At 39.1% G+C, this 53,986-nt stretch overlaps 1 protein-coding gene and 1 long non-coding RNA gene across 5 annotated transcripts; one reads left to right on the forward strand and one right to left on the reverse strand.

The window, feature by feature from the left end:
- Positions 1-8,913: 8,913 nt before the first annotated feature.
- LOC129206490 (uncharacterized) lies at positions 8,914-17,948 on the reverse strand. The gene is made up of 3 exons (XR_008577164.1): positions 17,848-17,948; positions 12,052-12,135; positions 8,914-9,011 (listed from the first exon to the last, which is right to left on the reverse strand). It is a non-coding gene; the product is annotated as an uncharacterized LOC129206490 (long non-coding RNA).
- Positions 17,949-18,327: 379 nt separating this feature from the next.
- On the forward strand, positions 18,328-53,645 carry OTUD4 (OTU deubiquitinase 4). Of its 4 annotated transcripts, XM_054823048.1 has the most exons (23): positions 18,360-18,585; positions 21,101-21,654; positions 23,179-23,262; positions 27,166-27,216; positions 29,119-29,165; positions 32,446-32,518; positions 32,988-33,069; positions 33,881-34,025; positions 35,998-36,055; positions 36,442-36,559; positions 36,793-36,857; positions 37,631-37,731; positions 39,027-39,151; positions 39,268-39,448; positions 41,484-41,649; positions 42,936-43,056; positions 45,075-45,130; positions 45,681-45,839; positions 46,404-46,542; positions 47,599-47,678; positions 47,754-47,868; positions 48,600-48,640; positions 50,921-53,645. In XM_054823048.1, exons 2-23 carry the CDS (start codon positions 21,490-21,492, stop codon positions 52,157-52,159), a joined length of 3,411 nt encoding a protein of 1,136 aa, XP_054679023.1. In that variant the 5' UTR covers positions 18,360-18,585; positions 21,101-21,489; the 3' UTR covers positions 52,160-53,645. The 4 variants fall into 4 exon arrangements, with proteins under 4 accessions (XP_054679021.1, XP_054679024.1, XP_054679022.1 ...); XM_054823046.1 differs by having other exon boundaries at positions 18,328-18,585; positions 47,599-47,868; XM_054823049.1 differs by having other exon boundaries at positions 18,359-18,585; positions 45,681-45,764; positions 47,599-47,868.
- The last annotated feature ends 341 nt before the right edge of the window (positions 53,646-53,986 follow it).

A 53,986-nucleotide genomic window follows, 5' to 3' on the forward strand; every position in this document is an offset into this window, starting at 1 on the left:
GCACATAATGGCTTATTTCTACCCAGAGGTGACATCATGCATTAATTTTGTAGAATTATTCAGGTCTTGAAATGCAGCAGGGGAACAATCTTGATGTCTCTCAAAGGAAAGGGTGTGGTACACAGCTAGGAGAGAGCCGATAGGAACAGAACATAAAAAATGTTCATGAAATGTGTCAAGGCAAGCACCGTAGGCCCCATTTAGTAAATCTAAAAGAAACATTCATATCCCAAAAAGTTTAAAATGTTTTCTTACAGTGATGGAAGAAAGATGTGCAGTTAAACGTAAGAGAGGAAGACAAAATGTCACTGCAATGAGTCCAGTTCAAATTTTGATAAGCAAGTGAAAATCTCTACACATGATGAGCTTCCACTAATGCCAGTTGCTGGGGATATTAATTTCTACAGATAACCATAGGGATAGATGACACACAGTCTTCAAGGAGGTATGGTACCTCTTAGACTATATCTAAACTGGGAACTTTTCTGCTAGCACAGCCCAGTTGGGCAAATCCTGAGGCTAGTGCAGCCCTCAGCACAAATTTGACAAGCTGCTCCAGCTTACAGCTAGAGTCACCTGAAAAGAACTTTCCACAGAGCAGCATATCTAGATACAGATCACCCCAGCAACTCACCCACTTCATCTTCAGACACACAGACAGCTTTGACTAATTCTGCTATGGGACACTGAGTGCCAGAATGCGATGAAGTAGTCAAAGAGACACTAGGAGCTAGCTCAATTATTCTAAGAATGGGGAGATAGATCAATGTGGGGGAGCCTGAGCAGGTTAATACTACCCAGGGAGATAAACTCATCAGTTATCCCACATGTACAACTTGAGTATTCTTACTCTGGTAGGCAGGATGTACAGAGATTTTACCTAACATATTCAAAAGTTTAATCTGCATCATTCACATGCTAACCTGTTTGCTTTTGCTTGTTTTTATTAATTAATTTCTTTCAAAAATCACAGTGTTCTGAACAAGGAAAAAAAGTAGCTTCACAGGAGAAAGTGACAATGAAGTGTCTACTAATCAGAAAAACACCTAAATTCAAGGGCAAGAATTCTGCAGGAATCCAGGAAACACCTGCAAGTTAATTTACTGGCTAGCTGAAGGAATGTCAAGCACAGCTGAGATGAAGCAGAGATGGAGCAGGTGGCCTGACATGTACAAGGCCTGGACAGCAGAGTTCCCAACTTCTCAGTCTGTTTCACCAAAGTTTAACATGTGTCGTGATAATGAGAAGCAGAAACAGAAGGGAAAAAAGGTGGGAAAAGTTTAAGAGAAATCATGGGGCTTCACTTAATGTGCTTGAAGACTGATGAATGAGAGGGAAATAATTTTCTTCCTACTGATCTGCAAAATATGAAAAGTTCTTGAATATGAACCTGTGGAACTATTGCTTATATAAGGGTATGTCTGTGTACATGGAGGTATATATATGCATCTAGTTTTGGATTTGTGATGACAGGTTGTTTAGCTAAGGGGGAAGATTATAGTGCTAGGACCATATTTGGAAGAGGAATGATTTTTAAGTTTCCTTTGCAATGCTTGCCATCTTTTTAGTTCAAAATTTTTTATGAAAACTGATTTCTCAAAGCAGTTTTATAAATACAGACACAAAACACTGAAGTGAGAAAACTTTATTCCTACTTAAATGAGAAGCTTACAGTTAGCCATAGAATCACTGCTGCCACAAATACACACTACCACTACAAAAAGGGAATCTGGTCTGCTATGTTCAGCGCCTAGTACTGCACTCAGTAAAACACATAGAAACACACGCAATTTTAGGCATATGCTTAACTCTTTCCTGATTTGGAGCCTAAAATGTTCCTAGTATTCTTTCCAGCCCAGTATAATTATTGGATTAGATGCATGGAAAGTGAACAGCATAAGGGAATGTGCCTATTCTAAGGGAGAGATTCTTTCTTTTAGACTTTCTACACACACTATATTCTTCTCTGTCCATTCCTGCTTCATTAATATTAATAAAAGCTTGTGTATTCAAGACATTTATAATACTGAATTACATTACTCAGTGGCTCTAATTATGTTATTTCTTGAATTCCAGATTGACTCCCAGCCTTACTCATTTTACCAGGTTTAAATAAGAATATGATTCATCACTTATAGAAAGCACATTACATAAGTTACACAGTTTCACAATTGAGCACAATGACTGTCTGCATTGAAGCTACAAATAGGAATAGAAATAGAGAGGATTTTCTGTCCTTGGTTTGAAATTAAACTTAGACTACTGTATCAATCATGTGAGCTCTGGCTGAAATGAGAACAGAAAACATTCATCACATGTTCTAGATATTCCAAACTAATAATAGCCTGGGACTGGTTTTCAAAGAAAGATATAACTGTGCTTAGGAAGGGTGTGAAACCCAAGTACAACTGCTGCAAATAAAAGCTTGCTTGCTTTTTTTCTGTTGGATTCCTCATGAGGAAAATTTACTCCATATGTAGTACATATAATGGTTTTGCAATTCTAATGAAAAGTGTTACCTACAGGCAGATTATACAGCATCAAAACTCTAGTACGTTCAGCAGTGTACTGTGGCCTACAGATGTGACTCCAATAATAGTAAGTGAGCTCATCCTTAGTGTGGAAGATTATTCATTAGGGAGAGAATAATGTAAGTGATATGATCATTACATCACCTCTTCCTGTACATTATTCTCACTACAGCTGACAGGAAAAACATTTCTCAGTTTTACGTTACATTATTTTCAAATTTTGCAGTATTTGAAAGTGTATGTACTTTGAAAGTTTCATTTGATAACAAAGAAAGGCTAATGCTGCAATGTTGAATTACTTGTTTGGTATCTCTACCTGTTTTCTTCATATAAAATAGTTATTCCATAGTATTACATCCCACATCTATTAACACTAGCTATTCCAATTTTTAGGTAAAGGTTTTGAAGAAAAGATATTTTGAATCTATATAATCACAGAATCACAGAATGAAGGCTTTTGGTTGAAAGATAGGATCCATCTGATTAGTGTAAAAGAGGTCTTAATATTAAACTCAAAAGAAAATTGCCAGAAGTTACAAACTCAGGGAAATTTATGTTCAGATTACAGCAATGACATGTTTCAATGAGGATGGAGTCAATGAAGAAATATGAAAAGATTTCTTGGCTTTTTCTGTGCTTTTGGTAATAATGGTTTATATCCCTATATTCAAGGATGAGGAGAAAACCATATTCATTCTGATTAGGATAGAATTTATCATAATAAACAGTGTGTTTACTCATTCTACTGCATAAAGGAGGGAATAATGTAAACCAACAGCAGAAGCCCTCCTAATTTTGAGACTGTGTCATTCGTAATTTTGAAATTGCACCTATTTTGGTGTTATTTTTCCAAATCAGACTGCTGTTCCACAATGTTCTCAGCACCTGCCACCAGAATGAGAATTAATATCAACAGTTTGTAAAAGCCTTAGCCTAGACTATATTAGTACAGATATACACATTTGTATTTCATGGCCTAGTTTTTCAAGTTTCAACTAAATAAGGATGTTGTGAGGATTTGGAATGCTTATGTGCAAATCTTACATAGCATTTTTAGAACTGAATTAATTTAGCAAAAGAATACCAGTTTCAAAATGTAAACAGTAGTCTTACTTGTGCTGCAGACATTCTTCAGACAATTAATAGAATAAAGTTTTTACAATTAATGGAATAAAGTTTTTAAAATAAACCCTCCATTTAGTGTATGTGATTGAATATTGAAGTGGGGAACAGGAACAGACTTTTCATTCAGTTCTGCTGCTTTCACTGGCGTACACCTCTTTGAATAATCACTTGCTACTGTCAGTATTAATAGAAAAGAAGCGTGTTGGCTTAATCATACCAGAGTGCAACTGATCCAAGTATTTTGTGTAAGGAAATATTTATCCAGGTTTTAGCTTCTTTGCTATAGTATCTACCTCATGCACTTGTTGCATTCATAAGGATTTCTTGCTGTTGTGTGCACCAAGCTGGTTTACTACATGTTTCTACTTTTGTACTATATTGTTTTTCCTGCCTGAACAGTTACCAAGTGGTGCAGTATCAGTCACCATGCAATGCATATGCTACAACATCAATAGACAAATCTCCCAAATACAATTTAATGACATTCTAGACATCTGCTCTTAGATAAAAAATTCCATTTTCCTATCATTGCTATCATTCCTAAATGTGAATGAAATAGAAAATGTTTTCTCTTTTTTAAATTTAGATATTTCTGTGGAACCATGTGTGAGAACTACAATGAATAAGTTGTCTTTAAATGTAAGATTTTCCTGATTTAAAGCATGGCGATGCTCTGAGAGTCTACATTTCATGAATGTAGATAAACTTGCAGACCGGTGGTCTCAGAAATGATTTGCAGGGACCAAGCCAGTTCAGTAAGCAGTGCAATAAAGACAGTATGGTTTACTACAAGCTGACATCCTACTTTAACTAACATTACTTGTTTATCTCTTTTTTTTTTTTTTCTCCTGTGTGTGTGTGTGTGCTCCTTTCTTCCCCTCTCCCTATTTCCCAGTCCTCTTGTAGGTGTTCTTGGAGGGTTAGCAAGCAGCAGTATGTTCTATGGCTGGTGTGGAGTTACTGCGAGCAGTTTGCCTCACTGGTACCCACACCGATTAGGCAACTGACTACAGCTTCTTGTAGGCAAAATATGATGGGTTGGAACAGCTTTCTCTCACCATACAGGCCATATATTTGGGTCTCCTAATGCCTCTGACACCCCTACTTCTCCATCAAGTTTGGCTGACCAATAGGTTTAAAAATTACTACAGTGGACCGGCAGTGACAGTGTGAACGCAAAGGGCTCACTTCCATAGAAAAACAGAACAAAAATACAGTGGAGAGGTTGAAGGTCTGGGAATACCAAAATCCTAATTTCCTTACAACAGGGAGTACGAAATGATGTTACTATTACTGAGAATAATAAAATTATTTTCCTCTCTTTCCCTCCTGCTCTAATTAAACAATTGAGATCTATTTTACTAAAACATTACCGCTTTCCCCTTTTAATCAGTGTTTCCATCATTTTTTGGCTAACTTTAAGGTTTCTTGTCTGTTGTTGTTCAAACTTTGGTGGGTTCATATCTGCAAGATTTTCTTCCCCCTCACCCCCCAAAAAACGTAGAAAGACATTTTTTTCTTTTGGAGTAGTGGTATTTTTAAATAATCTACTGATTACAGGTGGGTCTATAAGAAAAATATCAAGCATTACATGATCTTACAACTGTAAAACTATCTCTGACAATTTTAAAACAAAACAATATTTTTTGTGACATGGGTAAAAACATAGTTTATAAATGTTGAATTCAACTCTTCTTCATAGTAATAGTGCTACTTTAATCAACAGATTTCAAGATGAAGCCTGTAACTTACCAGTCTTCAAGAGACTGAAGTAGTTTTCATAGTAAGTATTATCTATGTAACCAAAGCGTTCATACGGAGCCCAGCACCAGAATCCTTTACTATTGCCTCTCAAAAGACCTCCGTGAGATACACAAGTACCACTCCCATCACTTCCCAGGTGTGGGAGGCAAAGACATTATTCTTCTCCAGCAGAAGACCTTGTTGCTAGCACTTGTACTGACTCACATCTGCAGACTTTGCTGTGTCACCAGAGCGCATGCCCACCTGCGTGCCTTTACCAGGGCCACCTGTGTATCCCTATATGAAATTTTACAGGTTAAAAAAAATTTGTTATGATTGGGGCAGAAGCTTCTAGGTGCCAGTGCTGTTATGTCATTAGCAGCATGGTTGGTGGCTGACGGCTGGCGTGGTATGGGAAGACAGTTTCTTTCAAAGGAAGGGTTATGTTTTGCCAGTTTACAAACTTGTGTGGGAACACAAGACAACTTTTCTTAGAAAACTTTGTAGTGTAGATGAGGCCTGAGGAAATGAGGCACTCTGGTTCCAAGGACACTTCTCACACTGACAAAGCTAGCTAAGTGCTTCCAGCCCCCTTTCCTCATCACTGATCATTTCCACGCCTGTTCTGACGCCCTGTTTGTTCTAATGTGATTGTCTGTGGAGCTGAATAATAAACCAGATCAGAGAGCTGATCCAACTTTAAAGGCACCCTCCTCTCCCCCCCTCCTCCCCTTTTATTCTGTTTTTGAGGACATGCTGTTGAGAGAAACATCCATAGGACCAAGATCTGCAAAACTAAGGACCAGATCCTGAATAACACTACAGCCAAAAAGAAATTAGATACTTAATTAAATCTGTGAATCTGATCTTAAACAACCTGTTCAGAATTGTGAGAATCCAGATCTTCAGATTCTGGCAGATTCTGGCAGATTCTGACAGATTCTTCTCTGGCACCCTAAACCTCAGTTAATGTTTGTCATTTAGTAAATGAATGGTACTTTAATCTGTTGTCTTCTAGATGCTGAAGTTATACATATTTCACAAATTTAATTTCAATAGAGGTACTAAAAATGTTGACTTAAGTCCAAGCTGAGGGATATGCAAATGCAACTATATACCAAATATATTTGCATTAAAGATCTAATTGAATTAACTGTTCACCCAGCTTCTACACAGTCAGCTTGTCACAGCTTCCTTTGCAGCTTGACTACCTCCATTTTTGATAGAGAGATTTAAAAGGTTTTCTCCCTTCTCCTGGGATGAAAGATTTTGAGGAGCACTAATTAGCCACCTGCACCTGTAGCACAGTGCTACAGCTTGTTTACTTTACAAAGGCTGCTACACCCCTGGGGAAAAGTCATACTGTGGTGGTTTTTTTTTTTCTTTTAAACATTTCAAGTTCAGTACCTTCAAGAAAAGTTTAACAGTTTACACAATTTTTAGCATTATTAGGAGAAGAAAGAGTCCCCTTTTCTCACAGTGCTATCTGGATTCTGTAGAAGACAAATAGTTTATTTTTCTTCTCTCTTTATTTTTTCTTTTTCATCAAGCAATTCCCACATTTGGCTTTAGCTGCAACATTTTACTCCCAATAACATGTAAAAAAGATACTTTGAAAATAAAAGTAACATTTAGCAATCATAAGAGCTTTACTCATGTTAGCATGATGCAGAATCCACTAAATAGCCAATTCAAATATAAGGCAAAAACCCAGAAATAAATAAAAGAAACCTCAAATCCTTTAGTGCAGTGATGCTTAAGTAATTTTTTTACTGTCAAACTGCATCTTTGAATGAAGCACTATAAAGGACTAGCAGCTGATATAATTTAAACTGTATTCTGATTCTTGCTTGCGATTTTTCCTTACCATGACTGGCTAAGAAAGGTAAAAAATGTTCTGCTTTGTTTGCCTTTTGTAAGTTCTGACTCAGTGGCAGGCAAGTACTACTTACAGGCCTGATGTAAAGCCTAGTGAAGTCAACTGGAATGTTTCCAATGACTTCATTAGACTTTGGATTGGGTCTGAAGTGCAGCAATTTACTCAACTCTGGAGCATAAATTACAGACATAAAAAACAAATTATTTGTGTGTTGCTGGATTACTGACAGCAAAATGTATGATGTCAGAAAAATAATAGGCAGAGATAGCCTGAACAAGTTGGAAAAGCTTAAAATATAGGCAAAGATAGGGGAATACTCTGGCAAGAATAGAGGCAGTCGCAGTTCCAGTGTTGATGGAGGAAAGTTGAGTAATTTGACAGACAATTATGTGATTAATCTAGTAGGAGAAGACACTATCTGTCTCACTCAGTCACCACTCTGCTGCCTCATCATTGAACTAATATCTGGATGAGACAATGGTCTGCTATCACAGCAGGAAGAGCTCTGAATCTGTAACAACTGATGGAAACCCCTTTGGAAATGCTAAGAATTCCAGTGGCCTAAACTCAGAGCAGAGGCGAACAATGTCAGCCAAACACACCAGCTGAGTTTGTTGCCAGGGGAAGGTTGAAACTGTTGAAGAGAACTGAATGTGAATGTTCCTTAAACAACAAGAAATCATGCAATCTCCCCCTGAAACATAATATTTTGTTTTAGAGAAAGATCTCCCAAATATTGTTCTTCCAAAATTTCATACTGTATGTCTTGATGAGTTAGGAGTGATACAACGAGCTAGGCACTTGTTTCAGTCAAAACTTACTTAATTTGCCCTTGTTTGAAAGCCTCAGGATGCTAACATCTTACCCTAACTACCCCAGAGAAACTAATCAAAATATTTGTTACAAAGTGGTTATTTGGTTGAACCAACTCTTCTCAGGTGAGTATTTTATTTCGGCATACAATAATCCAATCATTCAAAAGTAATTCTACTTTGTAAAAGGATTGCTTATTTTGGAATAAACCCATTTTTTGTTCTGGAAGATCCTGTCCAAGCAAGAGCTGTTATCCTGGATTAGCTGATTATGCAATGGCTATGTCTATCCACTTATGATGTGTAAAACCTTAGTATTCAAACACTGGTTTCTCCTAGATTAGAAGTATTTTTAACTTTCAGAATTTGGTTCAGGTTATTCTTTAGCTAGGTGTATATGTCTTTAGCTTCACCTTATAAGCAAATCAGGAAAGATTTTTATTTAGAGAGGTATTCACATAAAATAGTTTGTATTCTTAAAATGTTAAAAGAAATATGAAATGGGGATTTAGTGTGGGTAAAATACTTTTACATCAGTAGGTAATATTACATTGTGAGCCACAGAATTGAAAGACGCAAATATTTTATTTATAAAGTTGATAGGCAAAATAAAATTGTATTTTTAAAAAGATAGATGCAAGTTAAAGTTTAAAATAATAGTGTGCGTATCTTCAGTTAACAATTTTTGTCTTACATTAATTTATATGCATTTATTTATACAGTAGCATTTACTGATTTGTTTTTAAGTAACGTTTTGCTATTAGAAGCCAATTCCCTCTCCCAAAAGCAAACAAAACTCCCTGTGAATAAGTAAAAACAAAAACCTTTTAGCATTCCTGTTCTATTCAACTTTCTCCATATTTTGACTCCCTTGGTTTTCACAAATTGTTTTCACAGTTGAAACAGGGATGGACAGGGAAACTGGACAGGCAAATGGAAAATAAAAGCCAAGGTTTGGTTTTTTTTATTCTTATTAAACCAGATGACATAGTAACAAATACAGATAAGGTACTGGACAAACAAACCTTTCCTCAGATCACACCTGTGCCTTAAAGTATGGCCATCTTTCACCATTATATCGATCTAATAACAAGATTGTCTTCACAAACCTTTCCTCACTTAATGTCTCAAACTCTCATGGTCATCATAATACTATCTGGGCTGGAATAAAAAGAATGGGAAAGGGAAAAGACTACAGCGAAGAAACGCTTGGAATAATACTTGGAAAGAAAAAAATTGAGTAACTGGAAATGCTTGTCTTTTAAAAAACACTATACAAGAAAAGATCCTTTTCCGAGATTTTTTTTTTCCCCTTTCTTTTCATACTAGCTATAGCAGAAAATGTCTTCTTTTTCTTAAACAGCATCTATTTTCTGCTGGGCAGATTACATACAACCTCACCTCGCAGGTGCTTTGCACTCTTGCTTTGTTCCAGTAAAACACGCTCAACTTTACGTATGTATACTGTCTGTGAATTCATGTCAACAGATAATAAACTATTTGATGCAAAAAGCTTTGTTTAACATTATTAAAAAAAATTATATTAGGATTCCCAGGCGGGAATTTTACAGACACTTTCCCACATAAGACGGGCAATTAGACGGTATGAAAAGTGACTTCCAGTTCTCAAAGTTTCATTTCATTTGGGAGCCAATATGATTTAGCGGCTAGACTAATTTAAAAGACAAGGAGCCAGAAGAGTTTAACATTTTCAGGAAGGCTGAGCCATTCACTGAATTACCTTGGGCTAATCACTTAACTGTTATGTTTTTTAGTGAAACCATCTGTAATACTGGGTCAAAACACCACCCCCTCCCAAAAAAAAAAAAAAAACCCTCACTGAGAAACAGATGCTTAAGTCTGGTTTAGTTCTCCAAAGTAAATAAATTACAAAAAAGAGCAAGACAAATATGGCATGAGAACAAGACATTACTTTAGCAACCTTACTAAGTCAAACTGAGATGCAGCTGCAATGAAAGCCTACTCAACTGCAGTATTGTAGATCACTGAGCTAAAAACCAGCACGAAATACCCTCTGATGTCTACTTGATTACTGAATGCTCACTTTGAAACTAGAAGGCAAAATTCAGAGTTGACTTATATAGCTGCAAGCTCACTGACTTCAGAAAAAATAGTGGAAATCCATGCAGTAGCATCCTGTGAAGTCTAAACTTCATGCATACAAAAGACACTTTTAATTCTAAGTCAAGGAAAAAGGCATTGGCAGCATTCAGTACTTTGTGTTCTTTGTTGACACGTGTGCTTACTTTAAAGCACTGTGCATTTTTATGGTGCTCTATCAAAGAGAAAACAGTTGTCATAGCCATTGTTCTAATCTGGACACTAGCTCAGACTATCTCGTGGAAAACAGCAATGCTATTACCATATAAAGATGTATAGCAAATGGAAAATTAATCTGGCAGTTAAGGCACAAGAATAGAGATCAGGAACCCACCCAGGTTCCATTTCCAGATATGTCAGACACTTCCTGGATGATCATGTGCATCTCGTCAAATTTTGATGTTCCAGTTTCCTCATCTACAAATTGAATCTAGCAGCCCTTGTTAAAGAAGTTCTGTGCTTTCAGACTGAAATGAAAAAAGGCTTAAAAGGTCTGCAGTTAAGGAGGAACTGCACATAGATAACTATGGCAGCCTTACTCAATTCTTTTCCTTCTCAGTTAATGCATCATTCAGTTAATTTGGCATGTCACTGAAAATATTCTGCAGTAGAGGCATACACAGTTTAAATGCCCCTATCAGCTGAATTAATACTCTCTCTTACATGGAACGCACATGAATTTTGTACTTAAAAATATGCAGAAGCTCTGTATCCTACTGAAATGCAACACAGTATGTGGAAAATCTATAGTTTCAAATGTTACTTGCAGTGGTTCACAAAACCAAGGAACACAATGGTATTTTCAGCAAAGCAGTATGCTATCGGCTATACTTCTTTTCACAATCTTAATCACAACTACATACTGCAATACTGTCACTTCACATATCAACAACAGAACTAGACCTAGCCACAGCACCGGGAGCCACTAATGTATCACTTTGGCATACAAAGATCCTCTCGTGGCACCAAGCCAGCAAAACAGTGTATTTCTGTGCCTCTATACAGCTGGCAGAGGTAGAAGAGATGGGAAAACCACCTGACAATCCCCTGATGCTTTATTTACACCTCAGAGTTGTTGTAGTACAATGGCTGGGGACAGACCAAGCTCAGAATTGGACATTCTTAGCCCTGCGCTCTGGAGCTGGGCTGCATCCTTCACGTTTTCAGTCAAAAATATCTTTTTATGTTTTGGTTTGTTTTTTTTTTTTTGGTGGTTTTTTTTTTGAGAGGGGAAAAGGGGCAGCATGCGTTGAGTGTACTGACTGAGCTCCCCTAACAAATACCAGTTCAGAAGTTATTGCTGTGTTCACTCATCTCACACTTGAACATGTAAGAAATATTAAAACTTAAAATGTTCAAGGAGCTAATGCCATCTAAAGGCTAATAAGCTGAACTACAATATATGGCCACTAGCCATATAACCATAAGGAAAACCACTGCATCTAACTGCTAAGATATTCACTTATTCTGTTGCTGAGAACTGCATAGGCACCAGAAGGCTTTAGCTGGAATGGCAAAACCAAGTTTTTATTACTCAGCAAGATTGTTTCATACAAAATCCATCTCTTTTTGTATATAATCTCTCTTATTTATCGCTAGAGTTTTATTAGTAACGTGATTTATCCTGATTTTATTTATGAATATTATTTCATTGCAGTTAGTTTAAGCAAAGTTGATAGTAGTATGAACTGCTGCTCATTTCAAAACACATCAGAAGTCAAAGAATGAATATTCTGCAGCAATATTAGAGATTTATGTATTTTAATAATATTTTTTCTAACTTTGCTAAAAGACAGGCTCCTCCAACCACGTAGCCGTTCTTAAACATGAAGAAAAGTACCTGGTTTCTAGAAGATCATGACTTTGTGCTCAGTTTAAGTGCAAGGCTAAAAAATGGATCTTCCCTGGTAACTTCTCTGGGTCTCTAAAATAAAATAAAATCAATCAGGTTGGTTAATTCAAGATTTGATTTTAAATATGTTTGCTTTACAAAACAAATACTACGAAAGTAGTATTATTAAGCACTATGGACTTTCTGTTCAAGCTATAGGGAAAGTCAAGCTGCTGAATGATTAATATTGGTTTGCTGGTGTTAAACCAGTTCTTAACAAGCATTTTTTTCTGCAAGCAAGGTGGCAGTATTTTCTTCATTTCTAGCTCACTTAAATGAATTATGCAGCTGATTTTTTTTCATTATTTCCATCCATAAATAAAAAACATATGGAAAGGACAGGATGATCTCTACTATTTCTACACACTTGAAAGATCAAACCAATTAAATAATCTTCCCACAAGTATATGTTCATTTTTTTAATAAAACCTTTCTCAATGCAAAACATACTTAGATAATCTTCTTAAGAAGAAGGTTCAAATACATTTATAGTAATCTTATTTAACTAAAAGCTACTACAGAGGGTTTTTTTTCTCATAATTTTCTTTCAATTCCCATATTTATCCACTAGGAGTTTGATATGAATCACAAGTAAAAGCTTAATAATTATCCAGTAAAAAAAGAAATTATACAGTCCTCATTTTCTAAACCAGTAAAATGTACATAAAGATTAAGACTCCACATAAATGTTATGTCTGAAATGTCTCAGATGTATGTAGATATAGCATGCCCTCTTTGAAGGCAAAAAGAAATGCAAAATTATGCATAAAGACTATAATCAGCACATTTTAATGGTTACCAATCAGTGAAAAATCAGTCTTTAAGAAAAAAATACAACTGTAATTCAAGATTAAAAGCAATCATTTAAATTAGTTTCCTGCTCACTATTTTGATTCATTTTCATGATGGCTGATTTAAACCACTCCTCTAATATATGCTACTGTTTACTCATTCTGAGTTACAGAAAGCATTTTTTTCTGCTTTTTAAATAAAATACTGCTGCCAGACTCCTCGCTTTTTCTAGCTGCAGTCACAGATTTACTTCTATAAACAGGGTTATGTCCCTTCGCTTCTAACCTGTATCATGGACTCCCCTGTCCACCTCTTACTGACATAATGTACTTGCAGCCAAGCAGTCAGCTGCATCAGTTCCCTGATCCAGATGAAACAAATTTATTGAAAACAACAGCAAATTACTTTTTGTGAAGGACAATCTAGGCACAAGAGGAGGAAGCTGAAACAAGCCTGGGAAGAAGGTGGGACTCTTTCTCTATAACAGTCTTGTGGCGGGTTGAGCCTGGCTGGACACCAGGCACCCACCAAAGTTGCTCTATCACTACCCTCCTCAGTTGGACATGGGAGAGAAAATATAATGAAAACCTCATGGGTTGAGATAAGGACAGGGAGAGATCACTCACCAATTACCTTCATGGGGAAAACAGACTCGACTTGGGGAAATTAGTTTAATTTATTACCAATCCAATCAGAGTAGGGTAATAAATAACCCCAAATCTTAAAACACTTCCCCCTACCCCTCCCTTCTTCCTGGGCTTAACTTTACTCCAAATTTTCTCTACCTCTTCTTCCCCAAGCAGCACATGGGGATGGGAAATTGGATTGTGGTCAGTTCATCACACATTGTCTCTGCTGCTCCTTCCTCCTGAGGGGGAGGACTCCTCACACTCTTCCCCGGCTCCAGCGTGGGGTCCCTCCCATGGGAGGCAGTCCTCCACAAACTTCTCCAATGTGAGTCCTTCCCATGGGCTGCAGTTCTTCACAAACTGTTCTAGCATGGGCCCCTTCCACAGAGTGCCATCCTTCAGGAACAGATTGCTCCAGCGTGGGTCCCCCTTGGGGTCACAGGTCCTGCCAGCAAACCTGCTCCAGCATGGGCTCCTCTCTCCATGGGGCCACAGGTCCTGCCAGGAGCCTGCTCCAGCATGGGCTTCCCATGGGGTCACAGCCTCCTTCAGGTGTCTCCACCTGCTCTGGCATGGGGTTCTCCATGGGCTGCAGGTGGATATCTACTTCACCATCATCCTCCATAGGCTGCAGGGGGACAGCTTGCCTCACCATGGTCTTCTCCATGGGCTACAGGGGAATCTCCTCTCCCTCCTCCTTCACTGACCGTGGTGTCTGCAGAGTTCTTTCATATCTTTTCATTCCCCTCTTCAGCTGCAATTGCTGTTGCCCAGGTTTTTTCCCCCTTCTTAAATACCATATCCCAGAGGCGCTACCACCACCGCTGACAGGCTCAGCCTTGGTCAATGCCAGGTCCATAATGCCAGCCAGCTGGCATTGGCTCTATTGGACATGGAGGAAGCTTCTAGTAGCTTCTCACAGAAGCCACCCCTGTAGCCCCCCTGCTATCAAAACCTTGCCACGCAAACCCAATACAAGTCTATGTTAGTAAAAAGAAACTGGGGAAAGAGTACACTTTTTGGGTACAATGTAACTGTTCATATTACCTACAGTAATACCCTACGCAAGTTCGAACCAAATTACTCATGTTTTATCTTTATACAACTAAAGACATTCTTTTAAATGGATATGGTTCTGTCACCTTCCTTCATACCAGTTTTCTTGGCCTCAGAGCATGCTTCAATATCACACAGCACTCCAGACCCTTCATCTAACTCCATAGCCATACTAGAATCCTATATTAATGCATGTAAAGTTTCTCTACATATGCACTAACTACTTCACAAACTTCTCCCTGTGGTCTTCTGTTCTCTTCTGATCACCCAATACCTCAGGTAACAAATTTGGCTTTGAATTAATTCAAGGTTTACAGACAGCCTTCCCACTTTGGAGTCAAAACCTGACTGTGAAAGGCATTATAAACTCATAAAGACAAACCCTTCATTTATCTTTAACATGAAGACCACTTTTAGCTGAGTTTGGAAAAAAAAAAGGACTGTTTATACTGTCTGCTTGATTATCTGTTGTTTTTTTCTCTCTCATACATGTTTGGAATCAATCCACAAATTGTGAACAAATATGATAGAGGAACAGAAGGCTCTGCGGTGATAAGATTCTGTAAGTATCATGAAAATCAATACCTGACTCAAGGAGAAAGACCTAAATTACTGTCGCTGTTGAACACTGAAGTTACCTGTCCTGTTTGGCCTCCTGACTGGATAATGAACACATGCCAGGCCCCACAGCACAAAACCACAGCATATTTCAGAATCAGGCACGTCACCTGCTACCTCTTGTTCAGCTGGCGCTTTGGGAGCACAGAGGGAAGATGAATGTATTACAGGGCATGTCAGAGAGCTAAAAGTCTAACGGGGTGTCAGAGCAATGTGTCCGGCATCTAGAAATAGGGGAACACAGCAGGAAGCTCGTGCTGTTGTTGTAGCAGGATGGGGGTACAGATGAGGTAAAGACAGAAGACATGAAACTGTGGGAAACCAGGATTCAGCATTTCTGCTGCTCCAAGATGAGCTATGCTCAGAATGCAACCATTCATGACTTGCAAAACCTTTTAAGTTACTTTTCCTGCCTCACCTCTCAATATTTCTTGACTACACAAACCTATGACTTCAGACCAACATCTTCAAGATATTTTATGAAGAAGTGTTCCTCAAGGGTAGAAGGAATAGCTTTTACCACAGTGTCCCTTTTATCATTTCTGTTGTACTGAATGGTAACCATTTGTCTAAAAAAATCCAACCAAGGAAAATTTTCTTCACCAAATTAGAGACTGCAATGGGATATTCTGGGCAGAATCTCAAAATATACTTCCTACAGCTGCATCAGAAATACTTCTGGTAGAGAATTAAGAAATGTGACCATCATGTCACATGCAGCCCTTTTATCCTGTCCTTTTCACACTATGTGGGACAATGTTAATTAGTTGCTCTCACAGGAATTCATTCTACAAACTTAAACCAACCCTTCTGTTGCTTGCTGTATTGTGCTGGGATATTAAGCTGCTGACTGTCCAGTCAGCCCATCACCTTTAGGTACTTCCCACCTGAATGCTAAGCACCTCGAATCTGATGTGGTATTAAATCTGCATGGAAGGAAAGCAATAAAATATCAGGCTGGGCTTCTAGCCTTGACCAAAACTCTCCAGAAGGTAAAATGTTACATGATTACTATATTTTTGAAGAATAATCATTTCAAACTCAAGTAGACTGCATTTCTGTAGTTCCCAGAGATGTAATGAAGGTACATAATACTGGGAGTGTAGGATCTTTGACTTGTACATAGAGCACAAAGATGCAGTTAGCTATATATAGTATGCAGGAGTAATGCAACCATTAGTATATTCTGCTATGATTGCACTGCACTGCTGCGAGACGGACATGAAATCCAGGCCCATTCTTCATCAGCAGAATTAAAACCAACTTTGTCTACACACAGAGATCCATAAATAAAATAGTTTATGTTGAAGATACTCTTATCCTTCTATATTTAAGCCTGATCCATCACCCACTAATGGCAACAGAAATCTTCCTACCAACTCAATTAAATGTTGGACCGAACTCTTTATGCTACCTCTGATGTCAGGAAAAGTGTATTTTTTCATTTCAATAGGTAACAGAACCTCTTACTTACTATTCAATTATTTTGTGTATATATATATTTTTAAAGCTTCTGATGAGGGGCATAACTGTTTTGCAGATGTCAGTATGAAGACAACTTGGATAAGAAATTGTAAACGTTCACAAAGGACTCCAAACCCAAGTAATCATGACTTGTCAGAATGCACACATCTGATGGGGAACCAATTTTATCATGAAAGGATTAATCTAAAACTTTGAACAGGCTGTTCAGATTTGGTACAAGAGGTTTGGGACAACTCTAACATCTTTAGTCTCTCAGGTTGAAGTTTGACAAGGATCTGGGCTGGCGCTACACCAGAAACAAAACCTGCCATCTCTTCTTCATCTATTTTCTCTTTCCCACCTTATCTCTCTCTTGTGCCAGTGTTTGTGCAGCAAGTGCACAATAAAATGGTTTGAAGATGTGATCTCACTGAAAAATATTGCTGGGGAACGGGTCAGTTCTGGGTCAGTTTTCTCAGTGTGCTTCAATGTCTGCACAAACACAGGCACACGGAGGCACTACCAGCTTAAATGTGTACAGGACTACAGACAGGGATAAATGACTTACACTGGATTGTTTTTTAGCCTACTGTCGTCAAAAGTACTGTTCACAAGCTAACTTCTATTTAACATGCACAGAAAAGGTAAACTGAGTTACCTTTCGGTCTTACGTTACCAGATAAGCCTAATGGTTTATATAACCTCATATTCTATTTCAACCAAAAATGGTGGTTTCAAACAAAGACAAAAATTTCATAGCAGACTACTAAGTAAATAAGCAACCTTAAAAGATTTTTTTTACTGTCTCCCCTTAACCATCAGTATTTTATCACTACTATTAATATTTATGCTAGCCAGCTTAAAGTATTTATGTATTGTATTAATTACCCCTAAACACTTTGGCTTGATCACGTGTTTGAGTGAGGAGTTCCTCACCTGAACAAGCGTTTTATTTGGGGGGGAAAAAAAAAATCAAATTTGAATTTGGTACACAGTTGCTTACTCTTCTCACAACTTTCTCACTACTGATTTACGACATTTTAGGGTCTGTTATAGCATTTCTATGCATTATTACTGTAGCTGCCGAGGGCAGTTTAACAATTTCTCTTTATGGCGGCGAGGCCGCCGATGGGATTGCTGGCTCCTGCCTCTCCCGTTCCACACCGGGCCGTTATTAAAAAATTACCTGTCAGAAAAACTCTTAAAAACGTTTCTGGTTGCATCTCACAGTCGGGGGGAGGTTTACAACTTGACTAAACTGCGGTGCCATCAGGCAGCAAAGCTGGCGGGCGGAAGGCCGGGCCAGCTCCCGTCCCGTCCCGTCCCTCCCCTCACACACACTTGACAGCAGTGGACCCCAGCACCGGGACCTGCTGGGTAGGGGGCAGACGTTCCCTGGGCTGTACCACTGCGTGTCCCCTGCGGGTGGGGACATGAGGCGACTGCCGCTCGCCTCGGCGCCATCCGGCTTCTTAAAGCCGCACAGCGAGCAAGCCCAGAGGAACAACCCCGCGCTAAGCGCCGCTCCCTCCTCCAGCAGCTGAGCTTTCTCCCTGTACTGCTTCCTCCCCTGTGCGGCAAATGGTACGAGCCGCAGTAGCCCGCACAGGTGTGGCCGGTGGGACAAACCAACAGCGGGCGTAGGGGGAGCGTTGCGGGCGCGCGCGCTCGCTTCCTCGCGCGTGCGGCGAAGAGTGATGAGAGGCAGCGAGGCGGGAGGGCGAGACCGGGACGGGGCTGGCAGCGGCCGCATCATCGGGGAGCGACGCGAGCAGAGTGGCCGCCGCGGGAGATTGAAGTGCCTGCGCCGCCGCTGGGCCCGCGGTGAGGCGAGGAGAGGAGGGGGCGGCGCCGCTGCCGCCACTGCAGCCGTTGCTCGGGGGGGAGGAGGAGGAGGAGGAGGGGGCCGCCCGCCCCTCCGTCGGTAAGTGCCAGTCAGCGGGTGGGGGAAGGGTGCGGGCCCCGCTGCGCCGCGGCCCCTCCGGGCGGGGAGTTCGGCCCCACAGCGCCGGCGGCAGCTCCTGTGCCCGCGCAGAGAGGGCCGCTGAGCAAGCAGGGCCCTCGTGGGTCTGCCTCTTGCTCCGGGAGGCCGCCGGGCTGCAGGCCGAGGGGCCGCCCCTGCCCGGGTGCCTGGTCCCGGCCTGTGCCGAGTCGCCCAGGCCAGATTTGGCGGACTGGGAGGAGGCTTCTGGGGAACTGGCGCTGTCTGAAGCGGGAAAGAGCAGGCGTGAAGCTGGGCGAAAACTGGCCTCCTCTCTCCAAGGTTGCAGTTTTATGAGTAAAGGCTGCCCCCCCCTTGCTGGCCCAGGTGTTGGCACAGGCAGGCCGTGAACTGAATCACAAAACTAATCTTAGTTTTAATATATTTTTTTTCTTTAGCTTGAGTCAGCTTCCAGAGCTGATTCAGTGTATGGGCAGCAGAAGCGCTTGGTTGGTGCAGAGGAGGAACTAGTGGCTGGAACTGCTGCTTCTTGTGGTAGAAGTAGTGTTTGAAAGTGTTAATAAAGCTACTTACTTGCTAATTAGAACAGCTGTAATAACTCATGAGTTATAATTTGGCCATTCTTATCTTGATGGAGCATTTATTTTAATGTTCAGGTATTTCAGATGTCTTTCAGTGGATGCATTTCTCTTTGTGCCTTAGGAACTGTGTGTGTACAAGCTAGATTTCTTAAGTGAGAACTTCACCTTTTTTGAAATTGATTGCTTCTTGTATAGCAGTACAAATCTGGGTCACCATTGCCTGATTGACTTTCGGAGTCTGTTGCAAAAAGAGCAGGCTTTTAGGAAACTGATGACTATATGACTTTAATTCTTTAATTTTCTCAGTATATTCACTTATCAGAACTACATTTACATTCTGTCACATACTGGATGACGTCATGTGCCCAGGCATTCTTGGGTCTAACAGATGTGATGAAAGGCATTTGCCCTCCCCCTAACCAGCCTTTAGAATCACAGTGACAAATGGCTCAAATATGAGGGAAGACAAATTGATGAACATGTTAGACGATAGTTCTGTCTCTAACCATGACAAATAGGTTGAGGAAAATTGGAATATTCCTAAGAAACTGTAACTGGACCCTAGCTTGATAAATCTCAAAAACTTCTTGTCAAATCACTTTTATCTGTAGAAGAAGCCTCTGCGAGTCTGAGTTTCTTCAGTGAATATGGTAGCTGAGTCAGTGGCAATAACTGTTGATAGGTCAGTCTTGATAGATGACCTTTCTTGTCTTCTGGTGAGAAGTTTGAGCTTTCCCTCCAGCCCCTCGTTCGTATTTTTACCTGCTCTTTGTCTCAAACATCCCTGTGCTGCCTAACCAGCTCTCTGTGTTTTGGAGGTTCAGATCCCGTTAGAGGTTTACTTTCACTTCTCAGTTTCTATTCTCCTTGTCTAGAGAGATCCCTGGGAATTTGCTTTTGTTTCCAGTAGACCAACTCCTTTCTGGCAAGCCAGGGCTTCTGTTAAGAAAAGGAGGCTTGATACTGCTTGTACAGAGCTGCTAGAGCACTTTCTCCTCGCTCAGCCTGGTTTGTAACTTTTACTTAGTCAGTCAGTTGTCACTACATACAGATCTCAGCTCAAGTCACAGTCCTCCCTGGTCTTATTCCTGTCGGCTGAAAGTAAAAATCAAGAGTTTTCATTCTTTCTGTCTTTGCCTCTCTTGCATCTAAATTTGTACATTTAAGCTAAGAAGTAACTGGTAGCATTTTATTTATCGGTAGCGCTACTGAGAGCATTGTAGCTCTCCCTCCTAGGTAAAGTGCACAGCCACGGTAAAAAAAGCCTTACAAGTTTGGAAAGCTTCCTTTCTTTTCACATTTTGTGCACTGAGATTTTCTAAAGCTTGTTTACAATGGCAAGCTAAATTTAGTCACACAATTGTAATAAAAATGTTTGCCGCTTCTAAGAGCGGTATACAGAAGTATATTAAAAGTATTGAATGGCTATGATATTTTTTAATCCCTTTTTAATTAAGCCTCCTTTTACTATCCCAGTTTTATTTCCATCTTCTTTCCTGCAGGTGGATAGATTTCAAAAAGTAATCTTACAATTTAATCTGTTGGGGGAAAAAAAATCCCAAACCAAACAAAACCCAAACCAAACGCCCACATATCTATGGAGTAGGTGTCAGACAGCCCGGTGTTAGTTATAAAACTAAAAAGCTGTTACGGAATGAAAAGAACCTGAGTCGATGCAGGGCTAACAGCCAAGCCCTGACCACCCCGAAAGCGGGGCGCGGTGGGTGTCTTCCCCCCGCTCCCGGGCCGCTGCGGCCCTGCCGGGGGTGGCTCCCGCTTCTTCCTCCTCCTCTGGGACTACAGCTCCCAGAAGCGCCCGGGCTGAAAGTGAAAATAAACGCCAGGTTACGCTTTTTTCTCTCCTCTCCCCAGCGGCGGTAGCACATGTCCTTTCTCTTTTGTTTTCCGCCTGGCAGGCCGGCTGCGCGTTCGGGCTGCGGAAGGCGCTGGGAATCGCCGCCCCGAGGGAGAAGTGGGATCGGAACCCCGCCAGAGTGGTGTCCAGGAGCTGCTGCCCGGCCCTCTAGAAAAGCCTAGAAGCGACGGTTTTTATGGAGCTGAAAGTCCAGACTGCGGAGTAAAACTTTGCAGTTTCTCTCCACGATTCCCACATGCAAGTGGATAACGTGAGACCAGCTGCTTTTCTTATTGCTGCTGCTACCACCTCGAGCGCTGAGGGGCCAGCGCTCTCCTTCCCCACCTGCTGCTGTTTCCTTCACCTGGCCCTAGAGCTGCTCAGTGGGTTTACCTTGCCATGTGGGGCTAGGAGGGGTGCAGCGATTCTCCACAGCGTGAAGTGGTAAACATGGAGACGGCGTGCAAACCCGACGGCGGGGAGCAGAGTCATCAAGGCAGCGGCATGGACGCCCCTGGGGACTCTTCTATGGACTGCTACTTGCGATCTCAGGGCTTGTACAGAAAGAGAGTTGCCAAGGATGGATCTTGTCTTTTCAGGGCTGTGGCTGAGCAGGTAACTGCTTACATAGACAAAACTACTTCGCATGAAAGCATGGGAAATGGATCTCAGTGGGTGATAATTAGTGTTAAAATGCAGACAAGTATAGGTTGAGGTTATACAGTTGTGTGCCAGGGAAAAAAAATAATTTCTCTCTTGCGGGGTGAGAGAAGTTTTGTGTGTACAGCTGCCTTCTGTCATCAAGAGATTGTTACCTGTTTTGACCTTCCACCACTGCCTCAGAGCTTTTTTCAGTGTACGATTTCAACATTTGGATACAACCACTTGGTGTGAGACTTTGGGAAACGGAATTTAGTGGAAAGAACTGAAAAGTCTTGTTCTTAGTTTTGTTAATTAGTTTACTATAACCTTAGAGAAAGTAATTTATTTTCAGTTCTTCCTGTTGAATTCCCCTCCCCCATTTCAGTGTTACTGTTAAAGGAAAAAAAGTGACAGCGTCATCTTGTCATATACAAACAAACAGCAGTGGGAGCTCTGGTGCTTCTGATTGTGGGAGCCCAGATTCCTGTGCTCATTATACACAGTTCACTTTTAAAAAAAAAAAAAATAAAAATTGTTTTCCCCATTGAATTTGTAAGTTCAGGCAAGCAAACACTATTGATCTGAAGTGAGTGATTTTTTTTTTTTGTTGTTTCAAGGGAATAATCAATGAATATACATTGATATTCTGATGTTTTTAATCAGTATATATAGAAAGTTTCTCCCACACTCCAGTATATGTAGAACTTTTTTTCAGCTATTAATTAAATTTTTAACATCCCATTCTTATTTTATTGAAGGGAAGGTCTTTAATTTAGAGTTAGTAGGTGTTCAGCCACAAATTTGGCCTAATCTCTGCACTCTTCATGCAGAAAAACTAATCTGAATTTGGAGGTGTTCTAAATTGAGGGTAGTGTGTAAGGATCGCAAGAGAGGCTGCATCTTAAGTTGACCGGAACATCCCTACATTGCAGTGAAGATGCAGACAAAGTTATGTTAGAGATAACTCTGAACCTATGATGAATGTAACATTTTTTCATTAGAGATTTGAGCAGGAGGTAGAATGCAGATGTCGTATTGGGATCTGAATTTCTGGCTTCCAAATCAGTATTTGGGCAACATACCTACAACTTAAAGTCAAGAGAAAGTAAACCTGCACTCTGGTAGATTTGGCTGGATTTCATTTGAACAAGTGCATGTTGTAGTTGATATCCTCATCTTCTCCTGCGGTAACTTACTTCTTCAATTAGTTGAAGTCCTTTACAAAGGAGTTGGTTAAAGAATGACAACAAATGCTATTAATTTCACTCAGTAAATCCTCATAAAATTGAACATCTGAATTTAGTAATCTGCAGTTACTTAAGTAATTGAGGTTTCATAAAGATGTTGTTACTGAATGAATATGCATTTTAAATATTCTTAAAAATAAAACTAGAGTATTTCCAAGTCTGTATTTAGACAACAGTCATTACTTATTTGTGACCCATCATCAAAATTCTTAAGAAACAGTGTCACTTTCTTCTCTTTCTCCCTTTGTAGGTGTTACATTCTCAGTCTCGGCATATTGATGTTAGGATGGCTTGTGTAGACTATCTTCGGAAAAATAGGGAGAAATTTGAAGCAGTAAGTATTTTTGTTTTCTTTGTGAGCATTTAAAAAATGTTACTTTATTCCCTCTACTTTTCTAAGGTATAATCTGCTGTTGGTGACAGTATTCATCATAGCTATATACTAGTTGATGCTTTTTAAAGTGAGTGCTCTTTAAATTAATTGGCACAGGTGTGGTAGTAACTCGTCTTCATAAACCTGGAGAAAGACCTGTATACTGCTTGGACTAGAGGGATGTGGGGTGGGAAAAGTTTTTAAAGCTCATTAAAAAACAAACTAAAGTTTCTTAAACTTTAATAGTCCATAGTGGAGCTACCAAAATCTGGATTTTATTTTAGTATAATGCCTACTTTAAGGAAGGTCATATTGTGCTATTTAATTGCTTTTACAATATATAAGGGATTTCACTGATGAGATTAGTGAAATTTGTTTTAGGGTCTGCAATTTATTATGCATTGCCATTGTGGTTTTTTCTAAACATCTGTAACAAAGTTCTCCATCAACCATGAACATAAAATATTTTGATATTGATCTACATTTGGCCAATGTCGTCAGTGTTAACATTATAAAATCTTTTTTTTCTTCTTCCTTTTAAAAGAACAATAATAAATAATGGTGCTCCTGTATGTGTTTGTATGTCTTCTAGTATATATTCCACTTAACTAATTTCCAGGATAGCTAAAACAGGAGTTTGTGTAAGCATTTGTTACTAGAAGATTATTACTTGCCTCTCTTTTTCTGTTGCAAATTTACCTGGACCCAAAATAAAAAGGCTATTTTAGATGCACATTGGCATAGGGAAGAGAAGGAAAGCACGAATAAGAGTGTGTGTATTTGCTGTAATTTCTGACGAAGTCCTATGCTCAAATGTGACTGATTGCTTTTAGTGTGGAAGTTGTCAAGAATGAATTACATAAAATACATTCTCCCAGAGAGATTCACTGTAGCTCTGACTTGACTGTTTCTGTTTGTTTGTTTCCAGTCCATCTGAGGACTTACCAAGTCTTAGATCTCTCTCCTTTCTTTTTTATTTTATTTTGTCACTGCTGACTTTTTAATCCCTTTTTTTCCAGAATTACCCTACTCCAATATCTGCCTCTCTACTTCTGTTTTCTTGTTGCATTGTGTAGTTTTTGGAAATACCATGACCCTTCTTGACTCTAAATGTGTGTTGTTTCCTCTCTCCGGTTCTGGCATCTTCTCAGCCAAGTAGCTGCTTTGTCAGCCCTAACTGGTTTTACTATCTTGGTTTCTCTCTTCCAAACTCCCAGTCTCAGTGTTCTTTTTTTTTTCCTCTGACTTGATCAAGTGATATGAACTCTCCTCTATCCATCTTTGCTGTCCTTCTGAAAAATCTCTTTTTAATAAAGTTTCTTGTCACTTTTCAGAATAGGTGTTTCATGTACAAGGTTGAGGTGTTTCATATCTGTTTGCATTTCTTAGTGTTCCTACTTCCTCAGGTACTTCAGCTCTGCTGATCTCCTTTGCTCCCTGTATCTCTTACTGTCCTTTGTGTTTTCCATCTGGAATATAGTATTGTTAACTTGTCTCTCTTAAAAAACCAAAACAAAAAAAACCACTACAAAACAGCACAAACAACAAATGCCTGTTTCCCTAGTCTCTTAGTTCAACTATTTACTCATCTGCCTTCTTAGTAGTTATGCTCTATTGACATCTACTGTTGGTACTCATCGAAGTTTGTCTCTGTTGTGACCATTTCAGCTTGGATTTCTGTCTCTCTTGTTCCATTGATGCTGCTATAACCAAAGTTTCAGATGTCTGTGTGTACCCACCATCCTTATTTTCATCCTCATCCTTTCTTGAAACGTTATCTCTGATTGCTGCTGCCTTCTTTTCATTCTCTTTTTTAACTCTTCAGTTTTCTATGAGAACTTTCTGGTGCCCTTTCTTTCTTCCTCTATGCATAATCTTTAGGTCATTTAATTTCAACACACAAAACAACTGCCGTCTGTGATCATGTTTTACTGATCCACCTTTTAACTTCATACCTGATTACTTCTGTCTAAATTAAAAATTTTGGCCAAACTTGTTGATTCTTCTCATGAACAACACTGCCCAGCTAGGTCCAAAAGCAGAACTTTTAATCTCATTAGTCAGGTCCTGCTTGACTAACCTGATCTCCTTCTTTGATAAGGTGACCTGCTTAGTGGATGAGTGAAGGGCTGTGGATGTTGTTTACCTAGACTTTACTAAAGATTTTGACCCCGTTTCCCACAGTATTCTCTTTCTCTTGGAGAAACTGACTGCTTACGGCTTGGATTGGCGTATGTTTCGCTTTGTAAAGAACTGGCTGGATGGCCAGGCCCAAAGAGTTGTGGTGAATGTAGTTAAATCCAGTTGGTGGCCAGTCACAAGTGGTGTTCCCCAGGCTTGTACATCCTGGCTTGTATCAGAAATAATGGCCAGCAGGATGAGGGAAGTGATTGTCCCCCTGTACTCAGTACTGGTGAGGTCGCCCCTCGAGTACTGTGTTCAGTTTTGGGCCCCTCAGTACAAGAAGGACATTGAGGTGCTGGAGCATGCCCAAAGAAGGGCAACAAAGCTGGTGAAGGGACTGGAGCACAAGTCTTAATGAGGAGTGGCTGAGGGAACTGGGGTTGTTTGGCCTGGAGAAAAGGAGGCTGAGGGGAGACCTTATTGCTCTCTACAACCACCTGAAAGGAGGTTGTAGTGAGGTGGGTATTGGTCTCTTCTCCCAAGTAACAAGTGATAGGACAAGAGGAAATGGCCTCAAGTTGTGCCTAGGAGGTTTAGATTGTATATTAGGAAAAGCTTCTTCACTGGAAGGGTTATCAGGCGTTGGAACAGGCTGTCCAGGGAAGTGGTTGAGTTGCCATCCCTGGAGGTATTTAAAAGACATGTAGATGTGGCACTCAGGGACATGGTTTAGTGGTGGACTTGGCAGTGTTAGGTTAATGGTTGTGTTGTCCCACTTTGGGGACAACAGTTGGACTCAATTATGTTAAAGGTGTTTTCCAACCTAAATGATTCTATGCTCTGCTCAGTTTTCCTTATGAACTTGTTTCTTAATTGCTATGGGTAAAGAGGCTATCCTGCTTGAGGCTGAAGTTCATAATGGGAATTACTTCTTTGTTTGGACCTCTGTGGATCTTTATTTTAACTAAATCAAACAGATTGTGCCTAACTAGCATTTTTTAAATACAACCTCTCTGTTGGCCAGCATGGCTGAAACACTTTGAAGTTAAGATGTCTCAATTACTGCAGCATCTTTCTCTGTCCTTGACAAATGTGAATTTGGCCTCTTCGTGCGTGTTAAAGAGTGTAGTTGAAGGATTACTTTCTTCGCCTGGCGCTTAGTGTAGCCCGATTGTTTTCATCCTTTCACTGAAAGTAAAAGGAGTTTGAAGTGATATAGACAAGAGGAAAAAGTGCTTTATAATTTGCTTATACTGTATGTTATTGCTGCTTGGGTACTACAGAAATGTGACTGCCATTCCTGATTGTCCATTGCTGCCTGTTTCTTTTAACAAGGTACTTTAAGCCCACATGTGCTCTTTCCAGTGATGCCATGCATGCCTGGGATGAAACGCCCATAAACATCTACTTGACAGCATCTTTGCTTTTTTTCAGATTTCCCATTTGGCTCCTAGATTTCTTTTTGGGTGTTTTGTTTTGTTTTAGCTTGTGCGATGACTCCAAAAGCTGGTTATGTGGTTATTTTCTGGAATGCAGACCTGTATGTTTAATTATTTATTCCCTCATCTCTACATCATTTTATACTTATAGATTGTAAACTCTTTGAGGCCAGCATAATATAAAATTTCCAATGGTACGTTGCCATTGGTACAGTGAGTCATAGATTGGGGATTCCATATGCTATGCTAATAAAAATAACTAATTATTCCTTTTTTTTGGTTTTTTTTTTTCCAAATACAGTTCATAGAGGGGCCATTTGAAGAGTATTTAAAATGTTTGGAAAATCCACAGGTATGTTAAACTTCATTTATAATAAAAAGCAGTGCTTCTGTTGAAATTGATGGGCAATTGGATTTTTTTTTCCTCACAAATGTTTTTGAGCTTAAGAAGTCTTTGAATTATGTGTATATATACTTTTATGCATGCACTCTATTGTAAAATGATTTGGGGGATTTTTTGTATGTCTCGATTTAAACCTGTTATTCCTCAAAATTGTATCCAAACATTTCTAGCCTCTGCAAATGCCAACATAGTGTAGCTAGCTTTTTCTTCAAGACAGCCTTGAATAAAGGTCTAAAAGTTTAGGTGATGAAAAGACAATTACTGATGTAAGGAATATTATGAACAGTAGACACAGACTCTTACGAAGATATTGATTTGAAGCAAAATTATTATAATTTCCCCCCCCCCCATTTATTTTTAGTAATTTTATTAGGGAGTTAACAATTTGTGTAAGCTGGGGGGGAAGAGGACTATCTAGTGCAACATTGCAAAATCTGTTAATTTTTTTAAGTATCTGTCCATAAATTTTATTAAATTTTCCCCTCTTAGAAATTAAAACATGATTTTATTTTTATTTTTTTTCCTCTGCCATGCCTACAGCATCCCTAGTTAGAATGGCTAACCAGATAGTTCTTTATTTCAGTTTCCGAAATGAATGGTGGAAAGGAGGGGAAAAAAAATTTAATGTTAGCCTATTCTACTTCTGTATTGCTTTGTTTATTCCAGGATTTTTAATTGCAAAGCTTTAGCATAGCCAAATCTCAAGGTGATATGCTATGCTATACCTTTTTCCAGTAGAACTTAACGCTACACTGAACTACACCAGTGTAAAAGGTTTACAGCATTGCACTGTGCATATAGAAAATGTCTTTTTCATATATGTCTACTAATGTTTAAAAAATATTTTTGAAAAACAATGCAGTGGCTTTTTTACATGATCAGAGAAATTAATATTGTTATTCTGTATTTTAAAATTGTCATGAGAATTTAAAAGATGATTACAAAAAAAAGGTACTGCTACAAATTCCTGCCCCAAGCATAATTTGAGTTGGTTTTAATTTAGTAAGAACTTAGAAAAACAACCCCAAACACTAATGAGAAAGATGAAGTCTCATCATACTGGAGCGCAGTACGGTGGTAGGCTTGTAATGGAAGCAACAACTTATACTTTTCTGTGATTTGAGTCTAGGTTCTGGTGTTACTGACATTTCACTGCTAAACAGCTTTAATGGGCAGATTTTTGGTCTTTCTTCAGGTATTGATATACAGCTATGTGCATGAGAAATGCAACTAAGTATCACAAGTTTATTTTGACTGTTCTGAAGTGGTCTATCTACTTTGCATTGGAGCACTTCACAAGACAGTGCCAAGATATTTGTATGGAAGTTATCTGTGTTTTAGGCATGGGAGTTAAGCCTCAAGGTTTTTTTTCCAGTTCATCTATAGCTAAAGGCCCACAAAACCAGACAGTTCTGAAGGTAGAGAGTAAAATTTTTAAAAGCACTTGGTAAATCTGTCACTCTTTTCAAAAATCACTTCTGAAAAGCTGGACTGCTGGTTGTTTAACAAAAAAAATAAAAACACTCTGTCATCTTTCAAAATCATACTCTTTACTGATAGATCTGTGTTTATGTGATTGTTTTTAGCTCTCTCAGTTTTCATACAGATCCATTTCTAGTTTGGGAAAAAAATCCCTCTAGCTTATATCCCTTAACCACTTTACTGGAGTAGTTATTGTTATTTCAAAAAACTTCGAATACAATCAAAGTGTCTTGACTGAACTCCAGACTCAGTGTTAATATATTTATTTTTCGACAATGATTTCTTGCTTCTTTTGATCTACATGTGAGGAAGTATAATAATTGAGTGTTTGTTTGAACTTAATTGTCTGGGTTTTTTTTTTCAATACAGGAATGGGTTGGACAAGTAGAAATAAGTGCCCTTTCTCTTATGTACAAGTAAGAAAACCTTTAAATATGTTTTTTTGAGATCAGTTAAGTTGTTTTGTTAGTGAATCAGTTGGAATAGCAAAGATGGAGTTGTTTGTTATACTGTAGTTCTCCAGAAAATTACAAATATGCTTTGAAAACTGCAGCTCTTAAGGTATTAAATAAAAATAGAAAAGTGAGCTTTGAAAATGACATCTAGTCTGGGATTTGAATACAGATTTGCAATAATGTCATGCATCTCACCTGCACAACTAATTGTGGGTAGAGTCATACAGTTTGTATTTTGCGAATTTTCATGTCTTAATTTTTCTGTTAAAATTGCTTTTGTTCTTATTTCTTACCAAGGCTTTAATATTAAACCCTATTACTGAGCTGTGGGCTGTACCCATTTCTTTATTACCTCTGTACAAACGCTCTGATGTAGCTTAGTGGTATGAGTATTCGAGGCTGTCGGCTAGAAAGCCGTTCTTGCACCTCCCTGGTATGAAGTTGTATGTACTCATGTAACACTACCTGGTGTACCACTGTAGCTTATTCTTTTTCCTGTATAAATTTTCCTTTTTCCACTGTATCAGTATAGACAAAATAGTATGAGTTCGTCAAGGGCTATAGCTTGAGCTACGCTTAAAATACGTTTTGGTATTTGTGCATAGATAAACACTTCTCTTGGTGATGAGCAGTTTTGCTGATGTGTTTTTATTAAATGTAATATTATATATTAGTTTTTCTTCACAAAATAGTATGACACAATATGCTGAATATTTATAACTGCTTTCTAATTGCTATGCAAGGGAATGAGCAGTGTACAGCATCTTCTCTTCTTGCTCTTTGTAAACCAGTTGAAAATTTCAGTATTCCAAAATGCTTACTGTAATTTAATGACTTTCTTTGCACTTTGACTCTTGATGAGACAGTTGATAAGAGAGACAAATGAGTTTAATATTAATTTCAGATACGTAGATGAGTGCTAAGTGCGGGAAATTGCATTAAATTCTGTCTTTGCATTTTATGTGGTTAATGGGACAGTTTAGAGTTGCATGTGCTGCATAGGTGGAAGAGGACTGAACTGAAAGTTGGAGTAAAGTTTGGCTCGAGGTTTAGAGAGAAGGTCTGATGGTTAGATTGAGCCAGGGTGTAAAGGGACATAACTCAATTTTAAGTCAACAAAATTGCATACTTGATTACATTGGAACTGGATGGTTGTGATCTTCTGTTTGTTGTATTTCTGACCATGAGAAATGTATTCTCATGAAATAGAAGCAGTTTATTTTGAAGTCATGATACAGTGGTATCCAGGATAAATGAATGCAGAGACAAATCCTGGTTGATAATAGTATTTTTTTAAAATTTCCATTGGAAGCATGAGGAGGCTTGTGGCATAGTTGCAACTATATATAGTATTTCGCTGCAGAGTTGTTACTGCCATACTTGTTTTGGGAGGACTGGCTTCTGTTAAAAAGCTTCTAAACTTAGAGGCTCTGGGAAAGTAGGAATGGTGATGGTGGTAGGGGGAGAGAATTGCTTCCCTTCCTGCATGCTGGCAGACTGAGGGAAAGCAGAAGTATGAATTTCTGTTCTGCACCAAGTGGAGAAGTGAAAGAGTTTCAGACTTTTCAAGCATAGGTTATAAAAGCAGTGTGAATAGGTTTGTTTTCATTTTCATTCCTCAGGTCTATCACAAGTATAATCTGGTTATCTAGTAAATTTTTCTTGCCTCCCTGAAGCAGGTGGGTCTCTGAGCTACGAAATTCTTTTCCTCTCAGAATTGTATTTCTGAGCTGTAGAAAGTTTTGGTGTTGTGGGGTTTTTTTAATCCAAAAACGCACCTGTGAATGTACTTAATCATTTTGCAAGACTAATAAAACTTGTGTCTGTGAGCAAGGAAGAAGTTGAAGAAATTGAGAAGTTGCTGAGCAAAGAATTCAAAGGGAGGATTATGGATAAAAGAGAGAGAAAATAATTAAATTTAAGATCGTGACAGAAATTGATTATAGCAGAAAAACAAGTAGCAAAGATTGATAGTCTTTCAGTTTTCAGAAAATAAAAAAATCAACTAGCATGTCATGTCAGTATCAGTTGTGGATTTTCCTATATATGTTACTTTATATTCAAGCTCAACTTTTTATACTTTCAAATCTAACAAGCTAAAAAAAGAACTACTAAGTGTGGAATGTAAATTCTAAATTTGTTTAACTGTAGTTGCATAACCTTTAATTTATGGTATTTTTACCCCTCTTAAATATAATGAGGTACCCAAACTTAGCTTGCAGTGATAGAAGTTTTCTAAACTTGTTTTGAAAAACTGTACTAGACCGATAGCCTTGATGATGAGTATCTGCCAAGACTGCAACAGCACACTGCTGGTTCTGTCCAAGCTTCCCAAAAAGTTTGGTTCTGTTCTCTCAGTTGAAGAGACAACAGAGGGCTTGCTTTGCCATTATAAATCCATCAATTTGAGTCTAATGAACACAACATAGCGTTAAGACTCCACGCTTTCTGGAGTCTTTATCCAAAGGGAAACTGAGCCCTCTGAATGTCTTCCCCCCCCGCAGTGTATTATCCATTTTAAAAAGCAGGAAAAGATTCTTCTTGCTACACATGAAAAAACTCCAACAAGTGATTTTTTGCAGAGGTGCTGGAGGCTTGATTACAATATCAGTCCATCAGCAGGCATAGCCGGAGGAGCAGTTGGGCTTTTGGCATGCTCCTTAGCATGCTGTGGCAGCGTGGCCACCGTTTGGGACCAGAAACTTGTGGACCCTTCTGAGCAGAACAACTTGGTTTGGGAGGCAAGAAGAGTTTCTGAGTGCAGGCATGGGCTGTTCTGTTAGCTGTCCTCCATGCTCAAAGGGTTCTCACACACGTGTGATCAATCTGCTAGTACAGATTGAGCTAAGCCATTGCTTGCCTTCTGGAAACTTATCACTGTTTTCTGTCTCTGTTCGTAAAACCAACCTCCTTTTTGTTCTGTTGGGTTTCCAAATAGCAAAGTGTAAGGAATTTCTCTGGGACTGAGGAGCCATCATCCTTCTAAACACAGCTCCAGAAAGCAGTATCTGGAAATTTGTTTTACTTGTCATTGGCTCTGTGCATCTTGTACCAGCACATCTTATTCTACTATATCCTTTTATGAAAGTCAGCCTTTTTTTGACCAGTGATAGTTGTACTCAGTATTCTTTTTGGCTAGGTGTTTTCTGTGGTTATGTACGTCCTTGAACTTAACTTGAATATTCCATTTTTTATTGATTGTAATTTTTAAATGAATTCTTAACTGATACTTTTTTCTCAGGAAAGATTTCATAATATACCGGGAACCAAATGCTGCTCCTTCCCATGTAACTGAAAATGGCTTTTCTGATAAGGTAAAAATAAAAATATGGCTATTGTGAAAGGCTGAATTAAGACTACTTTATAAAAAGCAAGTAGTTTCATGTGAGTTTTATTATTCAACACAATGAAATGTTCTGAGAATTTCAATTTTCTTCTGTACCTATTTAAGGCAGCTATTCTGTTAATACATGTAGCACTTCTTTTTCAAGAGATGGTCCATATTTGGGGTGTGGTATATCTTCCTAGTAATCTAAAATTCTGTAAAAATCGATTTACAAGTGCTAACTCACATAGCTACCTCTGTCTTAAATTCTTTTTTACTTTGGGTCAAATTCTTTTTGGTTTAAAGGACATCCACTAAACATTATGATATTGATACTTTGAGATGCCGAGATATATCAAAGCACATTGGTACATTAAATTGAATTTAAAAGGTTGTTCTCATATGAAGAAATCAAGTGAGATGCCCAACCTAAAATATCTGTGTGTGTTTTTTAATAGGTATTGTTGTGCTTCTCAAATGGAAACCACTATGATATTGTTTATCCCATAGAGTATTCGGAAAAGGCTGCTCTGTGCCAGTGTAAGTATTATGTTGGTTAGTTAAAAGCATGTATTTTTACGAAAAATCTTAAAATTATCACCATCAAGTTTCAGGAAAAGACTCTGTATGAAAGTTTATTATAGTCATTCTTCAGTAGCTTAGTTTTTCCATTTGAATTGTCAATAACTACGGTTTTGCAAGAGCATGAATTCTTACTGTGTCCTGATTCTTGACAAAGCAGATGAGTCTTCTCCTCTTGATATATAATCTGCCTCTTTGAATCTGGGTGGTCTAATGTAATTAAACAGAAAATGTTGGTGTACTAATTTATAATCTGTTGCATTGTCTTTGGTCAGCATTCTGGTTTTAATTTTTTGTATTTCAGACTACGTTAGCAAACTAATTATTTATGTTAAAATTACCCTTGCATGTGTAACTTGTCACAGAAATTAATGGGGGTTGCACATACAAAAAGTAACTGTCTTCATGGGTTGTTGTTTTCTTTACCAGACTGCAGAAATGCCCAAAGGTCCTAATCAGGTTTGATGGGTCACTGTGACAATGCCTACAAGGATTCTGATTCTTCAGGAAGTCTCTGCCTATGTGCAGAGTTACAAGGCTAAGGCCAAATTTGCCCGTCAGGAGACCTGATTTCTAGTAGTTTCATGCATATCCATTAAGTCATAGTAGCTGCAGCTGGTTTTGCTTCTAATGCCTGCACTGTTTCAGTTAACATATCAAAATGCTTGCTTGCTTTGAAGTAATTTGAAATGGGTCTGTAATGGTGATATAAAATCTCATTTACCTTGTAATTGATTTGGCCCTTCCGCTTTCTCCTTCTCTTCCCCAGCTCTGCTGTATGAGTTGCTTTATGAGAAAGTATTTGATACAGATGTTAAGAAAATCATAGCAGAACTTGGTGCTGTTGGTGTGACAGAGGAAAGTAATGGTAGCAGTGAAGTATCTGCTTCAGATTCAGACGACGACAACTACAGGTAAAAGGGATTTAAAAGTTAACGTTAAGATGCCTGTCAGCAATACATGTTAAATGAGTTTTCAGAGTTTCTGATGGGTAGTAGAATCTAACAGTTAAGGTTGAAAACCTTTACAAATTACTAAGAAAAGAAACACAAAGAGGTAAGGTTATAACTATGAAAGAATGAAACGTGTAGTCTTCGCTGTACCTGAGGATGGGGTTCTGGTTCCTCTGTTTTTCCCCACAGTCTAGCTTTGGGTCTCTTTACATAATGGAATATTGCCATTGCAACATGTCCCTCTTCCTGTTTAAAATAGCAGAATCCCCTGGGAGAACTGTCAGAGTGCCAGTGTGGCATGGTAAACTCCATGAGAATTACTTGGTTCGCTCTTGCAACTGAGTAGAGTTAAAGGAATCTAATCCAACTTGTGTTGCTTCCACATCTGGGGGCTGAAATGCCTACTTGAGGTGTAGTTAATGGAGAAATACAGATGTAGCTTGCTCCATTTTGTTCCTTGATCTTTATGAAGTGATTATATTTGTGGGTTTGTATTCCTTTTGCTGAACCTGGATGCTCTTAGCTAGCTTTGAGATTTTGGCCTGCTGATTCCTTTTAAACAGTAAGTCTTTCACAGTGCCATTTTTGCATTTACATATTGGTGGTTTTTCTTCTGTTTAATACTGTTCTTACAACCCTGGCTTGTGTGAAATTCCATTGAAGTCATGGAGATTCTGCTGTATTAGTGCATCATGTCCCTTTTTCCCGCTGAATGTCATTAAAGTCCTTTCTGGGGGCTCTGCTGTAGTCTGTGTGGCATATGGCAGAAGAAATTCTTTGAGACTTTGGGAGCTGATTTTTTTCCTCAAGCTGAAAACAACAGAAAGGAAGACGATGGAAATGACTACAGAAAGAAAACCAAGGTCTGGGAAGGGGATTAGCTTCCTTTCTTGTTTAGAATTTAAAAAACCCAAAAACATAGGGAACACTTCCAATTAAAATACAAAGTATTTCTGCCTTGGGGAACAATTATTGTAGTTAAATGTCAGAGAGTGGAAACCTTTATTCCTTTCTGTTCTTGGAGCTTTCCTGGGCTTCATATGCAGTAGCATTACCCTGTATCTTTGGGATTCATAAGAAAATATATTGCTAACTTCCATAGCACCTTTGTAAATGAAGGTCATATACTCACTTGAGACTATCAAACTTGATGTTTTTGATTTAAACCATGTGTCTTATGACATAAGAGCTAGTGATCTAGTTAACACAAATTACAACACTTCGCTGTGTTGATAAATTCTTAATATTTTTGCTTGTCTTAAAGTTGACTTCAGCTTGTCTGATTACCTAGTTTTCCAGAAGATCTTTTTCATTTTATAAATGTAAACTTTTCACTTATGTTGTTGTCAAATGTAATAGTTTAGTTTGTTTTTTGGAAAAGTTAATGCTGACAGTTGCCTACAACTGCTGTAGGGGAAAATACTTGTTTTTCACTCTGTGGAAAGTAATTTTCCAGCAATGACAGGTGTAGAAAATAAGAGTAAATTAGAGTGCCTGATGCCAATTAACTAAAGGAGTGGATTTTGGTTTTGAGGTTTGGGGTTTTTTATATCTGCTTTTGCTATGTTTTTCTTGTGTAGTTGTAAGAATTTTAGAGGAATTGTTTTTCTGTTGCCTGTCCTGTCCCGTCCCCCCCCCCTTTTTTTTTTCTTTAAGTGATGGCTAAGTCAGTACACATAAGTTAGACTTTTTGAAACTTGTACTTAGAAACAAAAATTTTATTTCTATGTCCATAAAGCTAAAAATACAGTTCTTGGTTTAGACTTAGCTTCTTCATTTTAAGAGATTAAGATGTTCTGTGGTATGCTTATTGTGGAAAAATATGTAGAGAGTGCTACTTTCAGTATTTTTATCCACTTCCAAGATGTTTCTTACCTGATTTCCAGGCCTTATTAATGCTGTATTACCACAGCTTGCTTCTGTCCTTTTGCAGAAGTAAAGCTACAACAGTTAGTGATATGAATGGATTGAAGTCTCTTTCTGGCAGCAAGGTATTTATATGTTAAGATTTATTTTCTTCCTAATAACTTATACTTTTCTGTATTTTTCAGTGTTTAATGTTCATGAGAGAATCTTGAGTTTCTAGTTTTCCTAACATGTAATATCTTAAAAACTAGTTATTTCTTTGAAAAGTAAAGTTGGCTTTTGATGTGCCAAAAGGTGGATAGTGTCCATTTTAATGCTGCTTAGTTCTTAATTTTGTTCTGGTATAGTTAAAAGAACACCATTGAATTATTTTTTTTCAAAGCTCTTTATACTTTATGTATTTTCAGCTGCTTTATATTTCATTTTAAAGCTTGAGCACTGTGATTGAAAAATGGAAAACTGTACATCTTTATGTAGTTGACCATTTAGCACTTTGTTCTGTTTCATACAGCACCTTAAGAGCAATGGGAATCCTACCTTGTTGGTCTTACCTAAAAAAGTCCTTAAATCACTCAATCCATCAGTTTACAGAAACGTTGAATATGATGTTTGGCTCCAATCCAAATGGGGTAAGTAACCAAATACTTAAAAATTCCAGCTTTTGCAAGCTGATAGATAAAGCGAAGCCCTCTTAAAGAACAGCGATGCAAATGGCAGTTTGGGTTTAGGCAGTGGTCTTCCTCACATGGCTCAGTGTGCAGATTTAGGGCCTGAACTTCTGGTTTGCATTTTTACTGCATCAAGAAAGTAACTCTTTTGGTGTACTTAAACTAACAGTATGTTACTGCTAATATATTTACAGATCAGCAGAAACAAGATTTTTCTATTGCTGCTGGCATGCAATACTCAGTTGGAGATAAATGTAAAGTAAGTAGTATTGAATTATAGTTCATGGAGTCATTAATGTTTTGCTCAAGATGCCTGTTTTCCCTCTTTGTTAACTATTTTGATAAATAATTGCTACTTTCTAAATATTCTTTGCTAGGGTCTTCAACTGTGCATATGCTCATTATTTAATATTTGGCAGTGTTCATGACTTACAGCATCCATGTAGAAAAGGCATGTAATAGAACATCTGATCGGTGCAATTTTACTGCGTTAAAAATTCACAAGGTTAACTTCAAGAGTATATTTCATAAGATGACTGTGGACCTTAACATTAAGTATGCAAATGGGTTTGTGCAGGGTTGCCTCCGTGGTGAGTCCTTGCTTGGTGTTGTAGAGCGCTAGCCTTTATGTGAGAGGTAGGTGCATTTAGGACAGTTGGTTCAGGCGAAGCTCTGTTCTTCTCTTCCTGGGTTCTGTAAGCTTGCTAGTTATTCCTGTGATGTGCAAAAGTGTGGGGTAGGTCCATCTTATAAAACTGTTATCTCCACTGCATCTTTTGCTGATGGCTGCCCTTGCTTTATTATACTGCTGCATGATAAAGTTTTTGCGTGCATACAGTTGCATGACGAAGAACGACATTTTAGCGTTTTCTGTCATAGAGGCTTTTCTTTGGAGAGACCAAAACCAACATCATAGTTCCAGGTATTTATGTTCAAGTCTGGAGATAATGATTACTGTTTGTAAACTTGCTTTGTTCGAATCTCATTATTTTTCAAGTAATTAATTTTTTCTCTTACTCTTTTTCCTTATAGGTGCGCTTAGACCATAATGGGAAATTTTATAATGCCCATATTCAAGAAGTTTGTTCAGAGAATGGGCCAGTTGTTGTGTTTGTAGAAGAGCTTGGAGCAAAGTAAGTGCTTAATTTTTTTTGGAAAAGAGTGCCAAACTGAATCTTGGTAATGGCAGCATGACTTTAGTTCAGAGTTAACTTCAGGCCCTGAAGTGTATCTACTCCTTTACTTGAAGCAGTACTACCACAAAATTCTTAAGAAAACAAGATACTAAATAAAAAAGGAAAGAGGGGCTCTGCATTAATTGTCACTTCAGACTTTTTTTCTTTACTGCTAAGTAGTCTGGATATTACTCACAGAGTAAAACAGTAACTACATTAGTATCAGAATTATATTTATTTTTTTTTTCCCCACAAGATTCAATCCTAAACAGATTGATACCATCCCAATTAAGTGTTGCTTGTTGTGCTTAATAATTAGATGTTAGATTTGTGACAAGCTTTTCATATTAAAAGGTCCATCAAAGCAGCTAGCTTCTCTGTTGGTTGAGTAGCTCTGCCTGATTTCATACAGAGTGTGCCAAATTGCTGTTTAGATCAGCATCTTCCTTCCCCTACCTTGGGACAAACTAAGTGTTTAAAGTTGTTGTTGGTTGGCTGTTTGTGGTGGAGGTTTTGGTTGTGTGTGTTGGGTGGGGGTTTTTTTGGGGGGTAGGGGCATGGTTTGAGACCTCTTCTTGAGGTCTGCTGTAAGTTCTGTAATTCTTCTGGGGCAAAAAAACCCCATAGTTGAGTGTAGTTTGGGAAGATGAAACACTTTCAGTCAAGGTAAATGAGGGAAGGAGAAAGATGCCTGTTGATCTCATGAGATCTCCTTCTGTAAAAAAATAAATAAATTGTGAGATCTGAAGATTGTCTTGCGGTTTGTTCCCTTTTTAAATTGAGATTTAACCTGATTTGAATGTCTTCCTTTGATAAGGTAAACAGTTGCATGGACATCCTACAGCATCCTCAATTAAAAATGCAGGAATTGCTCTGGGATATAAACCACCAATGTAATGTTTTTCAATCTTGACACCTATTGCAGTGTTTCTGATAAGTTTATCTGTTGAGTATATTGCTTTTTCTGATTATTCTCCTCTTCTGTCTGCACCGAAGACATTAGAATACTCACTTCAGAAATGGCGGATTGTTCTTTACTGGCTAAGTTTGTATTAACTTATCAGAGAGTTTTATTTAACAAAGTTCGTTGTTCTTTTACACATTGCTTGAGTCTAATTATAAAGATCAAAGGACTTTGCAGTGTTCTCAAAAATGGAAAGATCTTTGTGTTAGTAAATGTGTGGTATTAATTTATGCAAGCCTCGATCTGGTCTTTTAAGATATTTTTCCCTCTGTAATTCCTTGTTTTGTAGGCATGCTGTCTCACTGAAGAGCCTTAAACCTCTTCCGCAGGCCTCTCCTATGGAGGGCTGGAACACTGTGCCAGGGAAAAAGATAAAAAAGTTTTTCCCAACATGGGGGCAGAATGCTCAGCCTGGTAGGATTATACCTGTTTTTGTGTGGCAGAATCTTTATTGTCAGATGTTTTGTCCCAAAGAACTTAACAAAATTATTAAAAAAATAAGTAAATCTGTTTTCACGTCTTTATCACAGATGCAGATTGCAGAGGGCCAAAGAATCAGAGCAAGTCAATAAAACCCCAGTCAGCACTACCTCCTCGACTTCAGCATACTGTGGGAACCAGGCAGCATCAGTTCTTATGTTCTGGACCCCAGCCTCATCAGACCTCAACTGAGCAAAAAGCTCCAGGCAGGAATCCTTCCCAAACTATAAGGTAAAACTACAAATAATATCTTATCTTGAACTCTGTCTGAGCTTCTTGGAGCCTGGGTGCCTGCTCCGGATGCTTCCAACACGCTCTTTTGAAATATGTTGCCATTGAATTCGTAAGAAGCGTTCCAAGTCCTTAGGAATACATACAAGGACAGGAAAGATAATTGCGTGGTGTTTTTTTTTGTTTGGGTTTTTGTGGTGGGTTGACCCTGGCTGGAGGCCAGGTGCCCACCAGAGCCGCTCTCTCACTCCCCTCATTCACTAAACAGGGGAGAAAAGGCATAACGAAATGCTTGTAGGTCGAGATAAGGACAGGGAGAGATCACTCACTAATTGTTGTCACGAGCAAAACAGACCGAACTTAGAGAGGGAATTCATCTAATTTATTACTAGGCAAAACAGAGTAGAGGAACGAGAAATAAAATAAACTCTTAAAACACCTCCCCCCACCCCTCCCATCTTCCCGGGCTCAACTTCACTCCCAGCTTCAACCTTCCCCCCCCTCAGCGGCACAGGGGGATGGGGAGTGGGGGTTACGGTCAGTTCATCTCATGGTGTTTCTGCCGCTTCTTCATCCTCAGGGGGAGGACTCCTCTCATTGTTCCCCTGCTCCAGCATGGAGTCCCTCTCACAGGGTGCAGACCTTCAGGAGCAAACTGCTCCAGCGTGGGGTCCCCCACGGGGTCACAAGTCCTGCCAGCAAACCTGCCCTGGCGTGGGCTCCCCTCTTCACGGGTCCACCGGTCCGGCCAGGAACTTGCTCCAGCGTGGGCTTCCCACGGGCCGCAGCCTCCTTCAGGTGCCTCCACCTGCTCCGGCGTGGGGTCCTCCACGGGCTGCAGGTGGAATCTCTACACCCCCTCATCCTTCCTCCATGGGCTGCAGGGGGACAGTCTGCTTCACCATGGCCTTCACCACGGGTTGCAGGGGGATCTCTGCTCCAGCGCCTGGAGCACCTCCTCCCCCTCCATCTGCACTGACCTTGGTGTCTGCAGAGTTTCTTACATCTTCTCGCTCCTCTCTCCTGCTGCAAAAGCTCTCTCCCTCTAAGTGTTTTTCTACTTCTTAAATATGTTATCACAGAGGTGCTGATTGGCTTGGCCTTGGCCAGCGGCGGGTCCATCTTGGAGCCGGCTGGCATTGGCCCTATCAGACACAGGGGGAGCTTCTAGCAGCTTCTCACAGAAGCCACCCCTGTAGCCCCCCTGCTACCAAAACCCTGCCACGCAAACCCAACACAGTTTTGTTTGGGGTTTTTTTTTTTTTTAAAACCTTTGTCAAAATTGCTGCCATCGTGATTTTTTGATTCCTTGTGCTGTTGCAGCAGAGTTTGTTTTCATCATTGCCACTCTTTTTTCTGTCCTGTCTAAAAGACTATTCTGTACTTGGATACAAACCCAAACTCTTCATGGTCTATTCTGTCACTCTTCTGTATTGTAACTCCTTGCGGAATAAAGGGGGCTGGGGTGTCTTTGAGGTCTGCCACATGCGACATTTTAAGGGCATTTTTCTTTCCCCTTTAATACATGAGTATCCTAAAAAGTTAAGTAATTCAGAAAGCTGAAACAGTGATGTTAATTTTGTGTAGTGATGCTTCAGACATTGAAAATTATAATGCATTTTGCCTTTTGTTTTTCTGTTTACAGAAATCTTCCCCAGTTTTCTCTTGTGTGTTCATAGGTAGCACGTGGAGGGGTGTTCAGTTCTCATTTGGCACAGAAATGGATTAGATCACTTGATGTAGAGATTTGTATTTTAACTATCATCTAGCAATTACCATTTGTTACAAAGTCTTTAAAAATTGCATTGAACTGAATAAATAGCGAACAAAATCCATTCTTTCCCTTCCTTAAATTTTATGCATACGGGTAACTTGCAGTGGGCAGAAAGGGATCTGGTATATGTGGAATCACATAAGCAGGGCTATATAATTATCTTCTTTCTTGCTTCTAAACCATGAGTTTGAATTGTGTTTGATTCTGGTGATAATTGAATTTCTGTGTCAAAGTGGTCCCATTTCATTTTTTCCTTTACAGAAAACCAGACCGGGAGAGAACTGAGGATCTAAACCATAGCAGCAGAGATTGTAACTACTTTGGCCTGTCTCCAGAGGAACGCAGGGAGAAACAGGCTATAGAAGAATCTCGTTCGCTTTATGAGATCCAGCAGAGGGATGAACAAGCTTTTCCTGCTCTTTCCAATGTATGCTTTTTTTCATTGTAATTAATAGTGCATTTTTTATACTTGTCCATGAATCTTTAATTAGCAATTGTTGCTTTGCTGTCCTTGCATTACGATACAATTCAAAAGTTAAGGATATTTTCTTCATGCTCACTTTCTTCATAGAAATATGTGAATCTACAATGTTTTATGTATTCAAGATAAGACACATACATAGTTTCCCCTGGGAATAATTAATGTCCACCATACGCAGCTCCTTAGACATGTAAATATGGTAGACGAGCTTCAGAAGTTGTAGGCTTCTTTGTTCATGTTCCTCCTGTCTTCGGAAGGCTTTGCACTCCCCTACAGTTACTCAGATGACGTATTTTTCTTGTATGTTGGGATCAAACTGCGAGATGAGGACAGAACTTGATCTGAAGTATAGTTTAATTTAGCTGAGAAACAGCTCAGTAAAATCGCACTGTGGTGCCTGAATTCATATCAGAGCTGACTGGGTGATTGTTTCTGATTTGGTTTACGTAAAGCTTGTTTTATTTATAAGTGACTTTTCTTTTTAGCCTGAGAACGTACTGGTGTGAGAACTTGCCTGGTGTCATAAGTAATGCAGATTCTTTCTCAGACTTGCTCTTTTTCTGTTGTGGAGCTGAGCTGGTTTCAGACTTGTCTGTCTGAGGGAAGAATGTAACCATTAGATTTTGAGAGATTATTCTATCGATGCAATTTTTAAAGAAAGTGAATTGGAGTCTCATTACATCCAGGGAGTGAGCAGATCCTATGGGTAAGGAGCTGCTTGTCTACATAGGTTTATTCTAGAGATGTGTGGGGTTTTCTGGATTTAAATCCTAGGGCAAACAGAAACAAGACCTAGGCTGGGAAGAATGAGTAGGTGAAAGATGGGCCTTAAAGCTCTTGTTTTGTGGAAGTGACTTCCTGCCCAATATCTTTTAATTCTTTAGCAGTAATTACTTATATTGGTTTAATCGAGAAGAAACATACAGCTCTTCTGCGCTGCAAAGAGTAGACTAAGACTGAAACCTAATGGACAGAGGTTGCTCTATTTGAGTTGTGGATAACAGTATGCTGTACTTGCTCACCTGCAGAAGCAGGGTGTGATTTTTAAAGCGGATATTGTCTTATGTGAAGCAGATTTTGTTTCATGTGAACTAATGACATGAATGCTTTCAAAGGACACTTTGCAAAATTTAGCAATGAATGAAAGAGTGGATGAATCTGTCAGATGATGGCAAAAGTGTCATTGGACTTCTTATATAAATTCATATTTCTGCTTTTGTAAACTTCTTTAGAATCAGTCAGTCTGTCAGGCTGCTACACAGACTGTGGATAATTTAAACCAGAAAAAGTTCTCAAATAATGAGAGAAGAAACAGCAAGTGGACAGCAGAGGTGGAAGAGCAGAAGGATAAAGGTAAAAATAAATGTTTTTAGATCAAAGCTTGTTGGTTGGTTGGTTGGTTGGTTTTATTACCAGTCTCAGAATTGATTCAAGATGGGGCATCTGTTTGGGCAATGAGGGGAAAATTGTCATAAGTAATAGTGCCAAACTAAGCTAGGCTTAAGGTAGCAAAGGTGTAGTTGGGGAAGAAAGTACAAGTTTTCCTGCGTTGTGAATGTGGCTGAAAGAGCAAGCTCCTTGCTGGATTTTTGTAGTAAATGGGAAGAGGAATGAGAGAAATGAAAAGACTATCAGAGCTACCCTAAATTAGATCCTGTTGAAATTCTAGTGAGTGTGGCATAAAGTGCCAGTGGGAGGAGTATTAAGAGTGCTTACTGGAGTCAGCTGAGAGAAAAGCAGGTGAAAGTATTCAATATGGCATGGTTAAGAATTAGCATACAATGGTACAGAAAGAGGGGAGAAGATGGTTATACAGAAGAGTTGAACACACCACACACCCCATTTACAGTAGAAAGAGCTGTCACATAGTGAAAGGTTGTTTAGGTTTTCAATTTGTTCTAACACTCTTTAGCTTCTCTTCATTGGCTCTTAAGCTTTGCATCTTCTGTGAGAAAGTGCAATGTAGCATTAATAGATGAAGGCTGTAGCTGTGAGGAGGTAGTAAATCTTCACTAAATGCAACCAATAATTTTTTTAATTATTTTTATTTTTTGTCCTGTCAGCTTTGCCATAACCAGATTTGGTCTTGGCTTCTTCCACTTTTTTTTTTTTTCCCCGACTAAATAAAATCACACTCTTTAGCTTCCTCTTAAAAGTTGTTCCTTCCCTCTGTTGTTTTTTTTTTTTTTTTAATTTTTTTTCCCTTCCCTTATCTCTGGTGACAGCAGAGGCATTTCTGATGTATATTTACGGTACACTTAGTCCCTCTTACAATATGTAATGCCTTCTTCAATAGTCTCACAAGGACTGATGTTACCTATTTTTCATTCCCCAAACATCTGAAAACTTATTTTCTTTGAAAACTTGTTTCATCAGCAATGCCAAAAAGAATGTCGATGTAGAGAAAGCCCTTTACTATAGTGTCATGATAGATTTTGCTGAAGTGCGTGGCGTGTGCACCTTTCCCTGGGTTTGGTGATGCTCTGGCTTGCGTTGCCTCTTCTGAAACTAGGTTAAAAATCCTATGGGAATAAACTACTTCATTCTGAGTATTTTGAGATTCCTATTGGTGTTTGGGGAATTGGCAGTAATTCTCATAATCAATATTGTTTTAATTTACATTGCCTAGTTGTGATGGTGCATATACTAAACTTTTTAAAAGTACATATCTATTTAGCGGCTACTATTAAACTTATGTGCATGAATTTGATTGACAAGCAGTGGTAACCAGATTTGAACATAAGCTAGAATGTGAAGAACTTGTACAGATCTTATTATATGAAGATTATGCCATGATTGTTTTCAACACTTTCTCCCCCACCAAGTGTTTGCTGGTGCTCAAGAAATTAAACTTTCTGCATCAGTCTGAAAACCATCTAGATTTCTTGAACCATTGAAACCTTCTAAATTGATCTATCTTTTAGTGGGAAGTAGACAAGACTTTAAGCTTCTGTTACCTTAACACTTGAATATGGAAATGCAGATGAAAACATTTTCACTTTAATCAAAGTACCAACTTATTTCTTTTTCACTAGGAGGGATTTAGGATGAATGATATGTGTTTAAAGAGACAGCTACATTTCTTTCCTGCTTCCCTCAAGCATCACCAAAATGGTTAACAAACATCAGTAAAGAACTTCTGTAGAGCTTTGAAAACCCAGGTTGAAGTAGTTGCTCTGTTACTGCCCTAACTGTTTATTTTAGAATGCTTTGATAAAAATTGAAGCTTAAGTTGTCTGAAGTAATATGTGCTGAGGCAGGTTTTGTTTTGAAGGTTTAAGTTTGGAAAGACAAACTTTTAACTGGCTTAAGTTGTGATAGCCATAAGTGGTGTAATGGTTCATTTACTAGGTTATGTCTTGGTGTTACAGAGTCAAATTCCAGGCAGATCCACTTAAGTCAGAAGCTTGAGCCAAATTCATCGGAGGTAATCTTAAAGAAAAGACCAAATTTTTTTTTAATGTTACTGCTTCTCTGATACATGATTAGGAGAGCAATAGTTGCCTTTAGAGCTGTGATTGCTGCTGCTGCTTTACAGCTTTTAGTAAAATATTTCTAAGGTTGGAGGCTTGTATTGCTGTCAGCTTTCCTCAGCCCCTGTAACCCGTCCTTATAGTCTTACTCTGCAATCTGAGTTCTCAAATCTGGGCTATCGAGAGCGCTTACGAATCTGGATTTGTAATTGCTTAGTACAGTCTGTACTTTTCAGTATAATGGGACCACAGAAGATTTGATGTTTACTAATAGCTGCTGAGCTAACAGACCATGATCTCTGAAGCTCAGTGAAGATTTGTGGCCTCTTGTTGCCTTTTAACCTTTGCTGTCCTTTCAATGAGCAAAATGTTCCACTAGTATAATAGTGATTGGGTGCTTAGTCCACTTTATATGTAGTGTGGTTTAATATTTTTGAATGCCTCTCTGAAAAGTAAATCTTACCATTAGACTAGCTGTGTCTTTTGTTTCTAACTTTGCTTTAGAAGAATAGTCAAGATGAGAATTATCCAAAAGCTTCATCTCCCTTGGAACAAGTGAAAACAGATTCTCCCATTCTTGCTGAGCAAGTAAGGAATGTTTGTTTGATTTCAAAGTTTTCCAGTCAGGACACTTCAGACAAAGGGGAGCTTCATCACAGCCACGTATGTATTATAACACTGGCTTTCAATTACGTAGTCATTTCTATGGTGATAGTGCTAAAATGTCATATTTATAGTTAGGAATCTGTAATGTGCAACGTAAAGAATGTTAAAAGGACAACCCTTGATAGAAAAGTAAAAGTATATCCTTCTGAGACAGGGGTTATTTCATGTCTTTCTGCTAAGACAACCATGCTTTTCACTTTAAATTCTTCAGCTTTGCTTTTTCAGGTTTTTCCAAGGTTATCAGTAATCGTTTGTGAGGTGGCTTTTTTTGGATGGGAGAGACAAAATTTAATGCTTGTGGAGGTGGTTATACCACTAATGGCTCTCTGTGGTTCAGGCACCTTCTGGGTAGAGCTCAGTGCAGTTTTTCACACAGTGATGTAATGTATCTCAGATCTCTCTTATGAATACAGCCTGATATGTTACTAGTAAATATTTAGCTATGGTGGTGGTCTGGTTAATAGTAAGTCATCAAGCCTTTTTTGGTAGAAGTCAGACACATTAGGGGTCACCAACAATGGTGATTTAGAATAATTTCATGTGATCTCTTTGTTTTTACAGAACGTGTCAGAATGCTTACCAAGCATGACTCCGACATCCTCACCAGTCTTTTCTGAGGTGCATTTACCTCCAACAGTGCCTTCTGTACCAGCCATTGTGCCAGCTTGGCCAAGTGAGCCAACAACCTATGGACCAGCAGGTTTGAAGAAACGTTAACATAAATCAGAAACTACTAACCCTGAAAAGTACTTTTACTGTTGTGCTAAATTGAAGATGCCTCCAGGAGACACTGTTTCATATAACTTCCCGTTCCAAAGACAGTCATTTATAGGAATATAGTTTCTCCCTGCTGGAAGCTAGTGAGAGTTCTAGTAGGTTTTTGATTGCCCATCTGTATAGTTTGCTTTATTCCCTACCTGAAGGTGGAAGAGGGATGATGCATACTCAACTCTGGTTTTCTCCTGAGTGGGATAGCATTGAGTTTTGAGGGGGCTTATTTTGAGGATCTGCTTAAGGAACACACTGTCAGCATGTTGAAGCTTGATACATTTGTGTTCTTTGTCCCATGGAATAAGCTCCTTGTTTCACTAAGGACTCAGCTTGGGTCTGGCATGTCTGGAACTGATGAGATCCATTTGGACCTAAGCTGCAAAGCCAGTATAAAGGTTTTTCTGTGCTGTGCGTATCTTCTGATACGTGGAATTAGCTTAGATTCAGTATTGCTCGCTAGATCAGGTGCTGTATTTTCTCTCCCACTGTTGTGTTTCTGTACAAGAACTAGCTTTCAAATCAGCATGCTATGTTCACGTGATATGGTAACAGCCCTGTCATACTTGGTCACATCTGTGACAGAAGACGCGTAGCCCAGTTAATCTGAGCTGAGATTCAGAGTTGACTGTAAATGACTAGTCAGAATGAGAACTGTGGAGATTCACATATATGTTTCAGGTCCCTCCCCCTTTTTTCCCCTTCCTGTTTTCTTCTGGTATTCATAATTTTAAAAATAAATATGGGGAGAGTTTAGCTATTTCTGGAAAGCTTAACTGTTTCACTCTTTCTGAAAACTGTTCTCTGTATTGAATCTTCTTTTTGTTTGTAACTTCCCTACTCAAGAATTTCCTCCTATGTCTTCCTGAATACCATTTTTTTCTTTTTTTTCTTCTGTCTTTTGAAACTTGCTTCCCTGCTGTCATTTTCTTTTGTGATTGTATAGAGTTGAGATAATATATATATATATATTTCTTTTTCCCCATAGGTATTCCAGCCCAAATACCTGCTTCTTCATTGATGCCAGCCCCAGCAACGGGACCTGACTCTATTGTATCACAGGCTCAGGTAACATCTGCTCCAGTTGCTGGAGTTCCTGTGTCGCTACAAGCAGTTAACCAGCCTTTAATGCCTTTGCCTCAGACTCTGAATCCTTATCAGGATCCATTATACCCTGGATTCCCTTTTAGTGAAAAGGGAGAAAGAGCCATTGCACCCTCTTACTCCCTGTGCAATACTGGGGAAGACTTACCTAAAGGTGAGAAGCTAGGAAGAGGTCTGGATTTTATACCGTTTTTCCAGATAGGTTTTGTTTTCTTAAAATGTAGATAAAGAGCAATTCTTTGGTCCTGTCGTTAGTTTGTGTCAAAAGATCTAATTGTTGTCATTCCATGATTTAAGGTGTGGGAGGGAATATTGAGTAGAGTTGTAACTCTTTAGTTTGCGTTGCTAACATTGTGATTATTTTAAGTGGTTACACCTGGAAATCTGATATGATCATTTTGTGGTTCGTAGCTCGACCCACCATAACTTGAGGTTTTGTGAATGTAAAGGATTTTCTTTGGAGAACTGCTTCTTTTTACAGTAACAGGTTTTCTCTTGTAATCAAAAGCTTGGAAGTTGTTGAGCATTTCCTTACTGGTCTGGGAAAATGCAGGTTTTGGCATAGTACAAATATGGAATATGCCCGTAAAGAACCTACCATGTTTGCACAGTGGTGGTTGTTTACTGAACTGTTTGTTTAAAAACTAGAAGTTTAGTTCCACAAACTGTTAAAACTGAAATTTAAACTGCAGTCATGTTCTAGATATTTTACTATGGCAAAAAAACCCACCCCAAATCAGACAGACATGTGAGCAGCAACTTACTACCAGTGTTTCTCCACTGAATTGCTTCTTTGTGCAAGGACTAATTTTTGGATCAGATGAAGTGTAATATTTTGGGTCTTCATAGATCTTTTTCTGTTGTTTTTTTTTGTTTTTTTCCTAGATAAGAATATTCTTAGATTTTTCTTCAATCTTGGTGTGAAGGTAACTTTTTAAACTTACTTACGTTTCTGTGTTTGTTATACCATAAAATTTGCTTGTACTTGGTACTACTTAGAGCACAGAAGTTTGGTTGCTGTAGCTGTGCACTTCAAGTTCATCTTTAAATTTGAAATACTTTCTTATTTTGTCTGCTGTTAACGAGGATCCCAACAGTGGTCCACATTGCTGTTCAAGTCAACAGAAATAAATTATATCTCAACAGTGATAGGGAGAACTATTGGCTTCCAACTGTGGCTACACAGTCAACAGATTGTGCTTTACAAATTCAGAGGTAAACCATTGAGAGTTTGAAGATGCATTCTTTCGGAAGCAGTGTATAGTAAAAGAGAAAAGCCCCTTGAACTTGGACCGTGTCTGTGTACTGGCAAAGCCGTTGCAGTACAAATACCTAGCGTTTCTTTCCCTGTGGACACTCCCTTAAGTAACGGGCATGTCTGTCCTTTCTGCTCAGGTTAAGGACAACAATATTTTACTTTTAACCTTCTAAGTAATTATAATTAGTGGTTGATGTGTATATGTGGTGTAAATTTGTGTGTGTGGTTGGGGAAGAGGCTCATCCCAAAAGGCAACATTTTCCATTTCTTGGTAAGGACTAGTTTGCTTTTTTTTTATCTGCAGAAGGGAGAGAATGTTCCTTTTTTTAGCTTCTCTTACTCCTTCTGTCAGGCAAACTACTTTGGAAAAGGTGCTGAGAACTCTTAGGCTTATTCCATGTGACTTTGGCCATAAGTAATGATTTTCTTTGGTGTCTCTGCATGGAAAGAGGTAATATTCAGCACAACTTACAAAGTAAATTTAGATTTGATAACTGTGTGCTTAATAGAAGTCTTTTTGCTTAATAGAAAACCTGTAAGTCATTAGCAAATGTCACTGCAATATATTTAAACAGCTTTTGTTTCATAAGCCTACATGTATTTGGGACTCTCCTTACTGGTACGTGTATTATTTAGGAGATAGTCTGTCATTTTGATGCTTCAGCACCATCTGCTGGTCAAAGTACCATGTTCTAGTAGTTGCGCTCCTCAGCTGGTGACCAAACACTATGGTGGTAGACCTGGGAACTGCTTTCTGCATTAACCTGTCCCAGATCCTGCTGGGCTGTTACCCAGACCCTCCCAGCTGCTTGGTCAGAGTGAACCCACTAGTTCCCGTTGAGAGGAGGTCTGAGTAGGCTTCCTGGGGTCGTTTGCTCTGGGGACTGCTGCAGATGGTACAGATAAGATCAAGCCACGTTTTGGGCTCTGCCCTTTACCTACTCCAATGTTTTCCTAGACAGGCCTCCAGCAGCCTTGCCTGGTGTTCTGTATGGCCTGAAATAGGTATATTTGGCACATTGTATTGTAAAAACATCCTACAATGTTGCTCTCGGGCCAGTTGCTATGTACCATGGTACAAACACAAAGCTTGCGTTTATAAATTCTAACTCTGAGCAATGTAACTGTAAGCCACTATGTGGCAGTTAATTAACATGGAAGTAGAGGAAAGGGAAGGGGTTGCCGCCTGAGGTGGATGACTTCAGTATTGTGAACGTAGCTTGAGTTCACTCAGGCACAGAAATGGTCGTTGCTGGAAATGGTACGTGTCCGTTGTGTGACTCCCACCAGTACCTGGAAAGTGTGTTGTATATTCTAATGAAACCTATCCTCCTACTTTATGAAGGGGCATCTGAGAAAGCTGATCTCTGGGTTGTGTGAATATATATGGGTTTTGGTCTTTACAAATTGTCCTTGGGGCAATGATCTAACTTCGGGTCTTCGTGTAGCCTGTTGTCGTCTGGTTTTTTGTCTGCTTGTTTGGGTTTTTTTTAGGGAAAATGTATGTGTGGTAAGACTTCTTGTTGCTTTGATTGTTAGCCCTTAGAATTTTGAAAAGTGAGCTAGTAGGGCAAATGGCTCATTAATAATTGTGATTCTGGAAAACAAAATTGAAATGTGTGTCTTTAAATGCATAGCTAAAGCTTGACTTCATAGTATCATGTGTTTAACTTAGCTATATAGAAATGATGTTACCAAGGTTTCTTACTGGTCATAACTGCCCATTTCAACTGCATTTAGAAAGAAAACAAAAAAATTAGGACGTCATCCTGGAGCCCTAGATATTCTTTAGAATTGAGGGTAGTCAGTGTAAATAAAAAATAACTTTTAGTTCCTGTAATTAACTGTTTCAAAATGGTAAATGATCTGTGTGCTGTTATGTCTGTCTGAACATTCAAAAGACCAAACACTTTTCTCCCTTTTTTTTTCCCCTTCCCTTGTCTTGCAGGCATACAGTTGTCCCATGTGGGCACCCCATTCTTACTTGTACCCCCTGCACCAGGCCTATTTAGCTGCTTGTAGAATGTACCCAAATGTGTCCCTTCCTGTCTATCCGCACAACCCCTGGTTCCAGGAGGCTCCGCCGACTCAGAATGAAACCGAAACTGCACGAACAAACAGGCACTTTCCTGTTCAGAGTGAGGTCAGATCCAATGGTCAAATGCCACAGGTTGATAGTAGGTCTCCATCACTGCCTCTGATTATACCTACAGCTCAGGTGTCGGAAAGTCAAGGACAGGTCTGTGTAGAATCAGAGAACCCAGTGCAAGCTCTTCATGCAAACTATGAGGAGTCTCTGAGAGGGAAAAATATGTTCCCGCAGCCGCCCTTTGGACACAATCACTTCCTAGGAGCTGTTCCAATAGCACCTCCTTTCTTTCCTCACTTTTGGTATGGGTACCCGGTTCAGGGTTTCATTGAAAATTCAGTAGCAAGACCTAATGTAGTCATGTCACCTGAGGACAAAGAGGCAACAGCTGGCACCTCTGCAAACGTGTACGTGGCTAAAGAGTGCAGCCCTCCGGCTCCTGTAGTAAACTGTACAGAACCGCTTCAGAAGACTAACAGCAGCAGCAGTGGCTCGAACACCATATCATTCCCCGTGGCTGGTGAATGCAGTGCCCCGAAAGAAACTTCAGGTAGGGCACCTCAGTTGGAGCCAACTTGTCCTTCGGCTTCTCCTGCTAAGCAAAAACCAGCCGGGCAGCAACATCGTTCTCCACAAGTACAGGGGAGTGAGAGGCAGACAGCGGTGCACAACACTCCGCCGCTGTTGGCAGAACCGCCAAAAAATGAACTCAAAAATAGCATTTCCAGTCGTAAGGAGAAGACTGATAAAGGTAGAGATTCCAAGGGTGCTGGCAATCTGCAGACAGAAAGCAGGGCACAGAGAACAAGGGAAGAGAGCTCTGAAGATGAGAGTGAAGTTTCCGATATGCTGAGAAGTGGTAGATCCAAGCAATTTTATAACCAGACTTACGGAGGAGGCAGAAGGCCGAGACCTGAGTGGGGTTATTCCGGTAGGGGAGGATACCCATTGCAAAGAAGCGAGGAAGCCTGGAAAGGAGCACCCGGCAGAACCAGAGATGACAGCTACCAGTATCAGCGAAACTTCCGAGGGAGGCCATACAGGAATGACAGGAGAAGGGCAACACTGGGAGATAATCAGAGGGGGCATCAAGCATAGAATGGATGGATAATTGAAAATTTTAAAATGCAAAAAGTAATTTGAAGTAGCAGTTTAAAATCTTAATCTTTCTTTTTAGTGAAGTTCAAGGGTATCTTTAACTTTTGGCGAGTAAAGACTAGGAGGACGTGAACTCCTACCGTATGGTTTTCTGGGGATTATAGAGTTTGTTTGGCTTAGCATTTTTTCCTCAATGTCAAATTAGAAAAAAAAAAATATAGGTTTAGTGTTTGATATTTTTTTTTTTTTCCCCACAAAGGTTTGAGTTTGCGATAGATGGATACATATGTTTACTAGAGTGACAAATTATAGCATTTGACGTGATCTAGATTCTAAAATTGATGGTAACATTGCACCAAATATAAATGTATATTTTATCATACAATGCCTTAGTTCTGAACTGAGCTAAAGGAATTCTCAGCCTACTGCACTGTTGTCTTTGATATGCTTCCAACCCAAAGGCCTTTCATCTCAAAAAAAAAAAAAAAAAAAAAAAAAATCTGTCAAACTTGAATGTTTCTCTTCAGTGTGTTACACGTATGGCAGCCAGCTAACCCTGTGTCTTAGGTATGTTGTATATAGTTCTTTTAATATTCATAGGGTATATTTTTGAATTTTAAAAAGCATTTATTTGTTGAAATCAAAATCAAGACAAGCAGTCAAGAATAGCTGTGTATGAATTGATGAGAATGGCTGTTTCCACCAAGAAAGAATTCTTAATGCTGGTGTGACTAGAATGGTGCCTATGCCAACTAAATAATTACAAAGACAATAAAAATGTAGATGCTATGCATTTCCAAAATAATTCTGCATCTGTTATAATAGCAGAAATTTTTTTAATGCCACTTTAACACTAATGCACTGACAAATCCTAGATATTTTGTGAGGAGAGATGCATAAAGTACATGTTACGTTTTTTTAAGTTTGTACGATTGAGCTACTGTTCAGTATTCTTTTGTTGTTGCACTGTTGATGCAAATTTATGTTTTGCATGTACAACTCATTGCTGGAACTACTTTTAAAAGCAAGATGGAGAGTCTCGGTGTGCTCTGCTCTTCCCTACAGTTCAGAAGAAAGTGGCTTCTGCCTTATATTTTTTACACTGTGTCAGAGTTCTGATGCTGTTTCTTCTGACCCCGACAATGATCTCTGCAGTGTTCCTGTTGCCTTTGCAGTTTGGATGTTCAGCTGTCCAAATGCGGAGAGTGCAGTGCGCACAGTATTCACTCAGCTCTGTTGCTCTGTAAAATTAACTGTTGTGTATATTTTTATATCTCTGTACATACTAGTGTAGGTGATGGTACCCTTTCATTCATGTCCGAGATTGTACACCCTTGATCAGGAAACTTGATAGTTATGTGATGAAGAATTTCTTTTCAGTTGCATGCCATGTATAAAAACCCTACTTAAAATAAACGGTTGTCTTTTCACTTTCTTTCTAAATTATATTTACATCCTTGAAACTGTTGCCATGACATGAAATGTACGGTAGGCCTCTGCTTTTAGAATTTACTTTTAACAATTGACATATTTAAGCCGGGCCTATGCCCTGCCTCGCTGCTCTGGCCCAGGTTAAGGACTGCAATGGGCAGATGTAACGTTTTCTCCACTTTCACTGTTGATTAAATATGGTTTCCTCTGGTTTTGCTGAGAGACTGGTGGGTTGATTGGCCAAACCCTTTGCCTGGGGCGCAAGGTGTCGTAGACTGCAGGATCCCACTGGTTAGTAGGGGACTCTATGTAACATTCAGCATATGATGAACTGAGATACATTTGCTAAATCTTTACCTTGTCCCAATTGGGGCAGAAAATGCCGAACTCCAGTCC

The sequence above is a fragment of the Grus americana genome, chromosome 4 (genome assembly GCF_028858705.1).
Source record: "Grus americana isolate bGruAme1 chromosome 4, bGruAme1.mat, whole genome shotgun sequence".
Lineage (NCBI taxonomy): Eukaryota > Metazoa > Chordata > Aves > Gruiformes > Gruidae > Grus > Grus americana.

Excerpts from the sequence above, each read along its gene's own strand:
- OTUD4 (XM_054823046.1), top strand. The coding sequence starts at position 21,490 with ATGGAGACGGCGTGCAAACCCGACGGCGGGGAGCAGAGTCATCAAGGC. Across the intron at positions 43,057-45,074 it reads GGAAGAGCAGAAGGATAAAG|AGTCAAATTCCAGGCAGATC; the intron begins GTAAAAATAAAT and ends TTGGTGTTACAG. Across the intron at positions 45,840-46,403 it reads GGGAGCTTCATCACAGCCAC|AACGTGTCAGAATGCTTACC; the intron begins GTATGTATTATA and ends TTGTTTTTACAG.